The following is a 70,323-nucleotide window of genomic DNA, read 5'->3' on the forward strand; positions in this document are numbered from 1 at the left end:
GAGGCAAGTTATCACCGAGGACGTTTCAATCCTTTAAAGTGAGCGTCAGAGGAAATGAGGAGAGAGGGACCACAGGACTGAAGCTCTCCTACTGCATGCCAGTAACACTCAGGCCGTAATATGTTTATCGATTAGTCAGAGCTGTTCAGACAGAGCTGTGGATTAGATCAATAACCTGGAATCTGCACGGACGGCAGCTCTAACATCACTTTTTCTATGACGCCAAGAGTTTTTGGTGATTGTAAAGAGAAGATAAAATGTTTCTATGAGCTTCTGCGATGCTTTCAGTTATTACCATGACGTCAAGAACACATTTAACAGGCAGCAGTGAGTGCTGCAGAGCGAATAATGGAGGTCAGGGCCCCGGGCGCCGCCTGTCAGGCTACATACGGTCCGCCCAACCTGCCTGATGGAGCCTCTGTGCAGCCTGAGAAGACGGTACTCAGGGCTAAAAGAGCGCCTCCACCTCTCCTGCATTAAGGCAGTGAGGCTGCCTGCTCTGTGCAGTGAAGATGCAAACATTCATATATCGTAAACATTGATATATCATAATGTATCGCATGTTTGTCCGTTGAAACTAAACATGAATTGAAATGCACTGCTCACTGCCGCTTGTTAAAAGTTTTATTTATTGAATTATTGATGGACTTAAGTGAGCTCTCCTCATCACCCTTACACCACACGACATGAGACAAAAGGCCTTTTCTATTTCCTGAAGGGCATCTCGGCTCATTTAGGAAAATTAAATTAATCTTATGATACTGGCCTGAGTGTAAAAGCCTCCAATCCTGATGGGTAATTTTATTTATTTATGATCCGTTGATGTATTGATGTTATTTCTATTCACATTCCACGAAGCTGGAAATTGATCTGCGCTCGGTTTTGGAGCAGCGGTCATGAGACGTCAGGTACTTTTCTTTAAAGCTGCACATGAATTATTATCTCACATTAAAGGAAGATGTCACCTTCCGGACAGAAAAACACGACCAAAGGCTTGACGAGAACAGCGTGTGAGCAGTTTGAACCCAAACCACATCACACACCTTCATCCTGCAGTATGACGATGAACTGACGTTTGTTCGTCCTGTGAGTAAGAAGCTAACGTCACATCAAGTCGGCTTCTCCTGCTCTGCTTGTTGTCTTGCGCGATAAAGCAGCGCGAGGGATAAACTGGCGACTGCCGCAGACCTTCTGGGTCCTTTGTATTCGTGAGGAAACAGGTGGTAGAAGGAGGGCAGCGAGGAGGCGTGTTGGCCAAATGGAAAGCACCTGTCGCACAGTGAGAGCAGAGCAAACGCAGCTGCAGCCAATCACTGAATGTTTGATAGCGGCGGCTCTGCGTCAGCCTCCACTGTGCTGCTATCTGAACATCATCAACGCTGAGACCGCCGCTGAATTCACTCTGCTGTCCAACGTCACTCAGCGGGTGAAACAATGAGGAACACAGCATGACGCATAAATCACAGGAATGAATGAGCGAGACGATTCAGACTAAAGGTTTCATTATTTTCATTTCATTTAAAAAAAATAATAATAATAACACATTTCATAGTGTTGTTATTTAAGCTAGCTTAAGTTAGCTGGAACAACATTGTTCTGAATGAGCCGACGGGCCCGAGGTGGCCGTCACCACTCACCCAGCTGAGCCACAAAAAAGACTTTAAAGACCTTTAAAACCACCAAATCCTTGAGATTTATTGAGTCAAACACCCACAACAGGAAGTCAAGGCTAAGGAAAGCCACAAAGTCCAAACACACCATGAACTCAGGCTGAGCAGCAGCAGAGCAGCAGTCCCAGACCTCCACGCCGAGGCAGCTCAGGAGCAGGTAAGCCCTTCAGTCCAGCTCAGGTGAAGCTCATTCAGCAATCAGGTGAAGCACACCTGTGCACAGCTGGAGAGGAAAAGCCTTTTCTTATCATTTTATTAAAAGCTGCACAAAGAATAAAACTCCTGACGTGAACACAGACGGTTTTGTACGAAATAAAATAGAAAATATTATGGAATTATTTGATGTCCTGTTTAATGTGTGATACATGTTTTGGTGATGTGGTGACTATTCACAGGGTCAGCTAACGGCTAACACCAGCCAGCCAGGATCATAGCAATATATTCAGCACAATGCTTTTCATACCAGGAAAGAAAGAAAGAAAGAAAGAAAGAAAGAAAGAAAGAAAGAAAGAAAGAAAGAAAGAAAGAAAGAAAGAAAGAAAGAAAGAACTTGATATGCCACATTTGTCGTATTCACAAGAGGGCACAGATAGTTCAGTTTGTCAGACACAGTGTGTGTCCTCTGTGTGTCCTCTGTGTGTCCTCTGTGTTTGAATTTCTAAATTTCGCAGCTCATCTCTACTCGTGTGCATCTTAAACGTGTGTGTTTGTGTTTCTTTGTGCTGTTTGTGTTTGTTCCACAGGTTTGTGGACGACGCCGGGCTGTCTGATACCCGAGCTCACCGACGCTAAACTCTCAGCTAAGTGTCGTAGCAGGCGGCTGTGCGGGGATCAAAATCCCATCATTGTTCACGTTGATCCACCAAAACGGCTGTTAGGTTTCACTCTGTTCCTGTTTTCACTGTCATTTCACCAAAAACGAAAGCACGAGCAGACGGTGGAATCTGGTTTGAAACTGGTTTGTTGGTGACGTTGAGATTTCTATCGACGGATATCTGACCTGAAGGATTGTGTAAAAACAAACACCCGACAAGTTCCAACAGTTCAACACAAAAACCCCCAAACCTCCTTCAGCGGCGGGCGGGGGAAGTTTTTAAGAGAGACAAAGAGACAGTTTCTTGTCTTATAGAAAGTCTTCAGCAAAGACATGTCGGGGGGACGGCTGGAGGATCTTTGGTTTGTCTCCTGTGAGATTTACTTTGTGTCAAACAAGACGACTTTAAACCAGGAGAGCGACGCTGTTCAAACAGCTGAACCATCTGAACCTTTAAACGCATCTTTTCAGAGACCGGTCCTGGTCCTGGTCCTGGTCCTGGTCCTGGTCCTGGTCCTGGTCCTGGTCCTGGTCCTGGTCCTGGTCCGGGGCTGTGCAGAGTTTGGGGATGATGCCGAGCGGTCGGCCTGTGTGAAGAGGTGGTGGAAAAACTGAATGTTCAGACTGCAGGATGTGAAAGAAAACACACATCAGAGCAGCGGTTAGTTTCGTTCTTAATGCCACTTTTTCCTTTTGTTTCATCGCAGAACAGAAGCTGGGGGCCGTGTTTCAGTTCCACCTCTGGCAGGGAGCAGCAGTGTCGAAATATGTGATTATCTTATTAGTAATTACTTTCGTACAGTCCCTGAATGAGGAGAATCTTTTGTTTTTCTTTCACTTTGCTGATCTCGTTACTTGCTCAGCATGTAGAGACGAGCAGTCGAAGAGGATCACAGTTCTCTGGATTCCTCTCGAAGGTCGAGCTGCAGAATCCACCCACATGTAAGACGATGAAATGCCACACGTGTTGGGAAACGTGTGATTCCCAAGCTTCACCTCGCGCCCTGAACATCACGTACTGAGGGCTCCTGGACGGCAGCCAGCTTCCAGCCTTTTGGCTTGATTATCTTTTCTTTAAGCTGATTTTCTCCTTCACTTCAGCTTACGTTACAGATTGTGTGTCGGACCCTTTTCGTCCCACTTTCAGCCCGATGGCTCCACACAGACTGAGCATGTTCGCCACGCTGGCGCTGCAGAGGACGCACCTGTCGGATCGGACGTCGCTGTGGTTCAGAAGGTCGACTGCTTTAACTGTGGTTTTCAAGTGTGACCTCTTATAGCTGCTCAGAAGTGTCACCTCAGATAAATCAGACAGAGATATGAGAGTGAAACTAGCCACCATGTTGTACCCGTCGATGGGAAAAAACACTCTCGCTCTTGAAAGGAAGGTGAAACTATTTATGCCCCAATGTTCAAAAATCACTAAAATCTGCTGCATGAGTCTTTCTCTCCTGTTGAACATGAATCAGATTCAGGCCTCGTGTGTCTCTGCTGCTGCTGCTGAGGTTAAAACTCTTCCTCCTGATTTGGATTGAGCCACATTTTGATCTGAGCTGCAGGACAAACAGACGCTGCACAGACTGCACGTACATCTGATCCAATCAGAGATCCAATCAGACCATGACCAGATGCGGTCTGATCCCGACACCTGCGCTCAGGTGACGTATCAGATCCAGGCTGCAGCTCCACGGCAGCTTTGAACAGACTGGAAATGGTTGTGTTTGAGTTCTGCTCTGATTCCTGTTCGCACTGACTTTTTAGGAGAAAACATGAAGTTAAGCAGGCTGACAGGGAACGCGTTGATGAGGCGGTTTTGGTCCAGTTTCCCCACCGTTTGCATGAATTTATAATAGCTAAAGCTGAAAGGGATCTATTATGAGGTCACTTCCTGGACGGTTTTCAAGGTCTTGAAGGTTGAAGGATTTATTTGGAGTTTATTTTTTGTACTATAATCACACATGTTCATCACCAAATACTGCTGGTTGGTCCGTTTGCTGTCGCACCACAAACACACCGGCCTGTGGTTCGACTTGATCTTCAGGTGAAACGCTCCAAACGTGACTGGACCCTGAGCTTATTCCAGCTGTGCATCAGGCGCTTTGTGAGGACCTGTCTCTGACTGAAGGTCTGACTGTGGGTTTCTGGTCCGAACCGGATCCCTGAGATCGCACTGTGAGATACACGTTGAACGGCGCAACCTCCATTTTTTAATAAATCATGCTGAGCTGCTGCTGTTCAACGTTTATCTCTCAATCTGACGCTCTTCAAAACTCAATCAGTCTGCACAAATGACCACACAGATGAAGAGCTTCCTGTCATCAGGTCCATTTGAGACGGCAGAAAACATCCTGGACGCTTCGCAGAGTGACTTCAGGGGAGCAGACGATGATTTCTGCCTGGAAGGAAACGTGAAGATCCAGACAAACACGCTGCAGCGAGCTCGCCAGCAGCTTTACATTCGCTTCACAATCAGAAGACGCAGCAGCCTGAAACCCCGGCCTCTCTCCCATGAGGAGCTGCATAAAGCTGCTGCTGTACAGACACATGTTTTCCATTTCAGGGAAGGGAGTGATTACCTTAATGGGGTCTTTGGCATTGGGAGGAGGATGCTAGTTTCTCATAGTCAGGGGTGTAGCAGCTGGAGGCAAGGCTCAGGCAGACGGATAAGTGGTCGTCTGTCATGGTGGATCTTAAACCTGCCCGGAGACGGCAGATCCACATACGTGAGTTGACTGAAATATGGCTGACAGGCGTGTCTTCGTCTGTTCGGATACGTCTCCTCTGAGAGCAGGTGCCAGAATTCACCCCTCATGTGGTGGACGGCGTCTGAACGTCACTCTGAAGGTTGAGTCTTTCAAACTCTGATACGACGTCCTGACAAGCGACGCCTCATTTAAAAGCAAAAAAACAAAAACAGCTTCACAGTCTGCTGACTAAAAACACAAAAACTCTGAATCTGTCGGCATGTTCACGTTATCTTCACTTCACCTGCAGCCGCTCCGTGTGATTGGAGGACACTGGCGATCGTGTCAGAGCAGCGGCACTTTGACCACGCTGAGAGTTCCCCGACACAGACTCGTGTTTCAGCACAGTTCTTTTGACCTGGTGGGGTTTCCCAACCTGTTCGGGGTGTTTGGGTTTGGTGTAAACAGGAAGTAAAGACAGGTTTGTCGGCGGTGATCCAACCTTGATTTCTCCTCGGGCCAGATGAGGAGAATGAAGGAAGTGAGAGTGAGATGATGAAACTGAACTTGACACCTCTGAGATGAAAATGAAGACACACCCGCAGCCAGCAGCTGCACTGGAACCAGACCTGGATCACACCACCCCGCCTGCCCTCGTGTGGGGTGTTACGTCCCTGGTCTAGGGGAGGACCAGGCATAACATGGTATGTGTGCCCCCCCCTTCCCGCTCCCAAGAAAGATCAGCAGCACAGAATAAATCCAAAAATAAAGATAGCTTTAATTGGATGCAAAGCCGAACTACGCCCAAAATAACAAACAAAACATCTCTTTGGAGCCCTGAACTTCCCTACTCAAACAAAACAAATAAACAACAAGAAAACTAACCTAGGCTGCTAACGCATAAACCACAACACTGGACCACAAACAAACTGCCAGGACTGCTGCTTCACTGTCTTTGGAGTGGGAAAAGAGAGAAGGGCCGATTGCTGTCAGCTGGAGTTTAAATAGCTCCTGCTGATTGGCCGTCCAATCGGCTGGCTCCAGTCAGATTCAAACCCTCCAATCCGAGGACTCCACCTGCAACACAGATTCACTGAAGAGGAGAGAGAGAGAACTGAGATGAACAAAACACACACACCACACACCACATGACCACATGACCACATGACCATCGCACAGTTTTCCCTGTCATAACAAACTGTGCGTTGGTTAGTTTTCTACCAAAACTTGGTTTGGTGCATCCTGCTGCTGCAGAGCTTCTTTCTGAATGTTTCTGAATCTCTGGATCGACCTCTGGATCTGTGCCGCCGGCAGCCCTGAGCGCTGAACCAGCAGCAGGTCTGTGGGTGTGACTCAGCTCACCTGTTTCGACTCAACTTTGTCTAATTTTCTCTTTATTCTCCCTTTAATTCATTTTGTGTTGTTTTGTTCTTCCTATTTGTTTTGTGAAGCACTTTGATAAACAAAGTTTTATTTACTGACTTTCTGAACCCACCGTGAATCTAACTAAATCTAAATCTTACAGCTGGATCATAAAGCTGAACCTCAATCATCTCACTCACTCATATGTTGACAAAGGTTTCATAAATCCATTACTGTTTTTAATGATTAATGAACACACACACACACACACACACACACACACACACACACACACACACTTTGTCTGTCTTACAGGTCTCCTCTGGCTGCAGGACGGTGGTGGACGGTGGTGGACGGTGGTGGATGGTGGTGGACTGTTCCCAGAACAGCTCTGGCAGAGCTGCAGCAGGACATGCACAGACAGGCTGTAAACAAGCAATGAGAAAGTAATCAGAGAGATTGTGGATGACTCATTCCCATCCGGTGGGCAGATTATAGAAACCCAAGGTGGTGCCTGGGTGGCGCCCTAGGCGAAGTTTCCTGTCGGCTCACTTTACGGCACGCTTGGAAAAGCCCTGAATGAGGAAGGGGCACGTTTTGAAACAGGATGTTAGCATCTGCTGCTGCTGCAAAACCCAGAACTGACCCAGAGCAGGAAATCCCTCCCGAAAAAAACACCGAATCACGGCCTCGCCACCCTGGAAATATACTGTGGAGGTAACATGGAGGCCTGGACGGGCGGCTCCACCCTGTCACAGCACACTGTGTACCATTAAAAAAAAAGAAAAGGAAAAGCATTTAAACAATGAGATGGACGCACACTGAGCCGCTGTCTTCATGCCCTCTACGCCTCCTTAATGATTCTGTTGGGTTAAGCTTTAGATGTGTTACTCTAAATACTACAATACCCATGAGCCTTTGCCAGCACTGTTGTAGAAGAAGGTGGAGAGCAGATTTCAAACTTCTGAACGTTTGTCATGTTTATGCAAGCTGTAAGGACGAGCTCACCCTTTTCTGTTTGTCTGTCCTCAGCCAGGTGTGCTCACCTTTGGCACTGACGGCTTCACCTGAGTCCCAACACGAACCTCCATCTTTAAGTCACCTGCTGAACCCGCACAGCTCGACAGTAAAGAGACGGAAAACAAACTTGAGGAATGTTTTCCTGTCATTGTCTTTTCACTGGCTGTCCTCGCTGGATTAGCATTTTTTTAAAGTTAGCTTTATTGATCAGCAGTGGTAGTTTGTGTTAGCGACTTGCTGTTTTAGCTTAGTCAGCATTTCAGTTTAATATTAGCTGTCTTTTATGAACTTACTTAATCAGCAATATTAATACTTTTTCCAACCTCCTCTGACCCAAATTAGCATTTATTAGCATTTTATTAGCATGCTTTTATTAAAAGCCTTATTGATTAGCAAATTAGCATTTGTTAGCAACTTGCTTTCTCAGACAAATAAGTATTTCTTAGCAACTTGCTGACAACTGGCTCACTTTACTTTGGTGTATCTGTCTAGAAACATTTAATAATTAGCGAAGTTAGCATTTGTTAGCGTTTGCTCTCCTGTGTTTTCTGTGTGTTCCTGAGCTCGTGTGAATGTTCTGTGCAGGTTGAGGGTGAAAGTGGAAAAAGTTGAGTTGTCAGCTTCGTCTCAGAGGAAATCCTGTGAAAACTGAGCGTGTCTTTAACGAAGAGACAAACAGACACAGAAGGACGAAAAGGCGTCCATCTGAGCTTCTTTTCCGCCCGTCGTCATGGCACTGCTGCGACGACGGGACAACGTGTGGAAATTAGCTTATTCTATCAACGTATTGTGCTTTGTCCCTGTCACGTAAAGATTAAAGATAAATAAATAATCTGCCGCCCTGTCGAGGTTTCCAGTTTCCTGAATAGTACAATGATTTTTGGCACAGTTACAGAAGCGCTCTGTTAAAGTACTTTACACACAATAGACCAATATATAACAAAAGTCAACTCAAGTGGATCAAACAGAATCGTGTTGTCAGATGTCAAACACTTTTGTACCACATGATTGTTTTGTACATCTCAAATTATCTAAAATACAGCACATTTACTTAGATACTGTACTTTTTACAAAATACAGTTTTGAGGTATTTGTACTTTACTTCAGTATTTCTATTGTCTCTTACTTTGTGCTTGTACTGCACTTACAGGGCTAACAGGTTAACACACAGAGGCAGACAGGTGAGAGATTTCAGGTAGTTTATTGCAGGTTAACCGGGGTGGGAACGTGAGGACGGCAGGTCCAGAGCAGAGTCTGGCGGCCTGAGAGGTGAAGAATAGAGGGACGGAGCGGGACGGACTGGGACGGAGCAGGAAACCTCAGGCGGATGACCACGGGCCTGAACGGAAGGCGGGGCAGGTCTGCAGGGCGACCAGACTCTAGAAGACATGAGCGGAACTGCTGGGAAGGCTGGACAGAAGGACGAGACAGGCAGGACTTTCCAAGGACTGGACACAAGGCCGGCAGCGAGGACGGAAACCCTGGAGGAGCTGGGAGCAGGTTTGGATGTTGACTCTGGACAACAGCAACTGCCAGCAGAGTCTACGGAGGAGGCTCGATTACTGGATGAGATGCACCTGGTGACGCTCTGCACCTGCGTCCACTCAGACAATCACACAGAGACAGAGACAGAGACAGAGACAGAGGAGGGAAACTGACCAGCTAACTGTACATAAAACAGTTCAAACAAACATTGATGCTTCAGTCTGAACAGTCTAATAACTTCACGTGGAATCAGATTTCAGTCACAGGAGACATTTTACTGCAGGATGAGGACACCAGTCCGAGGAGCTGGACGGAGCTTGTTTATGTTCAGCAGCAGCAGCAGAGCACCAGTTCGCTGTAGGTACGCTGAGGATTAACAGTTTAGTCATCACGTCGTTGTGTGTGTGGGAGTTGCTGTTTGTGGATTCGCTGTTTAACAAATGTGAATTCATCTTCATAAAAATGACATTTGTTGCTTCATGTTCCAGTAATCTGCAGCATGAAGATCATTTCTAGTCCAAACTTTATCAGGGCAGCGTTTAGTGAGGAATCTGACCCGACTGAAGCACCAACAACTCACTGACCTGCTGCAGGCTCATCATGTCCAGCATCACTGACATCTTGTGGCTGCAGGGGGAACTACAACTGAAGACCACACAAACGTCACTGACACAATAAACTTGATTTACAACGCAGTTCATCACAGCCAGCAGCCTCCTGCTTCAGTCCTGAGCTGAGCGTCCATGTCAGGACTCTTTTCAAGCACGTGGTCAGAAGCAGAGTCAGAAGCAGTCAAAGCTCGTCTTCACGCCGACGTTCGGCCTGTTTTTGACTCCGTGTGAGGCAGATCCTTTGAAATGACACCGAGCTGAAAACCTCCCTAAAAGGGCCCCGCGTGGTTCCTGTCGAACAGTGAGACCGTCCTGATGAAAGACAGGCTGAACGCCTGGAGACGCTCTGTCTTCTTTAACATCACGCTGAAAGCATCTTTAGAAACGACCAAACGGAACAAAACCAGCCCGGCTCACTGCTTCTGTCAAATATAAATACGCTGTTTGGAACAAAGATTCCTCAAAGAGTGAACGATGAAGCGGCGTGAGGTGATGAGGTCAGGGGTCAGAGGTCAGGTGAGGGAGGGTTTGGGCTGATATTTCACTCTGTTGAAGTCATCGACTGTAGTTTCTACTGGAGGCGTCTTCCAGTATTTCTCCAGACCGAGCGCCAGACACAGAGCGATGGCCGCCATCTGCAACACACACACACACACACACACACACACACACACACACACACACACACACACACACACACACACACACACACACACCGTGACATGACATGCACAGTATAAAGTTGCATTGCTCATTTCCGTGCAGCTCTGTCTGTTTCCATGAGTTTCTTCCATTACTTTCGTCCAATATTTTAGTCTTTTAATTTACCCAAAATCTGCATCCAGGACGCAAAATGACAAACAGAGAGAAAAAAACTGGTGGAGCTGCGAAGGAGGACGGTGTGTCGGGTTACCGTGATGGTGGCGAAGGCAGAAATGATTCCTATCCTCAGTTTGATGGGGAAGCTCAGGTAACTCTTCAGGATGGGACCGCAGGGCTGCACGGGTCAAAGGTCAAAGGTCAACATTCGACGTGTCTAAAACTTTCTTTTTCTGCTTCTGTTGGACAAAAACATCCCTGCTAACCGCCCGTCAGTGAGGTCAGAGGTCAGTGATGTTTGTCCGGACAGACTCACACAATAACAAACAGCTGAAGACAAAGTGTGAGAATGAGTGAAGCCTGATGAGCGGCAGTGACTGAAACATGAGACTTTTATCAACACACTCAGTGAACTCCAGGTGCTTTTATTGCCTGAATCACCACAGACAGGAGGCCGGACCTCCACCTCCTCCCTGCGACTCCTGCGTGATTCAGACGAAGGTCGTCTGGGCAGCGAGAACGTTTGTCACCACACCGCCGTCACGAGTGCAGGTGACCACGTACATAAGCATCATCTCTCTGAGGCGGGGTTGTCTGAGCGTGTTACCTTTGAGTGAACCCATAATTTACCCGTGACCCGTGCGGTCAGAGGGTAAAAGTCGCTGTCCACCATCACACAGGGTCCCTCTGAGCTGGAGTTACTGCAAGACAAAGAAGAAGAAAACTGAAGCAGCATTTCTGGAACACAAGCGAGGGCAGAGCCACAAAAACAGCAGAGATCAGCTGTTTTTGCTGTTTGTCCTCTGCAGAGGAGGAGGAGGAGGAGGAGGAGGAGGAGGTGCTGAGGAGGAGGAAGAGGAGGAGGAGGAGGAGGAGGAGGAGGAGGAGGAGGTGCTGAGGAGGAGGAGGAGGTGCTGAGGAGGACTGTCTCCAAGCTCAAAGCTTGTTGTGTTACTAAAAACATCTTTGACGCTCAAAAGCTTCAAGAGAAACTCAAACTCTTCTGAAAATCAATGAATCTGTTATAAAAAACAACATAAACTGTAAAATCACTGAGAAAAAAATCGACATTTCTGAAAAGAAATTAAAAAACTGAAACTCAAGCTCTTCTCGTCATCGTGTGTAGAAACTCTAAAGCCGTCTGAGCAACTTAAACCTCACAGAAATCCAGAAAGTCTTTCTCTCGTCTGACCTCGGCTGCAGGTCGGAGGCCGGAGGAGGAGTGGGCGGCGTGCAGAAGCAGGAGGCAGGAAGCTGATTCTCCCAGTCCTCGAAACTCCTCAAACCACAGCAAGAGTCCTGAGAAGCAGACAGACTTCGTTCAGAGCGTTCAGAGATGTAAAAGTCAGATATCAGAGTTCAGACTGAAACCTGCTTTTAGTTCATCAGCAGACAAATAATCTCCCACAGCGAAACAACCATTATGTAACTTCCTCCTTACGTAACTTTGTGCTACTTTCCAGGATATTGTTGGTTAGGAGTGTGTGTGTGTGTGTGTGTGTGTGTGTGTGTGTGTGTGTGTGTGTGTGTGTGTGTGTGTGTGTGTGTGTGTGTGTGTGTGTGTGTAAAATACGTTTGGTTTATTGTTTTCAGGAGTGTCAAGCGTTTCAGAGCATGGTGACAAGATTCTGTAAATGTCTGAGAGAGCTAACAGGCTAAGCTAACAGCAGGAGGCTAAAGCACGCTTCACTGCTTGTGACAAACAGACTGTTTGTGTTTGCTGTGCTTCTTTCAGGATGACATCTTGTTTACTTTACTGTTTTACTTCCTGCACGTGTGCACGTCTCGTACCGAGGCCTGGAGTTTGTTCAGCTCGCTCTGGATGTAGCGCTCTGCTGTGTGGAGGGGGGTGACGTTCAGGAACACCTCATCCACGGCACCGTCCATCTGCAGAGCAGCACGCAAAACAACTGAGGAGCAGTGATGGAGAAGAGGAGCAGCGTGTGTGCAGCTGTGACGAACACCTCAGCCTGTAGGGGGCAGCAGTGTCGGCTCAGACAGCGTTAAACAGCATGAAAGGTGACGCGCAGACAGGAAGTTACCTGAGCCTGAACCTGAACCAGCGGTGAGGCCACGACCATCAGAGCCACGAACTCCACGAATATCAGAGCAGAAAACTGGAGGAGAGAATCACAGGTTAGCCCCGCCCCCTCTGTCTGTGCATGTCAATACATATTTTACTTACGCTGTGGGGACATACGTCTGTTTATACAGTCACATTGTGGGGACTCGCCTTCCTTAGGAGGACAAAACAAAAGTCCCCGTAATGTAAATCAGGAAGTTTTTAAGACTTGGGTCAGTGTGTGTGTGTGTGTGTGTGTGTGTGTGTGTGTGTGTGTGTCTCACCACCAGCAGCAGAGGTTTGAGGTCCAACGTCGCAGCACAGATGCCCAGAACAGACAAGATGACTGTGACCGGACCAAACACCTGCAGGACCAGTAAACCATCACTGGACAACTGGTCAAACAACTAGGAAAGAGACAGAGACAGAGACAGAGACAGACAGAAAGACAGAGGAGGAGACAGATGGCCGCTAAATTCATCTGAATCTGAATGAGCTGTTTAGTACTGATTTGTCCAACTTTACCATCTCCAGCTCTAATATTAGATGTTGTGAGGTTAAACACGCACACACACACACACACACACACACACACGCACACACACACACACACACACACACACACACACACACACACACACTCACCTCAGCGACCGGTGTGCTGCCTTCGATGGAAGAAAAGCCGACGCCGATCATCAGCACACCAGACACCTGCAGAGAGATAATGAGCGGAAACGTCAAAGAGGAGTTGGATTAAACTGCTGCGACGGAGAGTTTGTGGGGTTTCACAGAAGGACGAAGTCTTTAAGTGCAGGAACATTCCTCTCAAACTGTTGTGTTTCCCCAGAGAGACGCTGCTCAGACTCCCATCAGCTGGGAACTCGGACGACGCTGAATCGCAGACATCATCTGTCTCAGTTTTAAAGTTTCCAGGCTCTGTTTTACAACGTATTCTTACACTCAAGCATTTTCTTGCAATTAGTCTTTAATTGAACGTTGTAAAGTTGTTTTGCAGCTACTGATATGATTAGAATTTCAACTTATTAAATGCTGTCAGGAAAATTACACAACACAATACCTCACAACAAAAAAGAAAGGAAAAATAAAAGCATGCGAAAAACAGGTCCATTATGGACAAGAGACAAAAATATATCTACAAAAATACGATATGTATCTATAGAAAGAGGCTTTTTACAGGGTTTTTCCATCACTAAGTTCTGAGTTCTCGTGGAGGAAACAAAGAGGAAACAGTGGGAGGAGAAGAGAAGCATGAAGGAGAAAACAAGAGGAAATGAACAAGAAATCTAAACAACAATTAACCACTAATTACACAAATAAACAAGTTATAATGAATGTTACATCATTTCTCTTACATAACACTGACACACATACAAACATTTTGCTGAAAAAAGTATGAATGCAAAATAAACATGTGTCAGAAACGACCTTAAACGTTTCTTTGACATGTTGTTGCTCATTGAAGTGTCGATGCTGATATCAGTTCATTAAACTTGTAGCAGCTTTTCATGCAGGATAGTGTTTTAGAGGTGAATCACAAGCTGATAACCGTTAAAGTTAAAAAGAAAATACATAAAAGACAATAAAAAGAGAATACAGGCAAAAAAAATACATTAAATATAATAGTTAAGTACTGAAAAGACAAACTAAGAATGTAAGTTTAAAGTTCATGTTTAAAGATTTCATCACTAACATGTAAATTAATGTAAAGAGCGTCACAGACAGCAGTGTGTCGTCAGCGTAGAGCAACATGTTTTCAGAAACAATACAAAGGACCGTCGACAGACAAACCAGTTAAACACAGCTCAGACTGGAGATCTCATTACTGCACCACGATGTGCCCAAAGGACGGATTATTATATATGTGAGTTGAAGGAAATGATCTTTTTGCATTACAAGCACCTTATTTGACATTTTACTAAAAAACAGAAGATCAGCTTTGACCTGGAGCTCATGGAAAACAACTAAATCTGCTGTTAAGCAACAAACTTTGAACCCTCAAATTTAGAGTGATTAAAGAAATTTAATGAGAATGAATTCATATTTACAATTTAACATCCAGCAAATAAATCATCACTTATTAAAATTGTGCACCACATTTAATTCCAACTATAAACCTGCTGCAATATGAATTAAAAGAAAGCTCTGAGTAAAAGTTCAATAAAGCTAAAATTAAAATATTCGTTTTAAGAAATCAGTTAATTTCTTTTTGTTACCAGATAAATCTTCCTGCTGCTGCTGAAGATTCGAGTTGCTCATCATCACATTCACCCTAACCAAGGTCAAACATGCTGATAGCAGTTAGCTGTTAGCAGTTAGCAGTTAGCTTACCAGTAGCAGCACAGTGACGCAGATGGCGAGCCCTCGCAAGTAACTCCTGCAGCGAGCCATGACCGCTGTCTGTGAGCGTCGAGCTAAAATAGAAACAGAGTAAAGACCAGAGCGGACCTTGTGTGTGTGTGTGTGTGTGTGTGTGTGTGTGTGTGTGTGTGTGTGTGTGTGTGTGAGATGGATGTTGTTTAAACCTCAAGAGTGTTTGGCTGCAGAACGAAGAACATGACCAAGTTTGGAAGATCAGCTGGAGAGGAGAGGAGAGAGGAGAGAGGAGAGGAAACAAGAAGACAGGCAACAAGGAGAGGAAATGAGAGGAGTGGAGGAAACAAGAGGAGATGAAACAAGGAGAGGAGAGGAGAGGAGAGGAGAGGAGAGGAGAGGAGAGGAGAGGAGAGGAGAGGAGAGGAGAGGAGAGATTACAGGAAAGGGGAGAAAAGAAGCAGAAGAAACAAGAAGAGGACAGGAAACAAGGGACGAAATATAACAAGGAAAGACAAAAAGAGAAAACAGAGAAAAGGAAATGAGAGGAAACAAGGGCAGTAAACAAGAGGATAGAAGGGGAAAGGAAACAAGGAGAGAAGAAGAAAGGAGGAAAGAAAGGAGAGGAAATATAAAGGAGAGGAGGAAACAAGATGAGGAAACGAGTCGAGATGAGAGGAGAGGAAACTGGAAGAGGTGTAACAAGAGAGGAGAGAAGGGACCAAGGAGAGGAAACAAGAGAGGAGATAGGGAGAAAAGAGGAGAGGACAAATTAACAGTTATATTTAATTAAGTGGGCAGGAAGTGGGAGGAGAAGGATGGAGGAGTAGATATGAATGGAAAAACAAAAAAGAAAAACAAAGCGAGGGAGGAAAAGAGAAAGAGGGACAAAAAGACAAAGGAAGCTTGATGAGGCTGAAAGACAGACGAAAGACAAGGATCCCTGTCCCCGATCCAGACCCTGTCCCTGTGGGACCAGCTCATTTTGGCCACTTGTACCAAAGGCTTATGACCGAAGATGAGGATCAAAATGTTCTTCCTCACTGGAGACATAAACCGGTAAAGACTGTCCTCCCAGTGAAAACGACATCAGTGTCCAGCAGGTAGACTGGTTTTAAAGTGGCAGCGCCACCCAGTGGCTGAAGTAACCCTGACTTGTTTCTTGGTTCCATGAGCGCCATCGTTCCCTGAACTCACCGAGGCGTGTTTGTGCCGTCTAACCACAGCGCCAAGAGCCAAAAACTGCCTGAGGTAATCCCCATAGACCTCCATATTGACATGTTTACAGCCTGGTCCAAACACAGTTTTGGTCTCTGTAGCTAATGTCTCCATGTCCATGACAACTGTAACTATTACTGAAACTTATTCTTAAAGTTATGCATAATTATGTGCATGGCTGCTCTGAGTGACAGCTAGCTGCTAGGTTTCTACAACCAGGCTTCATATGGCCGACTCAGCTCCGCCTCTTTGATTTTTGGATTCGATAGGAGTTTTGGCAGAGTCAGACTGCCAAGATGGAGACAGCCGGAGCCACTGAGCTTCACAATGGCTCTTCAGAAACCCGAGGGGGACGTCATGGACACCACGTCCTTGTTTATACAGTCTGTGGATCCTGCTGATAAGGGTGTCAAATCAGAGAAATATCGTCTGCAGGGAAACAATGTGATTGTTGTTTAATTTGGACGACTTCCATGTGACCGTCGCTGCGAACGGCGGCTTCGGGGGGAGCTGACTTCAGTGAGTCACAAAGCACAGATGTTTAAACAGCAAAGACAGAGGAATCCAAAACTGTTAAAGGGTACATAAGAGCATAAACAAGAGGTGGACGGAGTCAAGAAGACGACATTTTACTCATGACGTGTGCGAGCAGCTTTTGTCTTATGATGGCAAAGATTTGATCCAACAGAACTGAAACAGAAACACAGAGCGAACCACAAAGTCCAGAATACTACTGACAGTCTGAAACGGACCAGCTGGTACGTGATCGCTCAAACATGGAGGACGTCGAAAGTGCAGACAGGTAGAAGACGTAGACGGACCAATAAACCGAGTGAAATAAAGCATTTTTCAAAATAAGAGAAAACGTTGAGAAAACGGTGAGTTTGAACGTTCGATTCAACAAAAGGCCGTAACTCAATGTCCACTTACAGGCTTTCTGGGCCTTTCAACCGCACATCACTGCCTTCCTCAGGTCCTCTTTTCTTCAGGTTCACTGTGAAATTGGGTCACGTAGCAGCAAACTCTATCAGCTGAGGAAGACCATGAGATGAAGTTGAAAGCCTCTGATGAAGCTCGAAAGTGGACTTTGAGTTTAGATTTTTTTTGTTGTCAAACTAGAAAAATATACTAAACATGTTTGTTTTAGTGCTGCTGTTCCTATTTTAGTTTTGGCAATCTGATGTTATTACTGTGTGAAATATTCACTTCATTATCTGTTAAACTGTTATTTTCATGGTTGAACCAGGATTCCAATATTTCAGGACTTAGACAAATGAAATCTAAAAATAAAAAGGAATAGAACATTAAAACCATCCAAACATTTTATCCTGAATGTTTTTCTCATGTTGCTGTGAAGCGTGAAGCCGGTGGAGTTTGATGAAATAAAATAGAGCAGGAAGGAATTCAGTGTCATTAAGCAAAGCTGCATGTTGACTTTAGACTAAAAATAACTGAAGGGGACGGACTGTGTCTGTGTGTGTTTATGTCCATACGTGTGCGTGTGTGTGCATGTGTGTGCATGTGTGTGCATGCATGTGTGTGCTGCTGCTCTCTGCTGGTTTCTCAGCGGACACAAAGGTATAAATATCCCGGCTGTCGGCTGCATTAGCCGCCGCAGCGCTAACGATGATAAACACTGACAGACCCTTCAGCTGCTCGCGGCAACACGTGATGAAGTGGAACATTTTCATCCATCAGCGTCCACTGAACGTCCTCACTCCCACCCCTCACAAACGGACGCCTGGTCCGGACCACTGGCTCCTCCTTTGGCGTCATTTTTCCAACGTACAGTTCTTCAAAATGCGTGGACGCAGCTCGGGGACGGAGTCTGAGTCTCTGTTGTCCCACTGGAGCTTTCAGGGATCAGGTTTCCATTTGTCTCGTAACAGGTGGCTGCATCTGTTCAACGGCGGGCTTTGGTTGTGAGAGTCCACTGACTCCTTAACGATGACCTTTGACCCCTTCCACCTGGATGCTGCTCTCTGCTAGTCTCTTGTTCGGCGTCGTTCCTCTGAAAACTCGTATGTGAACCTTTCGATTACATGACGACAAACTGAACGGGCAGCTTGATTTTAAGTCCCGCAGTTTAACCACTTGACACGGACAGAGAACCGGACGGCGGCAGGCTGAGCTTCCCATCATCGTTTATTGTATTTACACAGCTGGAACGGTGACAAAACCACTTTCAACAGCACTCGCACAGGAACACGTCAGGTTCAGTGCGAAGGTCAGCAAAGGAAACAAACCACTTCCTGTTCTGTTTGATGACAGCGTGCAGATCAGTCGGTTCTGTGGAGTGCCTCGACGCACTCCACAGAAAACCTTCAATTCTTTTAATATTTAGCTTTTTCATGTGTTATCTGAGAATACTGACGAGTATAGAAGCCCCTTCTAATAAGAAAATACACTCTCCATCACGACTAAAAGCAAAACTGATAACGTAGCATCTTAGAGTATAAATGTACTGAATCATAATTATGGGAAACTCATGATAATTACTTTATTCTAGTTTTTATTTCTCTGGTTGGACAAACTACAAAAGAGCAGTTCTGAAGAGCTTCTTAAGACACAAGAATAAAAACATTCTTACAGTTTTCAACCAGTACTCCCATTAAAAAAAACAAAAAAACAAAAATGTATCCAAATTTAACGGCAACAAGATTCAGAGCAAAGTTCCACAAGATTAAACCACCAGAAGTCAATGAGTAACATAAAAATGTGCTGTGTGACATTAAATCTATGCAGCAGTGAACTGTGTACTGTTAGCAATTCCATCTCTGTTCCTTATTTTCCTCATTTATAACAGCAGCAGAAAGTGACAGACTGTGTGTCTGGACAAACTATGGAAGCCCATTCCTGCCAAAAACAAATGAAACATTAAAAAAATAAGGCATCACAACTCTCACAGGTATCTAAAAACTGTGATTCACTACTTTGTTAGAATAATAAATTTGATCTATTCCACTTAACACTGGAACAGTTTACTTACAGAAAACATAAAAACAAATCCAAAGTTAAAAAGGCGACATTGAGAAATCTGAGAAACCTGTTTTAATAATTATTATGTATTATTTGCATTATTGATATATAATATTGATATAATATTGTCTTGTGTTTAAATCACTGATGTAAGTTATTACTTGAATGAGAATTTTATATTTTTTCATATCATTTATTGATTTTTTTTTTTTTGACAGTAATGGTCTTCCATACAGAATAAGCCCCGGACAACTCCAAAGTGATTTTTCATTTTCCTAAAGTTTGTTCCTTGAGGCCGCATTGTGAGCAGAAACATCGACCAGTGTTGTTGTTAAATAGCGTGTTTTGACGTGAACGTTAGCTAACACATGTTTTCTGTAAAGTTAAAGGAACACTGATATTCTGAGACATCCATTTGTTCCACTTATTCCTTCTGTGCAGTGTGTTTCTTCACAATATGAGCTCGAGTTAAGTTGCAGAAGCACTGAGGATACACGGTTCATGTTACATGGGTCATTTGGGCACTGCTGATTGGCTGCTGCCAGGCAGTAAGGGGGAGTGGCCACACTTTTGAAAGTTTAGGCAGTGGTGGCGGTGTCCTTTCTGCCGATCTGACAGTAGAGAATCATGGCGAAGACCATGCCGAAAATCTGCAGAGGAAGAGGAAACACATCAGATGAGGAAAGACTGAAGACCAGACACTGAAAAGCATTACGCTGCTGATACAAACTCCACACTTCCTGCAACAATTGCAAATTAAAAGCCCTCTAGTGTTTCACTGGACAGGCTTTTACTGTGAAACATTCACAGGAACATGTGGAAACCGTGACCTGGACGGTTCCCATACGGTACCTCAGATGTAGCTCCTCCCATCCTGTGTCACTTGGATGTCACCAAAAAAATACAAAAAGTGTTGAAAACAACATAATTCCATATTTGTGACGTTATTAAATAAAATGGAATCAGGAGCTAATTCAATGCCAGGCAGCAGGAGTTTATCCAGCCTTTTTATCAGGAACCAGCTGACCATCTCAGTAACTGGATGATAGCCCATAAAACATCAGATTCTGGACCAGCCTCCCTGTAGACCTGACAATGTGCCTTTAAAAGAAAACTTAAACATATCTTTTCAAACAGGTTTTATTTGATTTTATCTCACTGTAATTTTAGTTAAGGACTATTTTGGTCGTCTCTTGAAAATCCTCTCTGCTTTGCTTTCAATGTTTCTTATTTTTACATCTTTACAAAAGCACATTATTCTGCATCTTTTCACGTTACTTAAATGTGCTGTACACTGCATATATAATATTTATAACTATACAGAAACCTAGATCTAATTCATGCATTTTTATTGTAACAGGTGTTATTTCAGTGCTGAAGGGTCTAACTGAAGGTCAGGGTTGTATTTTTTCATTTTGCCTGAAAAGAAAATATTTTGGGTAGAGCTAATCTTAACGATCTTTACTGGAAATAATTCTCTGGTAGATTTTCGGTGGCAGTAAAGAGCTTTGGGTGTGGCTTCAGGATATATTTGTACAAATATTTTGGCATGGTTGCTTCTCATGGGAAATGAAGCTGTGTGTGTGTGTGTGTGTGTGTGTGTGTGTGTGTGTGTGTGTGTGTGTACTGACCAGCAGGATGGCGATGGCGAAGGCGATTCCCAGCACCACCTCCATGTTTTTCTCCATCAGACTGATGATTTGGGTGGAGCAGGGCTACGGGACGACACAATGACATCAACAAACAGAATCATACTGCTTCATATTTTGACTGATATCCAACAACTCGGTCACTCTGACTGACGTGCTGATACCAAAACCACATTTTAAATTCAGTGGAATTCCACAGGTTTGATGTGAAGTGATGGATCATGTCTCTGCAGGCTGATTCTCACAGAAAACAACTGAGACCATCAGCACACACTGAAGCTCGTCCTCACCGTGGAGTAGACGGAGTTCTTGCAGTCTGGCTCAGTGGTGTTGCAGCTGCAGGAGCTGGGAACCTGGTCCCAGTCTGACGGTCCGTTCACGAGACCACAACACTTCAGCTGCAGAGAAAAACAACAACACATGACGACGCTGCTCAGCGACTGATCCACATCCTGATACATGCTGAGCCAATTCACCTGAGAGCTGAAGCAACGGGTCGGTCAATAAATGACAGAAAATTAAGCTCCAACTATTTTCAAAATTGACTGTTTCAGTCATTTTTTAATCAAAAACATGAACTATTCTCTGGTTCCAGCTGTTCAGCTCTGAGGATTTGCTACTTTGTTGCTTTTCTGAGAAACTAGTTCCAGTTCTCTCTTTTGATTGGCAGCAGAGAGAGAGAGAGAGAGAGAGAGAGAGAGAGAGAGAGAGAGAGAGAGAGAGAGAGAGAGAGAGAGAGAAACCTCCATGGTAACTACAGGCTGGCTGATGGGACCGGTGGATCAATATCTGAGCAGATACAAGCTGATCACAGACACAGCATGATTAATGCTGACAGTACACAGAGTGCTAATGTTTTATAGGCTGTGCTTTTATGGGTGTTTAACACCTGTGATCTTATCTGTCTGCAGGTGTGTGTGTGTGTGTGTGTGTGTGTGTGTGTGTGTGTGTGTGTGTGTGTGTGTGTGTGTGTGTGTGTGTGTGTGTGTGTGTGTGAGTGTGTGTGTGCAGGCCCAGACAGGTAAAGGTGGCGTCAGGCATTCTTACTGACTGTAATGTTTCTAATATACACTGAAGAAGTATTCATGGCCCACTGGGACAAAGCTCGTTATCATGCACATTCAGCACCTTGTGGCTCCTCTTCTACCAAATCCTGCTGTCTGACCAAAACAACATCAGACTCCTGACAGGTGGGAAGGCGAGTTTTTGCTGCCCTCTGGTGGTCTGGAGTGTTAATAACGCCTGTCATGACGGGCAAAGTGCTAAAATAAAAGAGCTGCGAGTGCTTTAAGAAGGGAATTAAAGCAGACATTAAAAAGTAACGCGGCAGCTACTTTCACAAGTAACTAATTACAATTGGTAAAGTAATTAAATTACTTTTGTGAGAAATAACTGGTGAGTAAAACTAATTAATCAACAACACTGAGAGTAAGTGTGCTGAACTGCAGATTATGATTTTTAATTGTTTGTTAAAGTGCGTGCGTGTGCATGTTTGTGTGTGCGTGCGTGCGTGCGTGCGTGCGTGCGTGCGTGTGTGCGTGTGTACGTTCGCGTCACCTCCTTCTGCAGTTTCTCCAGGTCTGCCTTCACGTCCTCTGGTTGTTTGGACAGCGGCATTAACTTTTCCAGACGCTCTTTGATCCACTCCTGCACCTGCGCACACACACACACACACACACACACACACACACACACACACACACACACACACACACACACACACACACACACACACACACACACACACACACACACACACACACACACACACACAGCAGCAGCATTAACCGCAAGCCGAGGACACTGCAGGTGACCTGAGGACGGCGTCACTTCCTGCTTACCTTACTCTCACTCACGGCTCCCAGGATGCCAGCTGCCACCAGGAGGATGAAGATGAGGAGGAGGCTGATGAAGAACTGAGGGAGGAGAGAAGGAAAAGCAGGGTTGATTTTCTAATCGAGCTTTCAAACATCCAGCAGTTGAAGCTGAAATTGTACCAAAATTACGACCATAATTCTGAAACAGTGGCCTCAATTGACCTTTCAGTGTTCAGTTTAAAAACGTACTGACACTGGCTGCTTTGAAGTCTCTTTCTCCAAAAAATAAAGCACAATAATCAGTTTTCCTCTATGAATTAAAAATGGTGGAGGTTCCCACCAGCAGCAGCATGCAGCGGTTCTCCCTGATGGCTCCACAGCAGCCCAGGAAGCCGAGCACCATGATGATGACCCCGATGGCGATCATCAGGTCGATGCCGGGCAGAGATTCATTGGTGATCTGCAGACGGGAGGAGGCGGCACACAGTAGATCAGTATTTTACACTGGAGACAACAGAAAAGATGTCGATAATAACATCCGGACTGTGTGATCGGCTCTAACGAGACGTGAAATAAGAGGACAGGAAGCTGGGTCCTTAACACCGATGCTAATGCTAATGCTACGGCTGAGGACAGCGACACCTGAGTTACTGCAAAGAGACATTTGGAAAAGTTCACGTTTAAGTGGTGAAAAGCTCAACTCTGTTTAAACGAGGGAAGATGAAACAGTTGTCGTATCGATGTGTGTCAGTGAGGACGTGACGTCAGTCTCACCAGGTTTCCGTCCTTGTTGACTTTCAGGTAGATGGAGACACCGAGGATGATGCAACCACTGATCTGCAGAGGAGAGAGGAGAGCGTTAAGAAGCGAGCAGCACTGGAGTCTACTGGCGACATCTGGTGGAGAAAACCTGCAACAACTCAAACTCCACAACTGCACACAAGATCTGTTTTAAAATGCACATTTCCTCTGGCGCCACCCTCAGGACAAACAGACACTTTCTACTGCTTGACATCATGGAGACCACGTCCATGTTTGCACAGTCTAGTCTGAATAATTTAAGCTGAGCTGATCACGTGCGTTGACTTGTGTGTTAACGACTACTAAACACGACACGCGACGTCCTCTGACTGGTCCTCTGGCGCCACCATGAGGTTGATATTTTTGGCTTTGAGTGAAACTGTTGGACAGATTCAGATGTTCGTGTTTAACATAATCTGATCAGCCTCAGCTGCCGGTGGACGTCAAAGTGGACGAGGTCCTCAGTCAGGATCAGGACTCTGTAGGACCTCAGAGTCCAGCTGCTGTGTGGGTGGAGCTCAGGACGGACGAGCAGCAGATGCATTATTGAGCACTCGTGCAATTAGCCGACAAAAACAAACTACAGTGAGTAATTATCTGCCATCAATATTTCATCCTCTGTCCTGTCGGCCTGCGAGACGAACGCAGGTCAGCTGATGCTGGACGCGCATGAAGAGACAGAAACACGGCGTCCAGCCTGAGACGACAGGAACTTTGTCTTTACTCACATCGAAACAAAAGCTGCGTTTTCACTTCATTTTAGGTGTGTTTTAATTCAAACATCTGTGATTTATTCTAGACTCTAAATAAAGACTGAAGGCCACAGAGAAGAAGGCTGATGGATCATTGACTCGACTGAATGAACGGAAACAACGTGACAAAGAGAAGGACATGACCTCTGTGACACACACACACACACACACACACACACACACACACACACACACACACACACACACACACACACACACACACACACACACAAGCCACCGCACCCTCCGCCTGTTTGTTCTTTACACTCTCATTCAGGAAGGCTGAATAAATAAATCTGAGTCACACCTGCAGAAGCACACACCTGACCAGTGAAACCAGTGCTGATTGGTTAAAAGCATCGTCAGAGTGCTTTTACGAGAAACTTGGGAAACAGTCGAACCAGGATTCTTGGATGTTTCTGTCTTTGTTGAAATCAGGTTCATGCACTGAAGTTGTTTCCAGGCTCTATAATTAGTATTAGTATTAGTATTCTGTTGTCTAAACAAGGTGACACAGACCACATAAGAAATAAGCGGGAAAAAGAAGAAAATTTAATTATTTCTTATATCTTCTGGGGGTGCACAGTGATCGAACCAGTCTGGGAGCAGCTGAGTGAACATTTAAATAACATTTTTACTGAGAAAATCCTGTGTAAGCGTGAAGCCCTGTTCTTAGGAGACATTTCGTATGACAACTGGACTCTGAAAGACTAAAAACTGCTGTCAATGCTTCTGGCGGCAAACAAAAAGACGATCCCGAGAAAATGGTTAAAGACTGAAGCACCTACAGTTGAAGAATGGATCATAATCGTGCAGGATATTTACATTCTGGAGAAGTTGTCATTTTCTCTCAAAGGTCAAAGGGAATCTTTTTTAGGATCTGGTCAAAATGGACAAACTCTGTAAAAGCTGTAATCTCTGTGTAAAGAATATGATTAATATATGAAAACAGCGTCGAGATACACATTCCTGTTCTGGTCTATGTAAACATACACTTAAATGGAGCAAGCCCTCCACCTTTGCCCACTCGTTATCTGTTCAGTTAATCTGTTAAAAACCTGGATTAGCAATTAATATTCTCACATCCACAATTGGTTGTGGATATTGTATGGTACCCAGGAGAAAATTTCTGTACCACTTGCTTTCCAAAATAAACAATAAATTCTAAAAAAATACAAAACCACAAGTTAATCCAAAGTACAACAAAGTCAAGCAAAGATTTGGGGCTACAGGAGAGGACAGAGATCAGCAGAGCCAGTGAGATTCATGAGTGTCTGTCCAACATTTCATGTGAATACATCTGGTGATGTTGATTATTTTGGTAAAATTCAGCTCAAAAAGGAACCAAACTGAAGAGCCTGACAGGTTAGCGCTGCGCTAGCCTTAGCCGTGGCTAAGAGCCCGCCGTCAGAGGCTGCTCAGGGGATGACTCTGCAGTCTGGGCCAGCCCTGCCCCGGAGCGCAGCGACAGTCAGGGTTAGCACACTTTTAGGAGTTACGACACTGAAGTTCAGACTGTTTGCCAAACAAACACACAGACAGGCGGCGTGCTGGTGCTGACACCACCCGAGGACAAAGCCCCCATCAGTGTGCTCACACTGTGTTTGTGGTCGACACAAACACCCTCATAAAAGTAACCTGAGACTGAAACCCAGCAGGTTTCAAAGAGCTCTTACTCTGCAGTTTCCTCTTTCTTCTTCTTCTATGTCTTTGGTTGCTTTGTCTACACATTCCCTTACACCTGATTCTTCAGCTGCCGTTGAGCTGTCACTCATCCATCAACACACGGTGGCAAAGCGATGGGGACAAATGAGGGACCTTTGAATTCCTGGATATGTGGATTGTAAAGTGGAGGAGAGACTTCCTGATTTTCACCTGCTTTATCACTGGAAAATCAGCGTTTGCCAACAGTAACAAGTGAGTCAGGCTGGAGTGGAAAGAGCCACGGACGGTGAATGAAAAGCCTCCGAGCAGAGTCAGTGGATCTGTGTTATCAGCGACAGCAGATGGAAAGCAGAAATGTGGGGCACCAGTTAAAAACACAACCAGAACAACTGGGATCAGCCTCCAGCACACAGGAAGAAAAAAGCAGTCACCTCACGGCGTGCAAAGAGTGTCAACACGTCTGCAAAAGACACAAAAGACAAAGACAGCAGAACATGGATGTGATCTATGGATCTGAGAGGGACGAGAGCAAGAAGACTTTTCTGTGGAGTCCACTGGATTACTTGTCCTCCATCAGATGGACCTCTCTCAGTGTTGTTCGGTAAATTAGAGCTGAGAGATTCAAACCTGCGTCAGCGAATCAGCTCCGTAACATCAACACAGCGCAAACCTGCAGAGCAACATACTGGAGCCTCCAGGTGTGAAAAACAAACACACCCTCTGACAGACAGAGCAAACCATCACAAACCACGGTGACACTGCATCAGGTTTAGATCTGATCAGCATTACAGATCATTAGGATTACAGCTATTTGGGATTAAACTGACCAGGACTACACCTGGACACGATCGCAGCTGATCATGATGACAGTTTATAAGGATTACATCAGGATTACAGTCCATAAGGATTAAAGGTCAGCTGGATTATTATAACACGATTACAGTTAATCACAATCAATCTCTTGAAACTGCCTTCAATATAAATGACATTGTATAAATAATGCACTTTTTGTCCCTGCTGGGCTCCTGTAGATGTGTCAGGCTGTAGCCATGCAGAGCTGTTAACTGCACACCACCACAAGGATGTGTCCCTGAAACAGCTAATAAACATTGTGAGAAGAATGATTTGGAGGTCAACCGGCTGGCGTGCCGGTTAAGGCTGAGCGGCGCGGCTCATTCCTCAGCGCTGACTCACAGGCTGTGGTACAGCAGCAATGAGTCACTGAGTGACTGAGATACAACCTGAGCTGCAGGTTTCACTGTTAATCCATCGAGCGCGAGCCGACGACGCAGCGCCGTTACGCAACAACCACACACACAAAATGACAGCTGTGACGCAACCGACAGAAAGGTGTGTTCAGTCTCGAGCCGCCGAGCCGCCGAGCCACCGAGGACACCTGCAGGGTCTGCGCCCGCTTTGAGCTCTACCTGGATCAACAGGTGTTAAGTTCAGACCGACAGCGTTTCTAGAAGGCTGCAGAGGAGATGCCTGACAGTTCGCTCTTCACTCAGATACCATGAGAACCTGGAGAGAACACAGACTGGTCGGACTGGTTCCCAAACTGGAAAAACACGGCAGCTTTTGAGGCTCAATAAAAGAAAACATCTGATAATGACAGACGAATAAACTGGACGAACACGGTGACATTTAAAAGAACACGGTTGTTATTTCTGCCTTCAGTTCACTGACGTTCAGTATCGGCCGATATCGATTCCTCTGATCTGAACGTGACTGTATCCACAGGAGGATGAGGAGTAACGTCATCGCAGTCATGGAAGAAGGATTCAGATCTGTTAATCATAAAAGTAGTAATACCACAAAATAATAATACTTCATTACAAATAAAAGTCCTGGAGTTTTAACAGGAAAACGCAGAAAAAAAGAAAATAAAGACTAGAATAATACTGATTTCAGCTTGTTCAAAGCAGAAAAGTTTGCTGTAAAATCTGAGTCTTCACAGGAAATAGTAGCTACACGGGTCAGATACACATGGTGACATTAAACGTGCAGTACTCTGAAATATTGTGCAGTACAAGTACTACGTGCCATAAAATGGAAACACTGACGTAGTTACTGACTGACGCACTGAGCATAAATGCACACGTTCAGTCTGCTCACGTATTTTTACTTTTCGTGACACTGAAAAGTTTCTGTGAAACCGGCAGACGGCGGTCGTGTGTCGCGACTTCAACTAGCACATTTAGCTTGTTAGCGTGTGTTCAGTCACTGTCCACTCGTGCTTTGCTGCAGCGCTGAATGTGTTTTCTGTCCACATGGATCGGCTCTTCCTCTGCAGGGATCCTTCCTGAATGCAGCCTCTATTATTCATGTGGTGAACGAGCACTCTGCACTCGGCTAAGAGGCGTTAATGTACACAGGCCGAGCTCGCGGGATCGCTTATGAAAGCGCTGCTGTTTGACGAGATGTCGTGGCGGAGCGTTCGGCCTCAGACACACTGCAGAGGATCACTGTGGACACAGCACGGCTCAACGTTACACTGCTGACAAACAACAGATTAATCTCCTCACATGCGGCCGAGTGCTTCGGCCTCACTCAGAGACTGAACCAAGCAAACGACAGAAAACAGGCTTTACAGTAAACAAGAGCCCCCCCCCACCACCACCTCCATCACTATGTAAACACATCATGTCCACGTCGTCCACTGAGTGGTCCCAATCAGGTTAACATCGATTTATCATCGTTTCTGGGAAGATGAGGGAAGCCTGAAATAACCTGAGCAGGAGGTTTGTTTTAAAGAGCGAGCGAAGCCTCTTGATTTGTTTAGATTGTTTCTGAAGAGTCTGCAGAACAGGACGGATGTGATGCGGGACATCTGAGCGTTTGGAGAACGTTTGGACGCCTGGAAGCCTCAATTTAACTAAGTACATTTACTCAAGCACAAATTTGAGGCGCCTTACCTTCTGCTTCTCCTCCTCAGAGGGAAATATGTACTTTTTACATTCAGCTCCTTTACAAATGAACATTTCTGCAGACAAAACACATAAAGAGCTTAAAATATGTGATGTTTTATTAAAAATGTAACTATGATTAATCAATTAGGTGACTGACAGAAAATGAATTCTGATGATGGATTCATTGATCTTCATTGATGTTTGATTGGCTGCTTTTCCTCTCAATGATCTGAATGTGTCTGTAATCATGTGGAGCTTTGGACCAAACAAACATGGTGAAGGCGTCACTTTGGGCTCATTGTGACCACATTTCTCACTGTTTTCACAACATTTCCAAACATAACGATCGATCGACCGATGGAAATGATCAGCAGATTGATCCAGAATGAACAGAATCATTAGTTTCAGTCCAACACAAAACTTCTGCAGACGAGCTGGAACTGTGTCCATAAGTGGTCATTTCAGGACGATGGCATAAGACTTAAGAACCAGGACAACGGCTGGTCTTGTCTTCTTGTACTGTAATACTGGGAACCAGTGAGGAAGCACTGCAGCTGAGAATTTACAAAGCACAGTCCACAGAAAAGACAGAAGCCACTGTGACTGGCGAGCATCAGCTCGGCTGACGAGTGTTTTAGCAGTTAGCTCATGTCATTCACCACGTCGTTGAGCTTCTATAAGCAAGTATTTAGTGCCGTTTCATTCTGCAGTGATGCTTTCTGGTGTGACTGGCACTTCTTTTGAGCATGCTTAGGCTAGCTTAGCCTAGCTTAGCATGCTTACTTAAAGTAAGGGGAAACTGCTCTGATTGCTAATCTTCTGGTTGTTGGTAAAGTGATAGCTCCGTTGCGAACAGCTGATAAGACCGCCACGCCTCCTTAGACAGGCATTTCACAACTTCACCTTCTAGAGTAACACCGTGTGCATTACGGCACGATTACAACAAACCTTCAAGCCAGGTGTGTGTTGAGCAAGAACTACAACGCCCGAGTGGAGCTGCAGGTTATTATTAAAAGGACTGAATAAAGCAAACACCGAGTATGACTCCAAACTCTGCGACTAAGCAGCGTTTGTTGATTTTATCCAACTCATTTAGATGCAAAATTAATTCACTAATCTAAATTCTGCAGGCTGAGGAGTGACGTGAGGCTCCAGATGTCGGTCATGGTGATGCAGGGTCGATGCTGCTGCCACACCCTGAAACTGAGTAAGCGCTTGTTTGTGGAGGGAGAGGCTGGGAGATGAAAAAGAGCCGACACAACCTGTTCTACACTACAGACACAAGACAAATCAAAAATCCAATGAAGAAACACCTGATCGACTAAAACACGTGAAAAAAAGTGTCAGTTTAAAACTTAAACAAACCCCAGAACAGAAAACAGGCTGAAAACAGTTGAAGAAAGGAACAAAAATAGAGTAAATAATAATAATAATGATGTGACTTTTTAATTAAAAGCTGCATCACAGCTTGTGAGACCAGTAGAAGGCAGTGTCAGTAACAGTGAAACACGAGTCCTGCATCAAGACTGGGACAAAATTCAAAGTGAGACACCAAATAAAGCTGCCACTTAACATTAATATGATTTGAACACAGTACATTATCTCTAAAGGAGGATCAGACACCTCAAACATCACCTGCAAAGTCAAAGTGTTAAGAAGTTTGACATGATGTCCAGAGATCTTAAATGTCTTGCTTTTGTTTTCCAGACTCACCCAGAAAAGAAGGTTGAAGATGAACAGAAGGTATTTGACGCATTTATTCACAGCCATGGCTTTCCTTTAGTCGTCCCTCCTCAGCGGCTTCTCAGTCCGGACTCGCTGCCCTCGACAGACTGGAGCTTCCTGCAGAATGAAGGCAGATGCAGACACTCCCTCAGGCTGGTAAACAGAGCAGCCGGCTCTACCTGTTTCCTCCCACTGAGGGTGCGTCCCTGTTGGCTGTCCTCCTCTGCATCCTCCTCCCCTTTCCTACACCTGCTCCTCAACAGCTGAGTGGATTGGAGCAAAAACTTGCTGCAGACATTGATGGTAACTGTGCAAAGTACATCACTGTGCACATACTTGATAACTCACACTAAACACAATGATCCACGCAGCACATTAGCAGGATGTGCTCAGGTAGTTCTACACTGACTTTAGCCTTTGAAGGAGGTCAGTCAGCCACCAGTTAGAGACACTTTAACCATGACCCAATTACATTCCCTCAAGAGAAATTTCTGAGTTGGATCATTTTCTGTGATCTTGTTATACAAACACATTCACAGAATAAAATAACGACAACCTACCTGAACAACTGGCAGACATGATCACAAAATCACAGGCTGGTGTTTCTTCAGCAGGTTTATCTGAAATGAGTCAAATGCTGCAATTTCCCTTAAATTTGTGGGTGGAGGCTAGATCATCGACTGCTGATCGTTACACTACGATCAGGTCAACCTTATCACAGAAGAGGAATTTACTTTTGTGAGTATTATCTTTTAATTCGTTGCATTGAAAAATGCAGTAAAGTTCAAGCAGTGAAACCTGTCAACACAAGGCTCATCAAAGGCAGTCAGTGAAATGTAACTATCACCATCTAGTGGCAGCTGTGCAGAACTACAACACAATCTGCAACCACTCTAAGGTTAAAGGAGATGGTACAGGCGTGAAACGGAAGTCTGTAAGCCACCGGAAGCAACCTTAATCTCACAGAATGCCACCAGAAGATGTAAATAGATGAACTTTGTGAAGCAGCATGGGATCACAGGCACTGACAATCTATCTGACGGATGAGGTAACGTATTAAGGTTTTATTCATGTTAGCTTCCTGACTTCCTTCCTCATTCTCTAAAGCATGGTCAGGTGTTTCCTGTGTCACCACTGGCAGGCGACCAAATGAAATGTAATATTACCGTGAATGTATTTACAGATTTCTGAGTTTTACAATATTAATGGTAAAAATATGTGGATAATGTAAGCACACAACTCAACAGAATATATAACATAACATGGGTGTGGTCAACAGCAGAAATGTTGCATATTGTGTGTTTAAGTTTGATTTAACACAGACAAAATTTTGCTGTTTAAACACAAATTGACTTGACTTAAGTGGCACACACAAGAATGCAACAGTGAATGAACAGAGAAATACAAGTACAGACACAAAAATACATGTTGTACATCAACACATACTTTGGGGGGGGGGGGGGGGGGGGGTCTGTGTGGCTGAGAGGGGGAGGCAGGGGTAAGAGGATGCAGGGGCCGGAGGAGGCGTGGAGTGTTTGCATGTACGTGGCAAATGGGCAAAGCAGAGCAGAGGAGGCGGGGAAAGGCTCGAGTTTGGGAGTCTTTGCAGCTGAGGGGGAAACAGTGAGGGTCCGGAAAAGCTGCGGGGTTTGCATCTTTGTAGGATTTCCCCTGGATGCTGGCCGACATCTGTTCCTTTTACTTGTTGAACTGGTTCTTTGTGTAGAGCTCACATTTCGCAATGATAGGATGTGGTCGGTTGTTGGGGCTCTTCAGTCCCGGGTGGTGAACGCTGCGGAATGTCATTTTCACCTCAATCCTGTTTGGGATGCTGGTAAAGATGAAAATCCAGACCACTCTTTCATGGCTTTGACTTCTGTGATAAGTGCTGTAGTGATCTGTTGTCCATCGTGAGTCTGTTTGGTCCTGACTGAATTCCAGCCTCTGGCGTTGTGTCTGGAATTCCCTGTGAAGTCACTTTAATGAGGTTTCTATAGAAATGATCATGTCTCTTTGCTCTGAGCAGAAGGGGGGCTTCTGAGATGTGGGTGGTGGACAGTCATCTAGGGTTTGAAGCAGAGCTGGTTTTGCTCCTTTGTGCCGTTGTTTTGTCTTTGTTCATGATGAAAAGACTGTTGAAGCCCTCGTCTATCTGTTGTTCCAGATCACTTGATGCTGTAGTCCGTCCTTGTAGTAAAACGACGCTTTGAGAACAATGAGTCGTGTCTGGACAGATAAACGATGAGCCGAAACTCATTATACACCTCCATAAAGCCAACAGGAACTGCAGACTCAACTGATAATTCTCTATTTTTAGCCTCTGATTGGCACACTGTAGACAAGAGGTCCAAAGGTAAACATGATGAACGACAAGAGAAACCTGTTGCAACGGAAAATTGTGATTAATTCTTAAAGCCCTGACACTTACACCAGCTCATCAGTGTGCTGATATCATTGTGGGCAAGCCAGTTTAGATCGCAATCAAGTCGTCAAACTGCAAGCTTTCCTTGGCCATAGTTTATACTGAAGTCCTTTTGTTTCAACCTGCTCTGCTTACGTCTGCGCTGTTGATCCACTACCTGCTGTTTTCTGTACCGGAACTGTGACGAGGTACATTCAAATTATCCGGGATATTACTATCTGCTGATGTGCTCAACAGTCAGCTCTGCACCTATATTTCCATCCGTGCTGTATCTATATTGTATTATTTCTTTTCTTTTATGAAAGTGGAGCACACAAGCAGCCTGGTCTGATGTCACACTGTTTCTTTTTTAGGTTGGGAAGGTGAAGATTTGAGGATTGACAGCAGGAAGACGCTAACAGCAAAGAAGCAGGAAAGTCTGTGACCTCACCTGTGCATGCGCAACAGGTAAGACTAGAGTCAGGACACGCCTGATGAACTATTGTGTCATAATTCAAAGACGTGATCTGAAGCGTTTCCAGTGTGTTGTGTTTTTTTCTTCTCTTTCATCACAACTACGTTAATGGGTGAGATCTGGCATGTCAGAACTGGCCTCAATCCTTTAAATGCCGTCAGAGCAGAGAGGTTTTTTCCTTTTTATTCAGTCTGGACACAAAACTGCTGAAAAACTCATTCATGTCCCTCCAATTGAAAAGGTTTATTGTTGTTAGCAGGCAGCCATAATGGCGAAACTGGCAGAGGAGCTCTGGAACACTCTGCAGGATTTAGGAGAAGACGAGTTCAAGAATTTCAAGTGGTTCTTGAAGCAGGACGACGTCCTGGAAGGTTTTTCAGGCATCGCAGTGGCTCAGCTGGAGAAGGCAGAAAGGCGGGACACAGTGGATCTGATGGTCCAGAAATATCAGGGTCCTGGAGCTCTGCAGGTAGCCTTGAAGGTTTTGGAAAAGATCAGCCGGAATGATCTGGTGCAGCATTTGGAAAGCTCAGGACCAAAAGGTAAGTTGGGTGAAGGTAAAAACAGAAATACCTGAAAGAGGTACCTGTCAAAGGTCGCAGGTGACAGGTGATAAGCATAATTGTTTTGAACCTGGACCTTCAGGAACCTGGAACCTGGATTAGGTAGTTCATGAAAAATATGGTGGGCCAAATTTAGTGGGAAACGGCTGTTAGGTACCTGACTGGACTTGGTGTCAGCATTTACCTGATCAGAATAGCAATTAACGCAACAATTGACACAGTGTAAGACTGACCGCGTTTCTGTGTTCTCACTTGTTGTAGACCTGAAGAACCACGACGCTGTTCCTCTCAAAATCGATTATGAAAGACAGAAGGCCGAGCTGGGGGCTAAAATCAAGCTGATGATCCAGGAGAGACGGATGAAGATCAGGGAGGTCAAACGCTCATCAAAGCTCAGCAGCAGATCTGCAGACAGACACATCGCCAACAGTGAGCGGGTCTTTAGGGCTTTGCTGCAGTCTGTCGAGAGAATTCTGGCCAATCTCATCAAAGACATTAACGAAGAGCGGAAGACAAAACAGAAAAAGGCAGATGAAGTCATCCGAGAGCTGGAGCAGGAAATCTGTGAACTGGAAAAGAGCAGCAATGAGCTCACACGCACTGACGACCACTTCAACCTCCTCAAGAGCTTCTCCTCCCTGAATGCTACGCTAACCACCAAGAACTGGACAGAAGTTCCATCTTATGGTGGAAGTCTGAAGACAGCTCTGAATCAGCTGGAGGAAAAACTCAGCACAGAGAAGAGGACGCTGATCGATAAAGCCAAGCTGATCAGGGTCCAGGAGTATGCAAAGGATGTGACTCTGGATCCGGACACAGCAAATCCCTTCCTCATTCTGTCTGACGACAAGAAACAAGTTCACTGTGGTGACGTAAAACAAAACCTCCCGGACAACCCCAAAAAATTTAATACCGCTAGCAATGTCTTGGGAAAGCAGAGTTTTTCTTCAGGAAGATTTTACTACGAGGTTCAGGTTACCGGGAAGACGTCCTGGGATTTAGGTGTCGTCAAAGAGTCGATTGATAGAAAAGGACCGATCGAACCAAGCCCTGAGAACGGATACTGGACCATATGTTTGAGGACAGGAAATAAGTACAAAGCATCTGCCGGGAATCCGAGTGTAAAACATCGGCTGCAGAGGGTGGGCGTGTTTGTGGATTATGAGAAGGGTTCGGTCTCCTTCTATGACGCTGACTCTGCAGATCTTATCCACTGCTTCCTTGACTGTTCCTTCACTGAGAAACTTTACCCATTCTTCAGTCCCGGCAGTCATCGTGATGCTACAAACTCCACCCCTCTGATCATCTCTGCTGTCAGTTACAACGATTAGATTTCAAAGGCGACTCACAACAACAACACACCAACAAATTAAAGAAATCTGCAATTGTGATGTTAGCGATTACAAATTCTGATAAACGACTGCAGGAGATGAGACGGTCTGAAAATGGACTGGGTTTAGTTGTAGTACCAAGTACTACCACAAGATGGCGGCCACACACAGATGAGAATATTTATGAAACAGGACGGCCAAATCTTAGTGAAAAAAAGAACTTACCATCTTCTGAACATTGTAAATAAAAGACATGCTCCGACGTTTACAGAAACTTTAAAGAGTTCATCACATGACATGTGAAAAAGTGAAATTCAAATTAAACTCACGATTTTGTTTTTTTAAGATCTATTCTCTTGTTACTGATACATTTCCATACAACACTTGTGCAGTTTTTTTGCCTTTATTCTTCAAGTTTAACTGAAACAACAGCAGTGACACCCTGCCTGTATCATGAACAAAACACAAAACTTTTCTTCTAAAAGGAAATTTGTGTTTTGATTTTCGACTGAAAACCTCAAACTAAGATGAGGCAGCATGAGCTCCAAATATATTCTCTTTTTCAACCTTACAGAATGAGACTTGCTTTCGTGTGATAAATGCATTAATAAAATCTACAAAGCATGATATGCTGCAAAAAAAAAAAAAAAGACGACTTAACACTGGAAAAACTCAAAGTCGCTGCATCAGAACTGAAAGAAACTATAACTCAAATCTTTGAGCGCTCCACTTCAGCTCCAGTACTCTCTGCTGACATGCTTGCTGACTTTGAAAACAGGAACATAGATGGTGAGACTGATGAGGAGAAACTGCTTCTGCTCCTTTAACCAGACCAGGTTCATGTGCACCTTCCCCTCCGGGTTCTGGTACTCCATCAGAAAGCACTCGCCACTGTAGTCGAAGGACAGCGTGTTCTTCTTCTTTTGGGTGTAAGCAGGTGAGCTGAGACACCAGACGGGTTTCTGGAACTCGTCCAGCAGAGTCAGCGTTAAGATGCAGCAGTTCTACGCAGCGCAAGAAAGAAACCATCAGAGCTGAAGAAAATAAAAAGGGACGTGGCCCCTTTTCCTATAAAGCTGAGCCCAAACACATTTCTTACTCTGCTGAGCTGTCAGTCAAAGCAGAAGGCTACGACCACGCTGTGTGCAGATTGGCTGGCTGTGTTATCACAGCATCAGTACACTGCGGCCTTCAACTCGTCAGCAATGGTATGTGATTGGCTGATTATATTTCTTATTATTTCTGTAGAGTTCAACTCGCTTTAACGTTTTCTAATGATGCACTTTGGTACAGCCAGGTATATGTGAGCAGTGGGAAATATTCAGTAATTGTCATAGTCAAATTTTCAGAATAATTAAAGAGAGATGTAGGATTTTATTTGAGACAGGCTATTATTTTAATATTTTCCTTTTTTTTGACATTTGTGAAGGGAGTGTATCACAGTTAATACCATGTTTTAAAGGAATAATCCAACATTTTTGGAAGCACTTATTGTAAAGACGGGAAATCTGAGGTCTGGACAGTCGTCTAGTGACAGGGCCCTTAAAAGTAAGTGTGTGCTCTTGGTCAGAGTCTTATTGTTGTGGATAGATGTACCTCCACTGAGCCCTCCAGTGTCTCGCTCTGCCAGGGCAGCGTGATGTTTCCAGACAGCGATCTGTGCTGGGACAAGTTGGTCCTGTTGATGGCTCGCAGCTCCATCTGTCCACGCTGGATGTGAACTGATCACAGCGACACAAAAAACTTCAGGTATTTACACTCGACCCAGGACAGTTCTGTTATTAGCTCAGAATTAAGAGAATTCTTCCAAAAATCTGTAAAAATAACAATGAATCAGAAAACTTTACTCTTGGCTTTCTCTTGTTCACTTCATATCAGATGTAAAATGACTCTGACTGAACATTTTCCTGGCTTTAATGTAAATTCCAGACCTCATTGAAAATTGAGTGTGATTTTAAAGTAAGATGGTGAATTAACATTAATTAATAGTGTGAGAGCAGTCAGATTACAGGTACTCAGATTTCACTTATGTAAGGTTATATAGAAGATTAAAGTCATTAGTTTGACTGTTGGGTAATAAGATCACGTCAGATAAATTTACCTGTGTTGTGTTAATCAGATTGGTGATCAGATTACCATTTAGTCTGATTAGACAAAGATTTCTTTTAAAAACATCAGTTTACCTGTTGATCAGATTAGATTAGTGACAGAACTACATGTTAGTGAGATTACATAAGTAATGACACAACCTCACACATAATTAGATGAAGCTGTCAAACTGCCTGTTAGTTAGACAAAGTAATCAAACTACCTTTTGTCAGATCAGATAAACTGTTCAGATTACCTGTTAATCAGACTGCATCATGTAATCAGATTACCTTTGTGGCAGGAGAGCTGGCGGAAGTGTCCTGACATGATCTTGGTGCTGGTGTTGTGCAGGACAAAGTGCAGAGTGTAGCCTTGCAGACCGAACTCAGGGTCCGAGTTATCCACAGGTGGAAGGTCCACGGGCTCAGAGTACGGGCTGCAGGAGGGGACAAACAGGATGGATCACTGATTAAAAAAAAAAATGTTTTAACAGACTCAACTGATACATTTGTTTTCAAAATGTATGAAGTTGTTACAAAGTTTTGTCTTAAATGCAAAAATGCTTTAAAAAGTGAAACTGTCGTCAGGTGATGGCGGATGGCATCTGAGATGCATTTCAGCCAATGTGTTCTGCCTCACTTGCCCTCCATGTGGTCTGTTTACCTGCATGTGATCAAAGCCTGCTCAGACATGATTGGTCAATACTACTTGAACTACAAACAGAAACCACAGCAATTCAGATGCTTTCCCTTGCCTACAGACTCAACATCCATGAGCAGATATCTGTTTAAGGAAATAATCAGATGTGTTGATGACACTGCAGTGATGTCTTGTGACCAGCAGAGGGAGCTCTTAACTTACCACTCTGATCATGACCCAACTGAACAACTGACTGCGCCCTTTAGAACGTGTTGGATGAAATCAGTGATGTGACTCAGCTCACATGTGAACACAGTGTCACTTTGGTGCCGCTCTGAACAGATAACAGACCTTTGACAGTCTGAGCAGCAGAGTCTCTGACAGGTGAACTCACCTGACGGGAGATCCCAGAAGACACTTCTCCACCAACTTGTGAAAGTGTAGACTGACCATGATGAAGGCAACATTTTGCTGACCCTACACACACACACACACACACACACACACACACACACACACACACACACACACACACACACACACACACACACACACACACACACACACACACACACACACACACACAAACAAGAAAACAATAATGAAAGAGTGTGGAGTGCAAAGACAACTTGGATATTACAGATATTGTACTTATTTTTTGTGAGTGTATGTGTGTTTAAAGTATACATACTGTACAACTTCAAGCAAACAAATAATGATCATGATGATCACTAATTAAGCTTCAATGGAAACATGTCTGAGTTAAGCTATAACGTATATTTACATACACCTGAATCTCAATGAAATGAGCCAGCAATGTTACATACTGCACATATTCTACGTCATTCTAGGGAATTATGGGGGACAAAACAACAGACCTGTCACCTAGGACCTCGGAGGAGGAGCTGGACCTCCTGATACCAGACGTCCCAGCGTCATTTGGTTTCTCTGGCGAACGCTTACCCTCCAGATGCCGACGATGAAGCCGGGCCCCAGATGCATCAGTTTGATCAGCCTGTCTTTGCCGATGAACCGACCAGGATGAGTCTTCACGTCCAGCTTTAAAATCAGAGAGCGCCAGCCAGGCCTGAGGGAGAGGAAGAGGAAGGAGCAGTGAAGGTGTGGTTGAGGAAGGGATGAGGCGCTGTAAAGAAGTGAATCTTACTTCCTGACGTTGGGGTACTTCCGGACTCCGTGCAGCTGGATGGTGCTGATATGATGGTATTTGGGGAACCTGCCTGCACTCCAGCGGATGACCATGGAGGACTCGAAGTAGAAGACTCGGCTCTGCTCCAGCGTGTTCTCCTGTCCCCGGCTGTTACACACCGTCAGCTCCCAGCTCACGTTCATGTTCCTGGGAAAAAAACACACAACACAAGCCTGAAATAACCAGATGTGACAGATGTATGGGTTTTTCCAGGGTTTCAACTTTTTGAAACAGAAACAGCTTTGATTGACAGCCATGAAAATCCAGTTTGACACTTGTTTCTTTACTTGGGCACACTTAATTTACACATTTAAATTGGTACCTGAGGACCCACTCTGTCTGTCTGGGTAGTCCAGTGTAGGGGCTGATGTCTCTCAGCTTTCTTATCCACTTGCTCATGTGTTGTCCAGCCATAGTCCTGAGGTACAGCTTCTTCCAGTGGCCCGTTGAACGATCCTCCACCGCCACCCGGTTAACGCTCAGCGCCGCGTCATCCACCAACTTCGGCTTCCACGTCTGGCTCCCATACTCCGACATGTAAATCTGATGCCATACGACACTGTGTCGAAAGAAGGTCACAAGGTGTCTGCAGAGAAGTACTGTTTAATAAAATCCTACTGTCCATTTTCAAAACTTTAACACAAGATTACTTCAATCATAGTATTCTGTACATCCAATATTCAATACTCTGGTCTGCTGGTAAGAAAGTATTACTACATGCACAGTAGTCATACAGTTAGCGTTCCAAGCTAGCTTACATGTGCATGTCATGAGAAAAACGTGGATCAGTGTTACCAAAACATGCATAAATACATAACCCATCTGTTCAGCGTCCATTCATCTGCTCCAGATGTTCTAAGCAACTGCTGGATTTTAAAAACATTTACTTACATAATAGAAATCTAGCTCTTTGCACTCAGATGTCAAATATGGTCTGAAAACTCTACCCAAGTCTGGAAAAGGTAACACCAGGTGGTCTGCGCTACCTACAGAAATACGAGCATAGCTAGCACGCATCCATTGGCAAGATTCAGTGTCAGACGTGTGCAGCACAAGTTTTATTAGAATATCCTCGTACTAAATGGGGAACTGCGTCGTCTCCGTCAGACTTACTCATCGTTGGCAAGCTTGTGGAAGAGCTTGCTGACGTGGCTGATGCAGAACAGCGAGGAGACGTCCAGGAATGACAAAATCTTGATCAGGATCTCAGACGGCAGCCTGAATTGAAAGTAACCCGACATTACAACTAAGACCTGACGTTATGTTTTTTACTCATTTACCTGACCTATCAGTCAGTCGATTACCTTATTGATTGACAGATCGAGCATTTAGTCTGGAAAATGTCAGAAAATGGTGAAAAATTCCCATAACAATTATCCACATCCTGAGCTTATATATTCAAATATATTGTTTAAGAGGATTCCAGTTTATTATCAAAGAAAACCGGGAAAACCAGCAAATATTCACATTTTAGCTGGAACCTGTAACTTCTTTCACAAAAATCCTTAAATTATTTTTAAAGTAGTTACTGTTTTTTATTCCGTAGGTTTACCAGTCAGTTAGCAAACTAACTGAAAGAGTGTGTATGAATTATCTATAAACATAAAGTCTACAGATTGCTATCAATTTGTTGAAAAGAAAGGTACTGATTAACGTTAGCTTGGTTTTCTTTGATAACATTATCATTATGAAAGGAATAACGGGCCATTTAAGCAACCATCCTGTTAGCTAAAGTGGCTAATTTGAGGTAAATAACATCATCTGCAGTGTCATTTAAACTAACCTTTTAAAGGAGTAACACACCTGAAATAGATAGAGGTGACTGTAAATGTAAAATAGCGCAGTTAGCTAACTCACCTCTCCAGAAAGTTTTGCTGAGGTGGAGATATTTTTATTTTGAGAAAATCTTCAGTTTTCTGAGTTCTTGGCTCTGTGCAACTGAAAAAGGTAACGTGAAGGTAAAATTAAATGGTTCAAATACATCTAAATAACGCTTTAGCACACATGTAGCATGTAGCTAACGCTAGGCTAAAACTGACTTTAGCGACATGGTGCTATCCGCCCCTTCACCTGTGGTCATTCCCGCTAACCGCGCTCGGAGGTGCCCTTGTCTGTATTTTACCAGGCGAAACTGTACCACGACCCAGCTGTCGTTCTCTCAAAGCCGGTTGACCGGGTTTCTTCTCCAGTCCTTCCAAGAAACTCCGAAAAAATTCCCCTCGCCCGGCTGCCATCACGAAGTTTGTCTAATAAAACCGCCAGTCACTGCGACGATATGACTTCCGGTCAGATTCACTTTTCATAATAAAACCTCATTGTTCAACAGCGCCGCTGGTTGGCAGTCAGGTTTCCTCTAAATGACATTCGGTTATTTTATTCTGAAATGTCCTTAATTTACCCGTTAAATTGGTATGAAACACTTGTTTCATTTCGCTGTTAATTCGCCATTTTTCTGCATTTGTTATCAGGTCCAGTCATGAATGATGATGATTAAGGAATTGTTTAAGTCTTTACTCATAATTTATAAATTAATTAATTCATTGTTAAATGGAAAAGAGTCCTGAAATGGTTCAAAAGTCCAGAGCAGGACCCCTGACTGAGCAGTGAGAAGATGTTTGCACCCATAAAAGCAGAGGTTTTAGCTCCATAAAAGAGGCACTAACAGCCATCATTTGGCCTGTTACCAGCTGTACATGGTTGGTCTCCTGTTTCATTTTCTGCTTTTCACCACCTTCTCTTGATGGTTTGGATGAGAGGTAACAAAGACTACGCTGCCACTGGTCTTAATCTGTGTACTTATTTAGTGCTGTTTTTGATATAAATGCATTTAACTCTCTTTCAGTAACAATATACTGCAGAAATGTAATGTTGTTGTTTTCATTGCTGCACTTTTTTTGTATTTATTATTTATCGACTACACTTTCAGTGCAGCATCGCTCCTGCAGGACATTCAAGTACTCAAGCCATTCCAAGAAGTGGGTGTGCAGTTGCTGTTATCTGCATGAACAGGTTATCTGGCAGCAGAGCCGACTCGCCAAGCCCCAGTCTTCTGAGCCGTGGAGCTCGGTGCTGTTTGGAGTCTTTTTCAGCAGCTTTTTGCAGATTACCAATGACTCCAAAGTGCTGCTAATGACTGAAACTGCACCTGAACTGGTTGTTTTCACTGGAGATGACACAGATATTACTGGAGACATCAAAAAGTGTCTAATGTAAATTGTATTTTTTTAACAAAAAGCCACTCAGTTGTTGTATTTAGGTTTCTTAACTAATTTCAGGGGAAGACTTCAGGTCAGGACATCCCAGTTCACTTCAGACCAGTTATTGAGTCTCTCTGCCTGGTTGGCTCATTTTAAGGATCCATCCATGGTGAGAAATCCAGACCCGTCTCAGGTCTGGGACGAGGCCTGATGTTAAAGTTTGTTACCTCTACTGGTGTGTGTGTGTGTGTGTGTGTGTGTGTGTGTGTGTGTGTGTGTGTGTGTGTGTGTGTGTGTGTGTGTGTGTGTGTGTGTGTGTGGGCTCTGTAATTCAACTAAAAGCTATGAAACCTGAGACCACACACACTCACACACACACTGACTGAACAAACTTTATTGTCAACACGACACTGCCCAGAAGCAACACCGAGAAAGCCGTCTGTGTGTCTGATGTAAACACGTTGTTGGTCTCCAAGCAGCCAAATAAACATTCGCACACTGTGTGAGTGATGATGTCCTCATAAGGAGAATCCTGGACGGTGCAGAGATGAAGAACGGCGCCCTGCTCTGTGACACCTTCAGCATCATTTTCTGGCGTCTGAGGCTCACTTAAACTTATTTTAACTCCAAACGACAAAGGTCATCATCCACGGGTTAAACTTCTTCCAAAGGTGGTGAGTATCGTTGTTCAAACCATTATTTAGTCTGACTGTAACAGAGTGAAGCATCAGTTTTGTTGTTATGGTTTCCTGCAGTTTGATTAAAAAAGTTCTGCTCTGAAAACGCTTTCAGAAAGTCCTTTTTTAGTCAAACTGTTGTTCTCATAGTCAACAATGAACTGTAAACGTGCTACAAACGCAGTCTTAGTGCACTTCTGTTGGTTTCACTCTGTATGTTAAACCTTCCTTTAAAGCTGCTCTGATCAATATTTTATAGTAACATGGATCAAATGACAGTGTGTAACACTCACAGAGATATATCACCAACTCTGCTCTGCAGAGCTTTTTAGCCTCTTTCATCTCCTAGTTTTGGATGTGTGGCAGGTTTCCTGTCCGGTTCAAAGACAGATATTTCCACATATTTCTCGCAGGTGATGGTGGAAACCAAAAACGGAGCTCAAAGAGAGACTATTGGACCGACAGTCATCAGGTGGATACAAACACACCTGTAATGGGATGATCTTATTTCTCTGTCTGCTGGAGTGTTCACCAAAACTTCATTCTATGAAACATGAAATCTACAGAAATTTCATACATAACATGAAGATTCAAGATTCAAGATTCAAAAAGCTTTATTTATCCCGAGGGAAATTGCTGTGCAGCAGTTGCGATACAAAGTGTAGAAGTGATGAATGATTATTAGTTACATAGATTCAAAATATACACAACATACAAAGTACGCAAAGGGAATAAAGTACAATGAATAATTCCTTTTAATAAAGTTTGATTTAATACAGTTTTAATTATGGTTTAAATACATTTGAAGAATTTAAGAACCTTACACTCTAAAAATGTATTTATTGAAGATGAAACAGTGAGTGGATGTGAGGAGGAGGAGGAGGAGGAGGAGGAGGAGGAGCGATCAATTTAAGGAGGAAGAAGAGTTATTGTGAGTTTTCTTGAAGGAGTTAGTCAGCGGAGGGATTAGAAGGAGGAGGAGAAAGAGGAGGAGTGGGGAGGAGGAAGAGGAGGAGCTGCAGATGGAGGAAGAGGAGGCGTCCTGTCCGTCTGTGTCCAGAGGAGAGGAGCGGCCGCCATGTTAACCAAGAAGCCCGGAACCTCGGTCCTGCCGACGGGTGAGCACAGCCCCTGTAGCCGGTCGCGGGGCGCCTGAGCCCGGCCAGTGTAGCGGGGAGACCCCGCCGGTCCCCCGCCTCTGACTGCGTCTCTTTAATCCAGTGTAAATGAAAACGTAACGAGTCAGACACGGAAGAAAACAGTGAGGGAAGGGCTGGAGCTCAGCTAGCTAACAGACAGGAATAGAAGCAGAAAAGCTCGTCTTTCTCTCTGCTCATTTAACGATCTGATAAAGCGGATCCAGGGAGCCGCAGCCTGAAGTCCGCCGATGAAAAGCCTCCAAAGTGGAAGCTGCCGCAGACATCTTCCTCCCTGTCTGCGGGTTTATTTTTAGCTAGCGTTAGCTGACCCGCACTGAGAGGTGACAGACACACAAACTGCTTTCCAGGTGTGTTTGCGTCTCATTCAGCTGTTTGTGAGTGTTTACGGCGGCTCAGCGGGCTGTGAGAGACATGTCGGTGTCTTCTGGGCTCGACTTGAGTCTTAGATTTGGCATTTGGTGGCGTTTAGTGAGTGTGTGTCTCTGTGTGTGTCTGTGTGTGTGTTTTCCGTTGCTGGGTAATTTTTGGCCTCCAGCTCGGCAGACAGAAATAAAGCTTCGGTTCAGTTCAGTCAGAGGTCAGCTCGTTTCTCGGTGGTCTTTAACGTCTTTTTAACGGATGTTTTGTGTCGCCTCTAAAATATAAAACAACAAAACGTCTTGTCTCATTGAATTAGCTCGACGGATACATGCTAATGCTGTGACGGACTGTTGGAGCTGTTGTTACACGATAACATCCATGCTACCACAGGCTAACTGTTAGCTTAGAACTGTTGTCATTTTACAGTTCTATAAACTTTATTTAAAACATTACAAGACGGTTTTTTTTTTTTTTTTGCTCTCTGTGGGTTTCTATCTTGGTGTTGGGGTTTTATTTAATGTTACACTGATTTGTCAGGATTTAAATGTAAATATATAATCTTCATTTGGTTGCAGGCGGTTGTCTTTTAGTATTAGCATGGTCATTATCGTTTAGCTTTGTTAGCTCGTCGGTATCAGCATTTTCATTGGCTGGTGAGAAACAAGAAACTACAGAAAAACCAAGGACAGGTTTGAGATCATTCAGGAAGTGTCACCGTTGTATGGTTTGTCCTCCAGAGAGCGCAGATCTGTTTATCTTCCTGCTATGCATCAGGACATACTAGGGTTCAGTTTTGTACGTAGAGGTACGTTTATGAAAAATGTTCATTTATGTCGTGTTTGAAAACAATAACAGTTGTTATGTCATTGCAGAATTTTAAATTTGAAATATTGCCATTAGCCTCATCAGGAAGGAAGTTCTTCACCACGAGCTCGTCTCATTGGTCACTTTCGTAGCGCTGATCCCTTTGCGTCACGATTCTGGGCGGCCATCTTTAAAACACCGGATTTCAGGTGCTGGGGCGTTATTAAATGTTACAGCAAGAGTTTTGAATGTACAGACTCACCCAGTGGAGAGGTTGGGCTCTCAAATATGTTTTGGGGACATTTTGTTAAGGAACCATCGGGAATCAGACAGGAGACATGAAGCCAAGACAGAAAGCGACAGAAACTAATTATTATAACGTAAAGACAGCCTACTATGACAGTTTTCAGGTAGCCATATGACCACCACTAGCCCTCTGTTATCTGCTTCGTAACATCAGTGATGTTGAACAGATTATTGTATCGTAGCTTATTATCTGCGTACATAGAGACAAGTGCGGTTACATAATGTAAACACAGGCAGCTAGCTTGTTATTAAAGTCAGCATTAGCATAGCTGAGATGATTCATTGTGATACTTGTGTGTACAGGCAGCTCTTACAGATAGCTTCATGCTCACTGTTAGCTCACTGTAATGTTGCAGCTAAGTTTGTCTTGCAGCTGGCGCTAACCAGGATTAGCTTCATCATAATATATTCTTTAGCAGTCTGATTTTTGTAGTTATTCGTCAAAGTGTTATTCAAGTCTATGCCAGTATCAAGGTAATGTCGGGGTATTTTTGATCTTGTCTATCAAGTGATAAAATTACACCTCCATGTTGGCTGTTGGCTTCATGTTAGAAGAAGGCAGCAAGCTGCCAACTAGTGACAACTGACGAGTGTCAATCACAGTGGGACGATAGAAAGTGTTAAGAAAAGTTGTTTTTCCAAGGAGAATTTATCCGTGGACGTGTTTGTCTCCAGAAGCATCCCACCACAGTCCAGCAGTTTTTGACTTTTGTTCAGCTGTGAGCACCTCATCCACTTGGCAGGGTGCCTAACTCACTAGTTTGTACAACGTCATCATAGTCTCGATGTATTGAATCCAACTTTGGGACAGTGTCTTCAGCGGCGTTCGCGATGTTGCACTGGGTTTAAAGTTCAGATCTTTTTGCTGTCTCACCTCTGTGTGTCAGGACATCGGCTGCACGAATTGTTGGATTGTTTGTGTCGGAAAATTGCAAATGCTATCAGGCTTGGTGTTCAGTTGAGTGTTTGTTAAACCCCTCCCCTGAACGGTGATTGCCTGATCACAGGTTAGCAGCAGCCTGTCAGGTTTTATATTTCTCAGCAGCTTAAAGCTTGTGCGTGAGGCTGTATTAAGAGCTGCATACAAAGAGTTAAGAGGCTGATGTCTTTATTTAGCATTTCTAACAGCAAAAATGAAGAGTGAAAGTATGAAGAGATGAACAGTCTGTTTCTGAGCTCTAACATGAGGTGCAACCCTTAGCATGTCCAGCTAACAAGCGCACTCACCCATGACACCCATTTATTACACTATGGGGTCACAGTTTAGTGTTAGCCTACGTTAAAATTAGAAAAATTCACGTGTAACTCATGCACTGTGATGTGTTTTCCCACTGTGTGGATGCTGCTAGCGTCTGATTCAGGCTAACGTCAGCGGCTCTGTCCAACTCTCTTTGGATTTGGGGAAGTTTACTCTCGAGAGACTCCAGCCAGCGTAGTCTGAGATTTATGCTAGCAGCCTTTTTTAATGCTCAAGGTGAAACGTGCTGTTTGAAAATACAAGCAGTAGAAATCTAACCTGTCTTGCTGGTGTGTCGAGCTTCATTGACTGTGTTGATGATGGATTAATAATGTTGAGTGATGTTTGTAAACTGTGTATATTATAATGGAAAGTTCGACAGGAGTAGCTGTACTGACTGAAGGCTGTTTATTGAACAGTCAGTGCTGCTGTCGAGTCCTTTACACTGAACTAATATTGGCTTTTAGACTTCTAATTATACTTATTGTTGATGTTATTACAGTGGGAACACCACAAACTCAAAATGTCGTTCAAACCAGTAGATGAAAAACTCCAGGGCTTTGTCTACAGGGGCCCATGAGGGACAGAAATAGAAATATTAGCAGGTTGAAATGACAATGGGCATTTTTCATTGTAGTTTCTACGTCCTTTTCTGAGCTTTGCAGAGCAGTTTTTTCCTCAAACACCTCTGAGTTTCTGAGCGTCGCAGTGCTGTATGTGTGCGGTCACGTTGCTGCACATTTTCCCACTCGCCCTGTCGAGCAGCATGCCGAGCGTGCTCGCCGGCGCTCTGGCATCTCCAGCTCGGTGTCAGGTTCACACTCAGCACGCCGCTTTTCCACTCTGTTAGCGTGCATCTGTCAGACCTGCAGCAAGGAATACCTCTGCAGTAGGGTTAGGGCTAACCCTAACCCCCTAACCCTATAAATGACAGAAACTGCTTATTGATTATTGCTGACAATCGACTTTCTGTCAGTCAGCTAATAGATTCATTGATCCTGAGGCAACATCCTCATTTTGTCTGTTTTCTCCAAAACCCAAAGATAATCAATTTAAAACAATCTTAAAATGAGAAAACCAGCAAGTACTTTCATCTGAGTATTGTCTAATCAGCTAATCAATGAGCTGTTTGTGCAGGAATGTCATAAAGCTCCTCTGAGTGGGAATCACAGCGGAGCAGATGTAAGTGCTGGTGTATTGATAACACTCTAATATATTGATTGTTTGTCCCGGCCTCGCTCATTAGCAGGATCACAGTGAAGACACATCAGAGGTGCATCGTTTTGCTGCAGGCAGCGTGTTTGTGCTGCGGCTGCTCTGTATCATCGGGAGTTTGTCGCTCGCTGCATCACGCTGATGCTCCGCGTTCGAAGCTGCATCGTTTGCATGTTCTTTGTCATGTGGTCGTTTCGCGGCGTGTTGGCGGTCTGCAGCGTGGATCTGTGGAGCTGCTGAATGTGATTTGTGTCTCTGGCTCGTCCTCATTAGCAGGATTACAGTGAGCGTTCAGATTAGAGGCAGAGCAGCAGCAGAGACCATCTGCCTGCTTCAACCTGCACGAACGCAGGAAGCTGCTGAGAGCTGGACGGTGGCCTGCGAGGGTCTGCTGCTCATTCGTTCATGCTGATGCTCTCATAACTTCCTTCCATGACTTTGAATAAAGTTGTAGCCTCTGTCACATCATGGTGCCAACTGAAATCCAGCCTAAAGCAGCATGTAAGCATGCAAAACAGAGGTCATCTAATGTGTCTGGATTCGTTTGGCGGTCAGCACTCCATGAAGACATGCCAACAAAAGACCGGCAGAAAGATATTGAAAACCTCAGCAGAAGCTCTGGATGGAAAAAAAATGACCTTCAGCACAGCCCCAATGAAAGTAGACAGTCATTAGATTAATGTTTATCTGCCGCAGATAACCACGTATTTGACATTTATAAGAGATAACGTGGGGACACGGGGTCAGATCATTTTTTATTCCACTGGGTTCAAACTTTTTGTTAACTGGAGTTTGTTTCCAGCTGGATTTTGGGAACCGTGCATCCTCCTCTGGGTGTTCCGGTGTGTCTTGCTGATTCCTCCGGACAGAGAGGAAGTGGTCTAACTGGGTTAGTGACTGACCAGACGGTATCAGCTGTTGTCTGAGGCAGATGTCTGGGACTCGCTCGCTTTGTCACGGTTGTAAAGCTGTCGCTGTGTTCAAAGGCTCTCCCGAAAATGTATGACACGACGGAAGGAAAGTGGGCCAAAGTAGAGCGTTTATCAATCTTAACTCCACCTGCTGAGATAGTAGTCTGCTGTGACCTCTGACCTTCAACCCTGCTGGGTTGGTGCTGTAGTCATGTTGCTGTCAAAGTAGGTGAAGCTGCAGAGAGAGGAAGGCAATGCATTGGGGATTATCGGGCTATATTAAAACCTTCATCCTCCTTAGACTGAGTCAGCCTGCAGGACCTGCAGCCTTCAGAACGGACTGGATCCCTTTGTCCTGGGTCAGTCCGGTCCAAGGCCGTCCCAGGCTGGCCATTCTCCAAAGCATACCCTACCAGCATACAGTTTTTAAATGGAGGCAGCCAGTTGAGATGTACGGTGAGTGGCCGCTTTGTTAGGTACACCTGTATAATACAGGTAATACAGCAGCTGAAACAGTAGCTCAACAGTTGTTATGAGCTCTCAGCCAAGCAGACAAACTGTGTTATCATGTCGCAGAATCAGCCTTTATCTGTATTGTGTCGCATTGCTTAAAAAAATCGTTATCACAGAAATATCGTGACCTCATTTGACGGCCATCTCCACCATCTCCACCTCCAGACATGTCTTCTTTTAGTAGTGTGTGGCATAAATCATAAGTGAAGTCAGTTGGCGGCAGAAGCATGACGGAGGTTACCTGAGTTCATGATGAGCTGCGATGGTGCATTTAGGGAACGAGGTGGAGCTTGGGTTCAGTTCATGCGCTCGCACATCTTTAACAAAGCTGTTATATATGGACGGCAATAAAGAGCATGTCTCTGTCAGCCTCTATATGTGTTTGTCTGTGCATGTATATGTCCATCCCCATTCGGTCTAAACATAGCTAATCCAACCCCGACCGGATTCTCTTTCTGCCAAAGTCATCTACGCTCGTATAACCCGCCGGGTCGGGGGGATTTGGACCACTTTTGAATATTTCAGGAGGTTGACAAACATGTTCCTGATGTGTGCGTTACGTAACGGGCTCTTTCTGCAGTGGTTGTGACGTTTGATATTTGGTATGTTGAAGGGAGGCACATCTTGTACATTGAAAGGTTGATACCTTGGCACGGAGTCTGCATCCAGAGGAACATCACTCGTTAGTCAGAGCTCAAACCTGGCAACCCCACCGTGAGGACGAGGCCTCAGAGCTGCAGATAGCTGCCAAGCTAACTGCTGCTAAAATCAGTGTCTTCTTACATTTCTCTTCCCACACCTGCGAGAATGTGTTCACCTTTGATTCAGCTAGGCTAGCAGTTTCCCCTTGCTTCCAGTCTTTGCGCTAAGCTACGCTAAACACTGGATTTATCTCCACCATGGATACATAGAAATGAAACTGACATCCGTCTTCTCATCTGAGGATACTAATCTCTTTCGTTCATTTTCAGGCAAAGTGGGCGAGCCGGTCTACTCTCCCGGTCACGGTGGCTCTCAGACGACGTCGCCTGTCGCCCTGCCGCGGCTTCGCAACAACAACCACAACCCCCTGACGGTACGACACACTCTCAGCTTCCTTATATCTGTATTATGTTCAATTAACTGCACGTTGTTGCTGCCTTTATAACCCCCAATGCATCATATTTAACAGGAGGGTGAAGTAGTTGAATGAAAGAAGTTGCTTTAAGTCCAGATTGAGTCAAACCTGCAGGCCTGGTCGCCTATTCTTTAATCAATTACTGATCCAAACCAAGAGTTGGTGATGCACTGGACTCGGTTCATCACTACAACCTGTCTGCAGCACAGAATGCAAAGCTGAACACCATCATGTTTTCAAGGGGCGAGCAGCAGCAGAGCTGAAAGCAGCTGAGCGTTACAAAGCAAAGCTGCTTGGTAATTAAAGATATTTTTCTTCAGTGTGAATCATCTGCACGTCTGGACTTATCTGTCTGTCTCTGTTCAGTCTAAACACATCTAATCTAATCTGACTGGGTTGAGTGTTGGTGGATAAACATCAGTACAGTGATCATTGTTTATAAGATACACCCAAATATGGCTGCTTTGGCAGCTGAGAAGACAGCTCATGTGCTATAAAGGAACGTCGGGCTTACATTATACACATTTGGCATTTTTCCCTCTTCATGCGTACGTCTGGAGCATTTAGCTTAAGGAAACTTGAGCATGTGGTCAAAGGGAGCCAGAGATTGAACCACTGAATTTATTGACGACCACCTGAGCCACAACCAAGCCGTTGTTTGTTGATTACAACCTTTTCCAGCTTTGTTTCCACCTGTTGTTTTACCGTCTCGTTCTTTGACTGCCTGTCCTTTTTTAAGCATCGTTTGGTGTATATAACATGAGGCCCGCTCCTGACATCAGCCTGCCCCTCTCTCAGAGTTATGCTGGCTGCAGAAGGTTGTAGTTTGATTAGCGAGCTGCAGTTAGCCGTTAGCCGTTAGCCGTTAGCCATTAGCCTGAGCAGCAGTTCTCTGAAACAGTCAGCTGCAGCCACCAGGCTAATAATAGCCCTCAGCTCCGAGATGCTTTAAACAGCTGATTGGTTTAAAGGCTGGTGTGAAGGATACACACACACACACACACACACACACACACACACACACACACACACACACACAGATCTAATGGTAAGAAGGAGCTAATACATAATTTTTTTTGCTTTAGTACCTTCAGAGTCATGGCCGTTACATCAGCAGGGTTTCCTGTAAGACATAAAGGCCTCAGTGTCACTGAGCAATGGTCACATACTTATGAGTTATGTAACTGTTTATTGGCTTGATCAGCTTTCGCAACCATTGATAACTAATTTCTTATCTATCTTATGACTAACGTCAGTGATAGCAGCTGTGCTTTGTTCAGACTGCAGGTAAATCAGATTAGTTTATCAAATCGTGTCTTTACAACGGACTCTCAATTAATTGTTGTGTGATTTGCAAGTGATCAGATCAGATTCGTGCGTCCAGACATCACAGTCTGCAGTGGCTGCTGAGGTTAATGACACAGGTGTCAGTAACTTCAGACTCTCTCCAGCGTGGAAACGTGAAAAATGGGAATCCATCTTTTCGCCCTCCAAACAACAGCGCTGTCGGTTAATCGCCTGCATCAAGTTGCACTAAAGGAAACGGTGACAGAAACGTTCTGACTTTAGTTAAAGTTTTTGGACACATTTTTGGCAAATCTATTAATTGAGAAAGTAAATGTTAGATTAATGAAAGTGAATCCTTAAAATACTAAATCCCGAGTTGCAGACAGAGTTATTTGTATACAGCAAGACAAAAACGTATTGGTGTGTGTGTGTGTGCGTGCATGTGTGGTGTGTGCATGCGTCAAGGTATTGTCAGGTGAGGGAGGAGTCAGTAGGGCCAAATGCCCTCTTACATCCCTGTAACTACTGACGACACCGACACAAGCTTGTTATTGTTTCGGTTTCCTCTCTTGATTCACTTCCTTGTTTTTATACCACAGTTCCCCTACTGGCCAGATGACAAGAACACACACACACACACACACACACACACACACACACACACACACACGTACAAATATACACATTGTTATTTGTGTTAAACAGCATGTCTTTGAACTGAGCTACTGAGCTGGGCTCTGTGTGTGTGTGTGTGTGTGTGTGTGTGTGTGTGTGTGTGTGTGTGTGTGTGTGTGTGTGTGTGTGTGTGTGTGTGTGTGTGTGTGTGTGTGTGTGTGTGTGTGTGTGTGTGTGTGTGTGTGTGCGTGCGTGCGTGTTTGAGCTCACCTCTGTTATCTGAAAGGGCCCAGGTGTGCTGGTCTCCATGGCAACAGGGAGTGACTCACTGAGCGAGACAAAGAAGCAAATTGAGGGACGGACAGAAACAGCTGTGTCTCTGTTCGTCCATCAGTCACAGTTGTGTAATTGGACTGTTTGAGTTCATTCGAGGGAACAGATTCTAATTTGCAGCCATTAATTTTCCAGATTTCCACCCTGATGCGCTGCAGGCTTCATACAGCGTCCTGTGTGGCGTTCAAGAACTCAGAAATGAATCGTTCGTCTTCTGGGGCTTTGATTTTCAGACACCACAGATTATCACTGCGGTATTTAATCACCAACCAGAGACTCTGTATCATGCCTGTTGAATTGACGACATTACCACATAAAAATAGCATCAGATAAAAACACCAAGAACACACAGCAGAGATGGCTCTCTTCGATAAGTGTTCAGGTTCAGTAACTGCAGCGATTTTTACTTCCTGCTAGTGATGAAACCATTTGTCAATGAATCATTTATTCAAAGGGAGAAAATAATGGTCAACCACTTTAATATTGATGACTTATTTAAGTTATTTATCAGGCAGAAACAGTTGCTGCCTGCAGCTCTAATGTGACGGTTTATATCCAGATTTCATGTAAAAATGTTGAGTGAAACACTTTCAGAAAACTAAATAAACTAAAGGTTTAATTGAAAAAACAATTAATAGAAGTAATGATTGAAATCATTAGTTGCAGGCCTGCTTCTCGTGCTGTTCAGACGTCTTTAGGCCACGGCTGATCTGACGTCTCGTTCTGTTTCCCCTCAGGGAGGCTCCAAAGCCGCCATGTCGGACACCGTCCAGCTGTCGTCGCAGTCGCAGGTCCACGTCACCCAGCTGTACGAGGAGAACACCAACAAGCGTCCAGTCCTGACCTCTCAGCCCAATGGCCTGGCTCCCCTCAGCTCCACCCGGCCGGGGCTGCCGCTGCCGGACCGCCAGACCTCAGGCTCGGAGCCCGCCCACCACTGCCGGCAGGGCAGCGCTGCCTCCAACAAGTCGACAGACAGCAAGCCAAAGCCCACCTCCATGTCCCCGGAGCAGGCCATGAAACAGTTCATGTCCAAAATGTCGTCGTTCGAGCACCACGAGGTGTTCAACTACCCTGAGGGTGAGAGGGTCTAAACAGCCTCATGAAAGATGCATGTTTTCATTGATTAACGCTGATGATAACGTACCAGTAATCTGTAGACGCTGATGTGAATCCCATCAGATGACAAATGTGACCAAAATACAAATGAAACAAATCGCTTTGACCAGAATGAAAGTGATGAACGATCATGTGCTCGTTTCTCCTCAGTGTATTTTGTTGGTCCAAATGCCAAGAAGAGGTCAGGGGTCATGGGCGGAGCCAATAATGGAGGCTACGACGATGATCAGGGATCCTACATCCACGTTCCCCACGACCACATCTCCTACCGCTACGAAGTCCTGAAGGTCATCGGCAAAGGCAGCTTTGGACAGGTACGACCATCAATGGCACTGCTCGTGACGGTTGATCCCCTGCTGCTTCCTGTCCTCATACTCTTCTCTATACCTTTACTCAAGTTGTTGTAAGTACCACCTGGTCTACACCGAGCACGGCTGCATCGCGGTCCGGCTCCACCGCAGCTGATGGCGCCATTCGAGACGATGCTTGTGATTCTACCAGATTCATTGTCCTGGAAGCAGCTCTCCGTTCTTCTAAGCAGAGAATACGTGTTTAGTCTACTGTGTTTCTGTCAGAAGCCGAAGTATCAAGACGTTAGATTAATGAGAACATCATGTTCCTCCCCCCCTGCAGGTGGTGAAGGCCTTCGACCACAAGTCTCAGACCCACGTGGCTCTGAAGATGGTCCGCAACGAGAAGCGCTTCCACAGGCAGGCGGCGGAGGAGATCCGCATCCTGGAGCACCTGAGGAAGCAGGACAAGGACTCGAGCATGAACGTCATCCACATGCTGGAGAACTTCACCTTCCGAAACCACATCTGCATGACCTTCGAGCTGCTCAGCATGAACCTGTACGAGCTCATCAAGAAGAACAAGTTCCAGGGCTTCAGCCTCCCGCTGGTCAGGAAGTTCGCCCACTCCATCCTGCAGTGTCTGGACTCACTGCACAAGAACCGCATCATCCACTGCGACCTCAAGCCCGAGAACATTTTACTCAAGCAGCAGGGACGCAGTGGCATCAAGGTAACCCTAACCTTAACCCTAACCTCACTGCGCCCTTATCTAAACTTAACCCTAACCCTTACAAGTAGCAACCACCTTAATCTGAGCCACTAAAGGCTTGTGGATCCTTTCATCAAACATTCTTTCTCTCCAGGTCATAGATTTCGGTTCTAGCTGTTTTGAACATCAGAGAGTTTACACCTACATCCAGTCCAGGTTCTACCGAGCGCCAGAGGTCATTCTAGGTAAGATGAACTAATGTGGAAAACTGAAAAGAGCCTTTGTTGGGCGCTAAGTGTCGGTCCATTTCAGCCATGAAATCAAATATGCCAAGACTTAAAAGTTCCTGCAAAGCTGATTTTTTTCCATTGAATTGAATATTTGCATTCATACACCTTGAAAGTCTCCCTACCTTCAAAGCGGCCTGGTAGTCCAGCAATATAATAAATCCTTTTTTTAGCTTTCCGACAGCTTGTAAACGAAACACTTAACAGCACTTGACAAAGACACACAGTGACTTTGACAGAAAACTAAATGTTGTATGTGATAGATTATTCATCTGCAGCACGTTTCAAATCTCTGTGAGTTAAATTTTGTTGGCTGAATCCCAGTCTTGACTGGTCAATCTTTGCCCTCTCCTCCAGGCTCCAGGTATGGGATGCCTATCGACATGTGGTCCCTGGGCTGCATCCTGGCTGAGCTGCTGACCGGTTACCCGCTTTTGCCCGGTGAAGACGAAGCCGACCAGCTGGCCTGCATCATTGAACTACTGGGCATGCCCAGCCAGAAGCTCCTTGATGCCTCCAAGAGAGCCAAGAACTTTGTGTCGTCCAAAGGTTACCCGCGGTACTGCACTGTCACCACGCTGCCTGACGGCACCACTGTGCTGAATGGCGGCCGCTCACGACGAGGGAAGGTACGCGGCCCACCGGGCAGCAAAGACTGGAGCGCAGCGCTGAAAGGCTGCGATGACCCTCTGTTCCTAGACTTCCTCAAACAGTGTTTGGAGTGGGACCCGGCTCTCAGGATGACACCCAGCCAGGCGCTCCGCCACTCGTGGCTGAGGAGGCGACTTCCCAAGCCACCAGCAGGAACCACCACGGGGGAAAAGACCTCCTCCTCCAAACGGGGCACCACCACCACCACCGACGGCGGCATCACCTCAATCTCCAAACTCACCACCACCTCCTCAACCACCACGTCCTCCTCCTCTAAAACTAGGACTAACTTGGCAGCGATCACTGATGCCAACGGAAACATCCAGCCGAGGACGGTTCTGCCCAAGCTGGTCAGCTGAGAGTGAATGCACCCCACTCGCTGTGATGGGAGTTGTAAGCTGTTTTCTTGAGCATCCGGGAGCAACCAGCTGGCACTGAATAAAACTGGTTTGTCCAGTTTTGAAGAGCGTTTGGTTTTTTGCTGCTGGTTTTCACAGCGTTGTTGGAGTGCATTCAGGACAAACACAGTCACGGAAACTCAGCGTTGGGGTGTTGAAATGTGCAGAACGGCCAGGCTGGGATGTGAGTTGAGCTGAAGCAAACTTTGTTGATAAATTGGGGTGCGTTCAGACTCAAATCCACCGTCCTGTCTGAAGAAGACAATAGTCTTCTTTACATTGTGAGCAGCGAGACAGGAAGTGACCACACAAGTTTGGAATGATTGTGGGGCTGCTCAGACAATCAGAACACACCACTCTGTAGCTCCAAACACACAAACGCAAACACATGGTGCTAACGGAGGGAACAAGGCTTTTTTATGTCTATAGCATGGAAACTGTTTAGCTGAGCTGAGAGTCGATGAATCGATTAGACACCAAAAACAACTTCAAATGATCTTAGTCTTACAAGGTTATATCTGCAGGCACGTAATGGCTTGTGTAAGAGATTCATGTGGTTTACTTTGGAAAGGAAGTCAGATATATCCTTATAATGCTAAGGTAACATCTGCAAAAAAGCAAGGATTATTTCATTTCATCTTGAAATAACTTATTTTGTGTTACGTTTCAGTTTAGTGGGCATTTTTCATTATTTTAACTTAAACGAACAATTAGTTAAAACTCCGGCAACTCAAACTGAAGCATCTACCTGTTAGCTGTCTAACTTTCTAAGCTAACTGTTTCACAGTGTCTAGCTAGCCTGTGTTACCATGCTAGCATTGTGCCTGTCAGCTGGCTAACTATTAACTGGCTAATTACCTCTGGTTAGTTGTTAGACAGCCATTTGTTTGTGTTAGGTGTCACTTTGCTACCTATTTACCTTTTAACTGGCTAGCAGTTAGCCTAGCAGACTTTAAATCAGCTGGCTAGCTGTAGCTGGCTCAATATTTGCCTTTTTTGGCAGTCTGGTGGCTAGCCTTAGCCTTTTTTAGCCATAGCCTGTTAGCTCTCCACTGCCTAGCCTTATGAAGCACAGACTTAGAGTTTTCTGAAGGTTTGCAGAAAGAGAGTTGAAGGATAAAACGACCAGAAAAGAAGTGTTTGTGTTAACTTTCACCATTTTGTGCCCTATTTAGTTTAATTTAATTAAATAAATCAGATTATCAAGGACATAAAATGGCTGAAGGAGCTGTGAAGGGAGAAGGTTGAGTAAAGGCAGTTTTATGGACAAGTTACAAGTCATATTAAAATCAAAGGGCTCGAATATTAAAAAATGGGAATGTTAGTAACCAAAGTTATTTAGGCTGAGGCTGCTTTATGAAGCAGCAGGCTAGCGTTTAATGAGCTAAATTAAATTCTATTCAGACTTGATGCACAGTTTACGTATGTTCGGCCAGTCTTAAAGGTGAAAATGAGATCAAAACGCTGTCGTAACCTCGTGCAAAGCTAACATGGGATAAACCACTGCTGGGATAAAATAACAACATGCTGGTCGTCTGTGTCAACGACAGACGCTTCTGATCCTTCAGGACCGTCTTAGATCATAAAGGCAGATTCATTTTTAGCAGGCGAGTAAGATTTCCAGGCTACAGGAAAAGATTTTACGCAGAAATCACGACGCCAAAATGTCTTCCATAATGTGGCAGCGTAGAGCGGTGTTGATGGTTAGACGGCTGGACTTTAGGCGACAGAGTACAGAGACCTGACAGCAGCTCAGAGGATCAAATCCCTTAAAACAGTCGACAGACCTGCAGTCAGTGATGATGATGTCTGACAGTGCAGAGAAATGTGAGCCTTCAGTCATATTTCAGGGCTACAAACTGACCTCGTTGCTGTTCCTGTGCAGTCAGTGTGAAGAGGTCAGCCTGTTGTGTAGAGATCTGTCCCTCTGGGTCACACCGGTGGGACGTGAATGTCTGTTCCAGCTGAACACATCATGAAGTCTTGGCTCTGTGGATCATGTGGATGTGGATCAAAAGCTTGGTGAGCAGCATGATTAACAGTGTGCTGTCTGAAGCTAACGTGTTAGCATATGACTGAAAGAGAGCTCCGCTTACAATCAGGGTTTCTTTCAGAGTGACACTAAAGACGTTCACTTAGACACAAATAATAGTTATAATCAATAATAATATCATGAAAAGGGCTCCAGTCACATCAGTGTGTTTAAAGGTGGAAACACCTGCAGCGTCTAGGACAGGTGTGACGCAGGTTGTTTTGAGCTGCTCTGCAGGCCGTTGTCGTGGCTCAGTAGCAGCTTTCCATCCAAATGTTGTGCAGATTTAGCTGAATTTTCAGGAAATCCACTGCTGTTGGTACGTTAGAAGCATCGAGCTGAGCAGTCAGCGGCGTGAACTCTGCAGTCATGAGACTTCATGACATCAAGTCAACACAATCAGAGTCGGTGACAGCGGCTGTGGATTAGAGAAACCTGGTTTCTATATGTGGATAATGACTGCAGAAATCAAAGCTATTGATTGTTTATAACAGATAGAGTTCAGACAGAGATCATCGTGATTTCTCTTTACTATGAGACATTTCATGAATCCGTCAGAGGTTTTAAGTCAGAGCAGATGCGTTGTTAGGTGTTGAGTTTAGTGGATTAACCAAAAGCACAGCCTGCTGATTATATCCATAAACACTTTATTAAAGCTCCAGATCCAGAAAAGACGAGACTCTGTGCAAAACATCTATAAAGCAGAACGTGATCATTCGCTAATTGAAAAAAGTTCAAAGACAATATGTTCAATGTTTATTAGTTTTGTAAATATATGCTTATTCTGAATGTGAGCATCCTGGAAAGGCTCAGTCGTTCACAAGGGAGGACGTTCACCACTTTGTGAACACATGATTGGATGAAGGACTCAGGAACACTTGGTCAGAGCGTTGTCTGTAAACACAGTTTGTTTGCAAATGATTTATTCTGGTTTTATTTCGGTTTCACAGAATCCTGACCTCTACCATCATACACTGATAGCATGATATAATTATCTAAAAATCTACTGTGTATTCATTAAAAGCAGGCGACTGAGTGCTTCATGCAAGGCAGCGGATTAAAATGAGAAAAGAAAAGAATTTAAAAATATAAAGAAATCTACATTTAAGTGGCGAAAGACCTAAAGTGGACTAGAATAAAGCAAAACAGTTCCAGTAATTTATGATCAAACAAAGAGCTGATTGAAGTGGAATCAGAAAAGACGTAGAAATGTTATTGGCGTGTCCTCCGTGTGCTCTGTGACATGTTGGCTTCCTGTGTGCATGTGCTGTTGTTGCTGTAGCCCGCTTCTCTCAATGCATGCTGGGAAAGGCTTTATCGCTCGCTTCAGCCGCTGCCTGTTATCTCAGCATCACACGAAGGAATCGTACTTCCTGGTGTGACTGGGCCCTGATGCTGTCAGACAGCACTGATGTCTACACACACTGTGTGTTCGCACGAGTGTGAAGTGACGACAGCAATAGAGCAGAAGATTAAAGACGAGACGAGACGAAATGAACAGATCAGAACAAAAAAAGACGTTACAGTAATGTGCAGACGAGCAGGACCTCTGGGATCTGCTAATACAGTGATCAAAGGTCAGTATTGGTAAATGGATCATCAATACGGACCGGGGGGGTGGGAGGGGGGAGGGGGAGGGCGGGTTTGAAGATACTTCTTATTTATTTAGTACAATTTAATTAATATTTATTAATCTAATCAACATATTTACTATGATGTGCAGTTCACACCGTATACTTGAATGTGTGTTTGTGCGTGTGTGTTGTATGTTGCGGTGTGTGTGTGCATGTGTGTGTGTGCAATGTCGACGTTACGAGAGGTTTTCTCAAAGCTTGTTCCCTCACACGAACACACACAGTATATATCTGCATACACACAGCTGTATCTGAACGCACTCTGCAGTTTGTCCAGTCATACTGGGAGGAGGAGGAGGAGGAAGAGGAGGAGGAGGAGGAGGAGGAGGAGGTCGTGTGCGCCGTCGGCCTGGTGACTGTGATGTCATGTAGCACGTGGACGACAATGGCGCGATGCACAGAAGGAACTGATCATGTAAACCACACAGACACTACCTGCTCCGCCCATCTCAGGGGAAGCCCCGCCCCCTCCTGGACCTGGACAGGAAACAGGAAGTAACTGAAGGAGGAGGAGGACGTGTGTGTGAGGGTGGTCCTCTCTGATGTTTTTGTTTGTTTGTTTTCTAAAGATTTGATCGGTTGGTTGATTGTGTTTTTTAATTTTTTAATTTTTTTAGCGAGACGAGTGCTGAGAGTCGTAACTTTGTGCCTTCAGTATCTCATCGCCATGCCACGCCCACGCAACACACACACACACACACACACACACGTACGGTGGCGATGCCATGGCAACAATCTAATGTATTTCACAAAAGTCATTCGCTATCTTTTGGTGCAACTCACAGTGATGTCATAGAGGTGAGTTTTAGCGGCCAAAGTCTGCGTGCTGATTGGTTAGTTTCAGCAAAGCCCAAAGACACAACGTTAACCCCGTGAGCACTGACCTCCATCTCCCAACCCCGTGAGAAGAGTGACGCCGTGGAGCGAGAGTGTAGCTGGACAGATGATTCATTAGTTAAACATTTAGAAAATGGTTCTGGGAATTAGAACATGAACGAAAACAGAAGATTTCAGGAATATGAACAATTCAAAGCTTCGTTTCAGACAGTCATGAGAACAGGTCGTGTTTCTGTGACGGCTGGTGAAGACGGTGCCAACACTTTGTTTCTGTTGACAGAATATGACAAGACGAGCGGCCGAGGTGTAAACCAGCTAATCCGCTTCTGATCTGGATCCAGTTTACATGCAAAATCTAATCTGAAATCATGAAATAGTAGTTAGCAGAACATCGTCTGGCTTTCTGCTGCGCCGTTATGAGCTGGAGGATACTTGAGTATCGCAGTTGTCTCGAGTGAATAGCAGCTGCTAAATGTTGTATGGAAGCCCATTCCGGCCAGGACGACCAAACTGACTCGAGTCAAAATAGAACAAAGTTGAAAATTTGGGTTCTTCACAGTTTTGCATTGTGTCATTTGAAGCGAGTATCGTTTTGTCTTTTGTCCAGATTTTGACTTTTGGCTTATCGCTATCTCATCATGTACGTTTGAAACTTTAAATGTGTTGAGTTAAAGTCAGACGTTGGTTTGGTATTTCTTTTATTCTGCGGATCTCATAGTTTTTACTTACCAGTATTTTGTCATTGTTGTCAGTCGTAATAATTCATCTGTTTCTGGTAGAAATGGGCTTCCGTAGTGTTTACTGAGCCAGCAGAGTAGGCCAACGCACCAACCACAGATTGTAGCTTTAAACTGATTAACACTGACATCTACGTGTGTGTGTGTGTGTGTGTGTGTGTGTGTGTGTGTGTGTGTGTGTGTGTGTGTGTGTGTGTGTGTGTGTGTGTGTGTGTGTGTGTGTGTGTGTGTGTGTGTGTGTGTGTGTGTGTGTGTGTTGGGGTGGGGGGGTTGTATAACATGGCTGCACAATGTACAGACACATATCAGCCAACTGTCGCCACTCGTCGCCTCAGGACAGACTGGCGATGCCTGCTGACGACAGGGCTAAGCTAACACTAGCCGATCGACTGCTAGCGTCCAGTCGCTAGCTGCTGCACTGATGTTTTCTCTACAGTGAAGCTAACACTAGCCTACTGCTAACTGACTGCTAGTAGCACCTAGCAAGTTTGTACCTGCTAGCTACTGTCGCGTTGAACTCCTCGCAGAGGTGCTCATGCAAGCTGTTAGCATTAGCATCAATGTGGTTTTAAAGCGTTCTTTTTTCATGTTGGTACCTCAGACTGCTCAGTTATCATTATTAATATGATTATTACTGTTGTCATTGTTGTGACTAACACCCAGGGCATTTGGTTGAATCTACCAAAGTGCATTCCTTTACAACGCTAGCTGAGAGCTAGCTGCTTAAACAGACACAGACCGGTAGGTAGAAAGTAGGACAGAAAGTAAAAAGTAAGTGAGTTAAAGGGGCAATCAGAGAAAGAGCAGCAGCTGCCTTTCAGACAGTGACGAAGGGAGAAGACGACGGGAGTGTTTTATTGTTTTTAAACAGCTTGTTAGCAGGAACATGACGTCTGCTTTAACGGACCTCATGGTAGCATTCAGAAAAAGAATCAGATTTTTTTCTGCCGTGTGAAAGCAGCTGTAGCGTAGGTTGCTACCATGCTAGCCAGCTACTAGCTCGTCAGCCAGCTAGCTTCTATCAGGAGGTCTCTGCAGCCAGAGGTTAGCCGCTGTTAGCGTGAGGCTGCGCTGTAATTCTGTGACGTTTGCCAGCTGGGTTTTATTGTGGATTTTATCTGTAAATAATGTGGAAAAATGTTTGAATAATACGTTTTTGAATGCGCTGCTGTGCCACGCCACGGCCAGTTTTACAATGTACTGTATCTACTGTACAGAACACAGAAGTCGACACTTTTTCTAGTGAGCCTTTGTTAAATTTTATTGTGGTGGAAAAAATTATTATTATTATTAATAAAACAGTTTTATTGTTCACCTTTATGTATTGTTCTTTCTGCAAGTCGGTGTGTAAAATAAATGCATAATGAACATGTTGACAAAATCAAGTTGTTCCAAATTTGAAATTATATTATATAATTCTACAATTTAAATTAAATGTTTGGAATTTTGTGAATTATATTTTTATATTGATTTTTTTTTTTTGGTCAGTTCAGGGGGAGCTCAGATTTTCTTCTGATATTGAGGGGTTCGTGCAGCATGGAAACAGCAGATTTCTCCTCGTTTTGGATAATGAAAGTAATAATTGTACTAAAATATTAGCAATGACTTCACTGATCGTGTGCACTAAAGTTAGTGTGCTGATGCTGATACACATCCAGATGTTTTTCCTCTGCAGTTCGTCATCATATCGGCCTGATGGAGGCAATTTATTGATCATATTTGTTCTAAATCGCACGAGGAGAAGGAGGACACCACCCCCACACGAGCCCCTGGAGGGCGGATGCTTCTCCTCATCCTCTTCCATCCCAGGTAACACACATCCAACCACATCAAACCTCTACACACAAGAAGGGTCCTGGATTAGACCGCGGTTACCACGACGACACAGGCTCGCAGGTGCTAATGAATATGAATGAGTGAGGAGGAAGTGACATCACAGCTCTGCGAGGTGCCAGGAAACAGTGAGGCATGTTGTCATGACAACCAATGACAGCAGGGCAACGTCAATAGCACTGTTTCAGATGACACACACACACACACACACACACACACACACACACACACACACACACACAGGCTGTGAAAGTGTCGTTCACTTTAAATAATCTTTATTTACAAAGACTGAAGTAAAATCTGACGTTAATGACATCCCAGAATGTGCTGCCAACGATCACTGTCTTTACCAGAACGGTTTTTCTAATTTATGATGTAAAACAGAAAAACAAAAAAACAATATTCAACAATCTGGCAGCAGCAAATATTGTGATTCAAACACGTAATCAATTATCAAAATATCAGACTCATTTTCAGCTGATCGGCTCATCAATTGACTGATTGTTTCTGATCTCCAAACAAACACATTTCATGGTTAAAGCCTGTCTGAACACACACCTACACACACACACATTTTCTCTCCTGTCATTGACAAGATAACTAATTCGCCATGGTAACGGGGCGCAGCCATGTGATTGGAGCAGCTGTGTTCCATATTAGGCAGCAGGGAGATTAGCAGGAAGGACACAGCAGCTAATTATAGCAGCTAGCATGAAGCTAACCTGCTACCTGCTCAGAGCAGCTCTGCAGGAGCAGCTGCTGCCTTGCTCAAGGGCAGGTGGATGGAGGATTCTACCCATAATGCAACAGTCCAGCTGGTCATTCAGAGACGTTTTTGGGTTTTTTATCCGTTTAAAGGGGAATTTCACTGACTGAAGCCTCGTTCACTCATCATGTTTAATACATACAACACCGGAAGTCGTGTACTGTTTTCTAAAACTGGACTAATAACTCTGATGATGTCATAGTGATGTCATCAGGGTTATCTCGGCTAAGGTTAAGAGAATAATCTGATAATCATAATAGTAATGATTATAGATTATAGATTATAGATAGTCTGCGCTGTGAATTATGAGTGAGGAGTTTTTAAAGATGTGGGCTTAGAGGGCCGGGAGGGTCTGACAAAACTGAGCTGAATTATGGGAAATGTAGGATTCAGACACTCAAACTGACACATCCTTTAGCAGCTCTGGAGCTTTTGATCGTTTTTCTGCTGTCGTGCAGAAGTTAGTGTTTAAATTACACATTAATGAGCTCTTTTATTATGTTGAATTAAAATAAGGAAAATGGAAATATTCTTAATGCACCTAATTGTTTGCACGTTCTCGTTTTGGTTGTGAAATATTTGGCATCTTTTTATCTTCAGTCCACAGTCGAGTTTCAAAGCATCAGCAGTGACAAACGTTTCTCGGCCTGAGTCCAGAGGAGGTGGAGACCAAGTGATCGGATTAGTCACCAAAATAAACTTATAAACTGCAAACCCAGCTCCACCCACTCCGTCGGGTCAGCCAATCAGTGTGCGAGAGCCAGAACAGCAGACAGGGAGGTACAGGTGAGTCAGCTTCTGTTTGTGTGAGGCAGGTGCAGCAGCTACACGCTGTAGCTGCATCATATTAAAACAAGACAACAGAGAGCTCAGGGTTCAACGAAAACACTTGAAGTTAATGGGAAAAACCTCGACTTCTACATAGAAATACAAAACTGCATTTTAATTTTGTATTTCACTTCTAATGTTATTCTAGTAACTGTGTGTCTCTGTTTTTAAATCCTTAAAATAATAACAATAATATGTATATAATTATAGAAATATGCATAAGAATGGCAGCAGCTGTCAAGCTGGGCCTCGGTGGCAGTCCACAATCCTGGTGCAGCCACGATTCATCAGGACCCACAAGACGAGAAAGGACAAAGACTTCAGGAAGAGGTCAAATCAGCAACGTGCAGAGAGGAGCTCAGTGTGATGGACAGCAGTCTCAGCCTATAGCAGCATAACCAGAGGAGGGTCCAAGGCAAGCCTGAGCCGGCCCGAACTGTAGGGTTTATCACAGAGGGACCTGCTCCTAAACATAGAGGGGGGGTCTGACTCCCCACACCGAGACTGGAAGATGGTTCCACATGAGAGGAGCTCGATGACTGAAGGCTCTCGTTCGGGTTTTGGTGATGCTGCTGGTCTTTGGGTGTTCCAGAGTCACTTCTGTTCAGACCAGACGAGTCAGACAAACCTGAGACCTCCATCACGCAGCACAAACGCTGTTGAGTCAGTTCACGTCTGTGAGCCGCTGAACCGTGACGAGGTGACGGAGGTTTATCTGGATCCTCTTTGGTTTGGTCTGCGTCCAGAACGGAGGCTGGAGGTTTGACCGCGTGACGCCTTCAGGCGCGTCTGATGTCCAACGAATGAGATTCAGCTCAGGAACAACTGAGTGTGTGTGTGTGCGTGTGCGTGTGTGTGTGTCTATTTAAATCTGAATGTAGCTCAGAGCTCAGCAGGAGATCATGACGGCCACACACACACACACACACACACACACGCAGGCACACACGCACAGGTAACCTGATAGAGTGTGACTTGCTGCAAAGGATTATGGGTCCAAATTAATATCCACTTACTGTACAAATGTCAAACCGCCTTCACTCACAACGCAGGCTGCAGACTCTGTAGAGGTGTAGCTGTTCAAGCAGCCTCTACATGACGTTTATTGATCATCAGAAATTCAGTGTTTTAAGTGTTTCTGAGGAGGGGCGGGTCTTACACACAGGTATGGGCCAGCTCAGGTGGTTTAGGTCTTTGTTTTTCACCTGTGCAGAATGCTAATATTTTCACTGACCAACTTGATTATTTTCTTTATTAATTTATTAGAATTTAGTCTCAGTACATCAGAAAACAGTGAAAAATGTCCATCCCAGTATCTTAGTGGACATTAAATGTCCTGATTTGTCCAAAACCCCAAAATGTTCCATTTATTTATGTCTGACCAAGAAAAGTAGGGAATTCTCACATTTGAGAACCTGCAACCAAAAATGACGTAAACAAATCGATTCTTAAAAGCTGCTGATTGATTTTCATTCACACATGTGCGTGCGTGCGTGCGTGCGTGCGTGCGTGCGTGCGTGCGTGCGTGCGTGCGTGCGTGCGTGCGTGCGTGCGTGCGTGCATGTGTGTGCGCCATGTTTCCACGCTGTGTCATGTTTACTGAAAACCTGCGAGTCCAGACGGTGGGAGAAGAGAAGGTCAGCAGACACATCCTTTCTCAATGACAGCGAGATGACAGTACCCAGCATGCACTGGGCTGTCACCTGAGCAGGTGGAGGGGGGGCTCTGACCTACAGACCCAGATAATGAGCAGAAGAGCGAGGTAGAGTCAGCTGACGAGAGCAGAGATGAATTAGCAGCAGGTGTCACATTTGTCACTGTCGGCCATGTTGGCTCCACCGGCGGCTGGTGTTTACGTTGCCATGGTGATGTTTTGATCAAAGTACTCTTTGTATTTTTATATTTTCATGTTCGAAGTGTTCTCACTCACACTTGGTCTCCTACACTCACTCATACGAGACATGTTCAGTCCCCCCACCTGAACAGTCCAGCCCCTCTAAATCCTTTGTCCTCTAAAGCTTTGCTGACCCACCTGTGTGAACCCTCAGACCCCATGACCCCAAATCTCCCCTTAAATCCAGCTTAAACCTTGTTCAAACACCCTAAACCAGTCTAAACCCTCTTCTTACCATTAAATTAGCCAGAATGTCCAGTAAACTGGTCTGAGAGTGGATTAACCAATCTAAACCCATTCAGTCCCATTACCTTTGTCAGCCCATTGTAAACATGCTAAAACCAGTCTCAGAGCTTTCTAAACCAGTATAAACCCACAACAAGCTAAATCCACTTCAACCTCGTTATACTGCACCTCCTCCACTGCCCATTTCATGCCCACCTGGACCCTCGACGGCACTCATCAACGCTCAGTAAGTCTGTCCTGAGGGCAGGTAACCTGAAACCATTCTGAACCGTTCCATTCCAAGCCATGCTGAACACACTGGGACCCCTTCAAACCACTCTGAAAGCTTCCATACCTGCTCGGAGAAACCCAGAACCCAGAACAGAAACCCAGTTCAATCCCATTCTACTTCTTCCACCTCCCAGTCTAAACCCAGTCTAAACCCAGTTTAACCATCCAGTAAACCGTCCAGATGTGGATCATCGAATGTAAACCCATTCTGGTCACTTCAGTTCTATTTTTAACCTGTTTTACAGAACTGACATTTGGAGCCACATGTTGTACTTTTCACTTCATGCATTTGATGTAGTTTAGTAACTTTACTTCATTTGTTCAGATCAGTAACATTTCTGAAAATATGGCAGAAAGCCTCATTTTCATCAGCAGAGACAGAAATCACTGATAAATGTAGTTACAGGTCAGATCATTAATACAAGATTTAACCCAGCTGCAGAAGTGTGGTATTACAGACGAAGCTGTGCGGCAGATCATGAAGTAGGTAAATGGGAATCTGCATAATGAGTACTTTTACTTTTGGTACTTTAAAGGTACACTATGCAGGTCACTGTTTGTAAACAAACAGCTTCGGTCACTTCCTGCTTGGTACTTTTACACAGTCCTGGCCTCACCTGCGCTGTGATTGGCTGCACCCAGAAACGTCCTGCACAGGAAACATCAGAGTGTAGTTTGATGAAAATACTTTTACTCAAATAAGATTTTACATGCAGGACTTTAGCTAATAACAGAATACTTCTACACTGCAGTAGTACCACTTCTTCCACGACTGCGTCCTGAACACATCCTGATCCGCTGTACGTGCAGCTGTTTGCAGCTGTACCGTGGCTGAACGCCCACTAATTATTCTAATAACTCATCTCTGAACCTTCCAGCCTCACCTGAATCAGCTCAGTGGAAACCGACCAGTTGAATCAGTGTGAACCAGTTTGTGAGATCACAGCTGGTTCTTTGTGTGTTCGAGTCAAATGTTTCACCTTCTGCAGACAGTTTGAAGCCCAAATATAGACGCAGTCATGGAAACTGTCTCTACCTGCCTCCCTCTCGCTCGCTCGCTCGCTCGCTCTGTATAATTGAATATAGACTCGAGCAGGCGCTCACTGATCTGCTGTGAGGGTCTCTGAGTTCAGGACAAATGGAAAAGTGTGTGTGTGTGTGTGTGTGTGTGTGTGTGTGTGTGTGTGTGTGTGTGTGTGTGTGTGTGTGTGTGTGTGTGTGTGTGCGCGTGCTCTGATGGTGTCAGATTTGTCAGGCCAGAGGTCAGTTTATTTCCAGCGTCTCTCTTCATCACACAACTGTCTCTCACACACACTCGGTGCGATGTGTCCGTCATTCGCTGCTCGGCGTGAAGATTATTGAATGAACACAGAGAATTAAGAACAAGCAGCGAGTATTAATACTTATGTCGGACATGTCAGCACAGAGAGCACTGAGGCCTGCTCACACTGTCCTCCCTGGTCTCCTGGACTGCAGTATCTGTAGATACTATCTGTAAAAGGTGTTTCAAGTGTTTCAGCTTTGAACATTAAAAGTGCTCATAATGCAGAAAAATGCCCCCTCAAAACTGTACATATGTGCTGTACTTGACTAAATGTACTTTTTATACAATGAAGTACATGTACTCAATGACTGTACTTCAGCACAATTTTGGTGTAGTTCTAATTTACTTGAGTATTTTCATTTTAAGTCACTACTTGTACTTCTGCTCAGCAGCATTTCAGAGGGAAATGTTGTACCTTTTAGTACTTTTAGTGCTTTCACATTAGAATCTTACACAGAAAACTTATTGTGAGTTTCTTGAACTTCAGGGTTAAACTCCCAAAAACTACCTGAGAGAAGTAAAAGTACTGTTATAGTAGTACTGATCAGATAACACAGTAGATGCTGCCAAATGAGCGTTTAAGTAACAGATCTGAATTCTTCCTCCATCACTGAGAACAACATCTGAACTCTGAAACTCTCATTTATCTGCATGCTCTGCTGCCACCTAGTGAGCAGAAGGCGTCGTTACACCCAGTGTGACGGACTGGGATCAGAACCCACAGTCAGGTTTATCACCAAGAAGGTTTTCACACGCAAGGACTTTGCTTTGGTGTCACAAGAATTAAAGTTAGAAAGAAGAAAAAAAACTACACTTTGCTTTTATTTTATCAGTGTCTGATACAAAGAGGAATGAATGCATCTTCACAGCAATCATGGCATGAAAAGAACTACGTTAATATAAGTAGCAGTAGTAGTAGTAGTAGTAGTAGTAGTAGTAGTAGTAGTAGTTCTATTTTAATTATAACTGAAACATCCTGCTGCATCCTGCGAAGATTCATCCTCTTGTGTTTGGCTGCAGTTTCACACTTTGTCCACTAGATGTCAGGACAGACTTGATGTCTCCTCATCTTTCTGTCCTCTGCTGCGTCTCAAGCAGAAACTCTGAGTCGTCGCGGTCGAACGCTGTGATGCTTCTGTCTTGTTCTTGATTGGCCTGATGCTGCGAGGTCTCTGAAGGGAGCTTTCAATGCCGCTCGCGGCCGTCTTTGTCAGTTACTGCAGCCCGAAAATCAGATGTGACGTTACGGTGTTGACAGTGTCAATCAAGATGGTCACTTCCTCAAAATTCATCTTTCTAAGCCTCTGTGTGTTCTTAACGCGATGTTTTATTGTGAAATATCTCCAGAGAAACATTAGAAGAAGCGTTGTTAGCTGCTCAGAGTTAAACATGTTTCCCATTTGCTTCAATGCAGTCAGAGTTGCAGGAGCAGCATCTGGTGGCCAGCAGAGGAACTGCAGCTCCGGCTTTACACGGCGGCGGCTGCTGATTGCAGAGGCGGGTCTTTCACCTGTTAGCTCTGTCCTAAATAAACAGCTAGCGACAGTCACTGTTAGCTTCCTAGCATAGTGACTGACTGCAGCTGATTTCTGAGCACATTGATTCTGCACATGACTCTTCCTGTGCAGGCTTTTCAAAATAAAAGCAGAGTGC

At 44.6% G+C, this 70,323-nt stretch overlaps 5 protein-coding genes across 6 annotated transcripts; 2 read left to right on the forward strand and 3 right to left on the reverse strand.

The window, feature by feature from the left end:
• Nucleotides 1-8,734: 8,734 nt before the first annotated feature.
• LOC139350725 (23 kDa integral membrane protein-like) lies at nt 8,735-14,971 on the reverse strand. Its single transcript, XM_070992273.1, has 9 exons — nt 14,877-14,971; nt 13,173-13,238; nt 12,812-12,934; nt 12,508-12,582; nt 12,257-12,352; nt 11,658-11,764; nt 11,073-11,166; nt 10,560-10,643; nt 8,735-10,281 (listed from the first exon to the last, which is right to left on the reverse strand). The coding sequence occupies exons 1-9, from the start codon at nt 14,934-14,936 to the stop codon at nt 10,159-10,161; spliced, it is 828 nt and encodes a 275-aa protein (XP_070848374.1). The 5' UTR covers nt 14,937-14,971; the 3' UTR covers nt 8,735-10,158.
• Nucleotides 14,972-19,268: 4,297 nt separating this feature from the next.
• LOC139350638 (tetraspanin-8-like) lies at nt 19,269-31,054 on the reverse strand. The gene is made up of 9 exons (XM_070992133.1): nt 30,937-31,054; nt 30,365-30,493; nt 23,296-23,358; nt 22,862-22,981; nt 22,546-22,620; nt 22,262-22,357; nt 20,995-21,102; nt 20,687-20,770; nt 19,269-19,705 (listed from the first exon to the last, which is right to left on the reverse strand). The coding sequence occupies exons 2-9, from the start codon at nt 30,419-30,421 to the stop codon at nt 19,634-19,636; spliced, it is 675 nt and encodes a 224-aa protein (XP_070848234.1). The 5' UTR covers nt 30,422-30,493; nt 30,937-31,054; the 3' UTR covers nt 19,269-19,633.
• Nucleotides 31,055-31,947: 893 nt separating this feature from the next.
• On the forward strand, nt 31,948-35,494 carry LOC139350589 (E3 ubiquitin-protein ligase TRIM21-like). Of its 2 annotated transcripts, none has more exons than XM_070992068.1 (4): nt 31,948-32,986; nt 33,152-33,245; nt 33,512-33,794; nt 34,077-35,494. In XM_070992068.1, the coding sequence occupies exons 3-4, from the start codon at nt 33,521-33,523 to the stop codon at nt 35,144-35,146; spliced, it is 1,344 nt and encodes a 447-aa protein (XP_070848169.1). In that variant the 5' UTR covers nt 31,948-32,986; nt 33,152-33,245; nt 33,512-33,520; the 3' UTR covers nt 35,147-35,494. The 2 variants fall into 2 exon arrangements, with proteins under 2 accessions (XP_070848169.1, XP_070848168.1); XM_070992067.1 differs by having other exon boundaries at nt 32,960-32,986; nt 33,509-33,794; nt 34,077-35,184.
• A 383-nt stretch (nt 35,495-35,877) lies between these two features.
• On the reverse strand, nt 35,878-41,314 carry LOC139350957 (F-box only protein 15-like). Its single transcript, XM_070992631.1, has 10 exons — nt 41,151-41,314; nt 40,938-41,018; nt 40,194-40,298; nt 39,403-39,639; nt 39,039-39,227; nt 38,837-38,960; nt 38,268-38,350; nt 37,525-37,670; nt 36,743-36,867; nt 35,878-36,150 (listed from the first exon to the last, which is right to left on the reverse strand). Exons 1-10 carry the CDS (start codon nt 41,312-41,314, stop codon nt 35,878-35,880), a joined length of 1,527 nt encoding a protein of 508 aa, XP_070848732.1.
• A 2,675-nt stretch (nt 41,315-43,989) lies between these two features.
• dyrk2 (dual-specificity tyrosine-(Y)-phosphorylation regulated kinase 2) lies at nt 43,990-59,368 on the forward strand. The gene is made up of 7 exons (XM_070992132.1): nt 43,990-44,072; nt 50,432-50,535; nt 53,550-53,892; nt 54,082-54,245; nt 54,565-54,954; nt 55,088-55,178; nt 55,578-59,368. The coding sequence occupies exons 1-7, from the start codon at nt 44,033-44,035 to the stop codon at nt 56,228-56,230; spliced, it is 1,785 nt and encodes a 594-aa protein (XP_070848233.1). The 5' UTR covers nt 43,990-44,032; the 3' UTR covers nt 56,231-59,368.
• Nucleotides 59,369-70,323: the final 10,955 nt, after the last annotated feature.

Source organism: Chaetodon trifascialis, chromosome 22 (genome assembly GCF_039877785.1).
Source record: "Chaetodon trifascialis isolate fChaTrf1 chromosome 22, fChaTrf1.hap1, whole genome shotgun sequence".
Classification (NCBI taxonomy): Eukaryota; Metazoa; Chordata; class Actinopteri; order Chaetodontiformes; family Chaetodontidae; genus Chaetodon; species Chaetodon trifascialis.

Coding starts and splice junctions, on each gene's coding strand:
- dyrk2 (XM_070992132.1), top strand. CDS start 44,033: ATGTTAACCAAGAAGCCCGGAACCTCGGTCCTGCCGACGG. Junction 50,536..53,549: donor ACAACCACAACCCCCTGACG/GTACGACACACT, acceptor GTTTCCCCTCAG/GGAGGCTCCAAAGCCGCCAT. Junction 55,179..55,577: donor AGCGCCAGAGGTCATTCTAG/GTAAGATGAACT, acceptor CCTCTCCTCCAG/GCTCCAGGTATGGGATGCCT.
- LOC139350638 (XM_070992133.1), bottom strand. CDS start 30,421: ATGGCTGTGAATAAATGCGTCAAATACCTTCTGTTCATCTTCAACCTT. Junction 22,982..23,295: donor TCAACAAGGACGGAAACCTG/GTGAGACTGACG, acceptor TCCCGTCTGCAG/ATCACCAATGAATCTCTGCC. Junction 20,771..20,994: donor AGAACTCCGTCTACTCCACG/GTGAGGACGAGC, acceptor GTCGTCCCGTAG/CCCTGCTCCACCCAAATCAT.
- LOC139350589 (XM_070992068.1), top strand. CDS start 33,521: ATGGCGAAACTGGCAGAGGAGCTCTGGAACACTCTGCAGGATTTAGGA. Junction 33,795..34,076: donor GGAAAGCTCAGGACCAAAAG/GTAAGTTGGGTG, acceptor CACTTGTTGTAG/ACCTGAAGAACCACGACGCT.
- LOC139350957 (XM_070992631.1), bottom strand. CDS start 41,314: ATGGCAGCCGGGCGAGGGGAATTTTTTCGGAGTTTCTTGGAAGGACTG. Junction 39,228..39,402: donor CAGACAGAGTGGGTCCTCAG/GTACCAATTTAA, acceptor TTTTTTTCCCAG/GAACATGAACGTGAGCTGGG. Junction 38,961..39,038: donor AAGTACCCCAACGTCAGGAA/GTAAGATTCACT, acceptor CCTCTCCCTCAG/GCCTGGCTGGCGCTCTCTGA.
- LOC139350725 (XM_070992273.1), bottom strand. CDS start 14,936: ATGGCTCGCTGCAGGAGTTACTTGCGAGGGCTCGCCATCTGCGTCACT. Junction 11,765..12,256: donor TGAACAAACTCCAGGCCTCG/GTACGAGACGTG, acceptor TCTGCTTCTCAG/GACTCTTGCTGTGGTTTGAG. Junction 11,167..11,657: donor GCCTCCGACCTGCAGCCGAG/GTCAGACGAGAG, acceptor TTTGTCTTGCAG/TAACTCCAGCTCAGAGGGAC.